The sequence below is a fragment of the Lactuca saligna genome, chromosome 9 (assembly GCF_052625555.1).
Source record: "Lactuca saligna cultivar CGN05327 chromosome 9, ASM5262555v1, whole genome shotgun sequence".
NCBI lineage: Eukaryota > Viridiplantae > Streptophyta > Magnoliopsida > Asterales > Asteraceae > Lactuca > Lactuca saligna.
In genome coordinates this window covers 51,680,657-51,752,745 of record NC_136425.1, presented here as the reverse complement: position 1 = coordinate 51,752,745, position 72,089 = coordinate 51,680,657, and the positions used below count along the sequence as shown (strand labels likewise).

General features: G+C 42.4%; 1 protein-coding gene across 2 annotated transcripts; it reads right to left on the bottom strand.

The window, feature by feature from the left end:
• Positions 1-36,147: 36,147 nt before the first annotated feature.
• LOC145015528 (importin subunit beta-1) lies at positions 36,148-40,616 on the bottom strand. 2 transcript variants are annotated; one of them, XM_078974012.1, is made up of 4 exons: positions 40,469-40,604; positions 39,827-39,899; positions 37,199-39,636; positions 36,148-37,125 (listed from the first exon to the last, which is right to left on the bottom strand). In XM_078974012.1, the coding sequence occupies exons 3-4, from the start codon at positions 39,616-39,618 to the stop codon at positions 36,927-36,929; spliced, it is 2,619 nt and encodes an 872-aa protein (XP_078830138.1). In that variant the 5' UTR covers positions 39,619-39,636; positions 39,827-39,899; positions 40,469-40,604; the 3' UTR covers positions 36,148-36,926. The 2 variants fall into 2 exon arrangements, with proteins under 2 accessions (XP_078830138.1, XP_078830137.1); XM_078974011.1 differs by lacking the exon at positions 39,827-39,899 and having other exon boundaries at positions 40,469-40,616.
• Positions 40,617-72,089: the final 31,473 nt, after the last annotated feature.

The window sequence follows — 72,089 nt, the reverse complement described above, 5'->3', positions numbered from 1 at the left end:
AGAACTTCTCTATATTGATGACCTCTCTTGTTTTTTTCCCACTAATCATGTTTCAGTATTGTTTGTTTGATGCACGAGTGCAGGTCTGGTTCTCTTATCCATATATGTAGATGACGTGATTATTACTAGTGATGACTATGTTGGTATTTAACCTTTAAAGCATGAATGTAACACCCAAAGTTTCGGAGACCAAGAAAGGAAAGAAAACCCTAAGTTTAGGGGTCGACTCGGCAAGTCCAAGGAGGGACTCGGCGAGTCCGAGCGGGATCCGGGTCGGGGAGTAAGTGACCGACTCGGCGAGTCTGGTCTGTGCGAGGAAAACCCTAATTCTGGGAGTTGTATTCTATATAAAAGGGATTTATGCCCCTCCCTCAGACTCCATATCATCCTAGAGAAACTGTAAACCCTAGATTTGTGGGAGCCTCCATCATTTGAGAGAAATAGCTTTGGGGGAAGGAAATCTTGGAAGGGACTTGAAGATCAGGAAGGTGGCTTCAAAAGAGAGGTGTAGATCCGAGATCTACTTCAGTTTGTGTTCTTCTTGGAGGTATTAAGCTGCCATTTTCCCTTCCTTGCATCTAGATCTTTTTTGTTATGAGTTTTGGGGGTTTTATGGTTCATTAAGACCCATTTCGAGTGGGAAGCTCAGATCTGAAGTTGCTACTTCAGATCTAAATGTATCATGTCCTAGAGACTCATAAAGCATCAGTTGTTGGGTTGATTGTTGAGCCCCTTTGTCTTAAACCCGAGTTTATAGTGTTTTGAGCCTAGATCTCCTCAGCCACACGTAAAGTTTGCCACTTTACGTAAGGAATAGACCTTAGAAGAGTGGATCTACAGTTTGGAGTCCATGCATGACTCAAAGGTCCTCTGCATGTATGTAGAACCGAATGGACTCAGCGAGTCCTTCGAGTGGACTCGGCGAGTAGCTTGAAGATGAGGAGGAACTCGACGAGTAGGATGAACAACTCGTCGAGTCAGATGAAGTTAGGCATGGACTCGGCGAGTTGAATGAACAACCCGACGAGTTGGTTGAAGATTGTCTAGGACTCGGCGAGTCTGTTCTTGGACTCGGCGAGTCAGATCGCGAAACCCTAAACCCTTCGAGTTGAGACTCGAATCAGTGAGTCGGGTGGTGACTCAATGAGTTGGACAGGACAGGACTCGGACCTAGTTGGACTCGGCGAGTCATGGATTGACTCGGCGAATCAAGTCGCGAATAAGAAAGACCCAGAGCATATGAACTCGGCGAGTCAGTAGATAGACTCAGCAAGTAGGGTTGACCCGGAAGGTTGACTTTGACCAGGATTTTGACCTTGACCAGAATTGACCTAGTGACCTTTGGAGGTCAGTTGGACTAAGTGTTATATTGATATTGGTAGCTTGAGGAGCTAGTGGAGCAGCAATCGAAGTCAGAGGTCAGGTAGCAGTCAAAAGGATTAGCAGCAGCAGTTCAGCAGCATCAGGTGAGTTTCCTTCCAGTAGGGACGGGTCTAAGGCTACAATGTCGGCCCGTTCAGTTAGCAGTAGTTTCCGGACTTCGGTCCGATGCAGTAGTTAGTATGTTTGATGCCTTCGTGGCTCAGACAGGATTTATGTGCTATGTGTTATGTGTTATGTGTTATATGTTCCGGGCTACGGCCCGATGTAGTATGCAGTATATGTGTTCATGCTAGTTGATATGTTATGCTATGCTATGTTCAGTCAGTTAGCCCGGACTTCGGTCCGATGCAGGGGACAAGGTCCCAGTCAGTTTCCGGACTTCGGTCCGATGCAGGGGGCAAGGCCCCAGTTAGTCCGGACCTCGGTCCGATGCAGGGGACAAGGTCCCAGTCAGTTCCGGACTTCGGTCCGATGCAGTTAGTTCCGGACTTTGGTCCGATGTAGGGGACAAGGTCCCAGTCAGTTCCGGACTTCGGTCCGATGCAGTTAGTTCCGGACTTTGGTCCGATGCAGGGGACAAGGTCCCAGTCAGTTCCGGACTCCGGTCCGATGCAGTTTCCGGGCTTCGTCCCGATGCAGTGGGCAAGGCCCAATATGTGTTTATATGTTATTGTATGGTATGTGGTAGTTTGGGGGAGCTCACTAAGCTTCGTGCTTACGGTTTTCAGTTTTGGTTTCAGGTACTCAGTTTTCAAAAGAGGAGCTCGAGGAGATTGCAGTGCACACACCATAGTCAGTTAGCCTGGGAATGTTTGACTCTGATAATGATATTATGTCCTGAATTAATACTCGAGAATTTATGTTATGACTTATGATACAGTTTTTATAATTATGATTCTAGTAATGCTTTTAAAGAAATTTTTTTTTTGGTCGTGATTTTTGGGTCGTTTCAAGTTGGTATCAGAGCCTTGGTTTGAGGGATTCAGATATGCATTCGAGTGTATTTGAACTCAAACTAAGGACACGATAAAGGATTTTCAAAAGAAAAACATTTTTGAAAAAAAAAGGGTTTTGGAAAAAAAGAACTTAGAAAGAAAAGAGTTTTGAAAACGAGAAAAGGGTATGGTGCATGCAATCAGCCGAGCTCAAGTAAGTACTCCCAATTTACCCATACAAGTTATGTTATGATCATCATTATCAGTTTCAGTTTCTGTTTCAGCTTCAGTAGAACAGCATGCTAGAATAAGACTAAGGATCTAGGATGATGCCTTATGTGCCTGTTTTATGTGTTTCAGCTGATAAGAATTGCATGCTAGTATTGAGTAGACAGTAGTAGGATAGCCTGTGTAGGTTATGCCTGATAGCATGAGCTTAGCATTGTATGCTAGTGCAGTTTCTGGTTATGAGAATTGTTTTGCCTAAGTATGTTTCCTTTATCCGAATGTTGCTTGCTTTGTGCTTTGTGGGACTCTGAGTGATGGGAGTTAGCCATTAGGTGAATACGTCACATCACATGTGATTAGGGTTGGATAATCTAAGAGTGCTAGATTTGGCCCTACTGCGCAGCTCTTGTCTGGGTCCAACCGTTGTAGGGACGAGACTTTTACTCGAAGGATTATCCGAGCCTCATCACATGTGATGGTATTCAGGTGGTGGCTAATTGGCATTACAAGGAGGCCTTCAGCAGCTGAGGACTGTTTGGGTAGAGTTAGAGGTTCCCTAGGGCAAGCCTAGGATGAGAGTAGCAGAGATCAGTAGAAGAGTAAAGGGGACTTGGTGGAGTTGAGGTAACTCTTGAGGAAAGTACGGATAGATGTGGAAGGTAGTAGGGGCCCATACTACTGAAAGCAGAGGATCCGTACTCGATTCAAGAGGGGCCGAGGCGAAACCAAGGAACTAGTAGAGTATGTGAGAGATCCCTCAGCAGTAGTATGTAATTGGTCAGGGATTGTTATATTTTCAGCATGGTGACGTTGCGCGAGATATCATTTGGCAGTTCAGGTGCAGGGGAGGGGTCTGACTCGGGCTTTAGAGCCGGACAGCTTGATGATCAGATGAGGGATTTCATTTCCGCAGAGATTATGCGCAACATCATCGATCAGACTCCAGTGATTTTCGGTTCAGTTAGAGAGGCTATTGTGGAGCTCATGGACAGTCATCTTGAGGCCTTTAGGGCCGGGTTAGTTTCAGGACAGATTGGGGCTCGTCTAGGTCCCGAATCTTATGGAGTTCAGGGATCCATCAGGGAGGGAGATCCCATTTCTAGTTTCTGCTATCAGGGGGCAGGGGTGTGTGGGGCATTCTGTCTCCAAGAGAAACCATTGCATGATTGGATAGTTGAGGAAGTTTCGCGAGCCATTCGCGAGGGTCTGCCAGACATGGTCGTGAGGATCACTGATAGATTGATAGTGAGGCTTCAGGATCAGACATCTGTTGTTCAGTCAGCAGACGTTGCCGTTGGGGTAACGCAGGAGCGAGATTCGGGCAGGGAGTCGGAAGGGAAGAGGAAAATAGATGAGACTCAGGTTGCCACAGGTTCGAGTAAGAGGCCCAAGAGTTCAGATTTGAGGACGAGGAACTATCAGAGCCGCAGTCGATGCGGGAAGTGCGGAAGGACGCACATGGGTGTGTGTAGGCGTAGAAGTGGTGGCGATGCTGGGTGTTTCAAGTGCGGCCAGATTGGTCATTTTAGCAGAGACTGTGTTGTTACCATCGCCCAGGGACTTGATCCGTTGTGTTTCCATTGAAGTCAGAGGGGCCACAAGAAGGCCCACTATCCGAGTTTGTATTCAGCAGGGCAGGCGCCAGCTCCTGCCCTTGGAACTTCAAGTACCGTCAGTGGTTGTCAAGGCCGGGCAAGGGTGCCTACGGCTCTGAGCCGAGTTTCTCCGGTAGATTTCAGCAGGGATTCTAGCAGCACTGAGTAATGGAGGTATGTAACTTTGTTTTTATCAGCTTATGTTATGATTATATTGTTATGGTTTCTGCATCAATTGTGGTATAAGTGTTGTGTTATGGAGTGGCTTGCTTGTGATTATGTCATATGCCATTTGCATACCTCGGATAATTGGTTGATAGTTAGGGGATGTGCTCATATGGAGAAGTTTCGGAGGATGCAGTAACTGTAGCATGGTAGGGAGAGATCTGGTTCGTTTCGCTAGTTCGGAGTGGATAGTGGTTTGGATGGAATGGTCAAATTCCTACCTGGCGGGCTTGGGTTCCCCAGTAGAAGTTTTGGAATGGTAGTAAAGGTCGGGATCTCTTTTGAATGTGAAGCAGCAAGGGGTAAGCAGGATCGAAGTGGGGGAGAACCCTCCGGGTATACATGGATAAGAGTCACTCAGAATGAGTGCACGGCCTTTGAGAAGAAGTGGTAGTAGCACAGTGATGGATGGATTGAGAAGTTCAGAATTGGGAGTTCGAGAACTTTTCCCAGCAGTGGGTTCATGTAATGGAGATGGTTAGAAGCTGGTTGGGAATCCAGAATTTGAGGACCACCTGTAAAGGCTCAAGTGAGTCGGAATGAGGATCCGGAGAAAACGGTTAGCAGGAGATGTCTTCGTATTAGTAGCCAGTGGCAGAGCCAGCATGCAGGATTATGTGGATTCAGGAGTTGGGAGGTTGGAAACTTCCTAACAGTAGCTTCTTGTATCTGGATCAGTAGACGGTTGGTTTGGGAACCAAGCCAGAGAATTCCTCGACGAAGCGCTAAGTATATCAAGGATATAAGATGTCGGGGATGATGCAAAATTCAAAGACTGAGGGCTGGTTTGAGGAATCGGGATGAGGAATCACTAGCGGGACTAGGGATAGTCAGGATGTCCTCGGGATAGATAGTAGTAGAGTGTTGTAAGCCTGCGGGGGTAGCCGTAGCATTCACTAGTAGTCAGATAGTAGTAGAGTGTTGTAAGTCTGCGGGGGTAGCCGTAGCATTCACTAGTAGTCAGATAGTAGTAGTAGTGTTGTAAGTCTGCAGGGGTAGCCGTAGCATTCACTAGTAGCCAGATAGTACTAGAGAGTTGTAAGTCCGCGAGCGTAGTCGCAGCCTTTTATCAGATTGGTAGCAGCATGAGCGCGTTGTTGAACGCGGGAACGTAGTAATTCCCACCCGTTCGGGTGCAGCAGTGGGAATATGGGAATCCACGAGTTAGATTTCGGATTTCCCAAATGGTTCAGTTATGGCTAAGTCAGCAATTTGGGCTATAGATCGTCACATCAGTTATGAGATCAGAGTAGCAGTGGACCGTTGGGGTTCGGGTATGTTAAGGGCTACCGTCAGTCTGGGAACCATCATGTTGATAGACATGGAATGGATGATGTCAGGATGTGATGTATGGACCCGATTGGTTGGATCGGAAGGTTGTTAGAGCCACAGTGACAGGATAACTAGTGGAAACTAGTCCTAGAGGAAGATTTCATTCAGAAGTCATGGAAGCGACTAAGTGCGGGTCCCTTGACTCCACAGTTGGGTTTGAGTTTAGTGTTTCAGGCAGCTCAGTGTTTCAGCCAGTTTAGTGTTTCAGGCAGCTCAGTGTTTCAGCCAGTTCAGTGTTTCAGGCAGCTCAGTGTTTCAGCCAGATCAGCGTTTCAGGCAGTTTAGTGTTTCAGGCAGGTTCAGTATTGCAGACAATTCAGTGTTTGGAAGGTTTCAGGGTTTTGGGTCAGTATTGTATTTGTGTTGGAATGCAAGTGTTGACGGTTGATAGCTTCATTTTATTTACTTATTTTTATAGTTTATTTTAGTACATTTCATTCGCATTTTAGTTAACTTTCATGCATATTTTCCCTTTTGTTATTTTTATGACCATTTCGGGGTACTTTCTAGTTTCTTGAGCATTATTGCAGATTTTCTTGGAAACTAGCGGGGCGGCACTCTTGCGAGGCGATTGGGCTTGAAGGGAATTGGAGATTTCATGCTTGATGGCTATGAAGGTGATTCATGGGGTGGACTTGTCAATTGCTTGAAGGCTTGGAAGAATTGAGCTTTAAATTTGAAAGATGCGGGGGAACATTCAAGCGTATGAAAATTATTAATCGGGCGAGTTCACGAGCTTTGGAGGATTTAGAGAGGTCAAATTGGGCTTTAAATGAAGAAAAACTTGAAGAAAGTGGGCTAGGAGGTGATTGGATTCGATCTGGGCTAGTGGGATATGCTTTAGAGGCCCAAAATCTCAAAGGAGCCCATGTCAGGTACCACCCGCGCAACCCACCCGCGCAGCAGCACGCGGGTCGCGCAAGGCCCTGCAGGGGCAATTTCGGAAATCCTTCTTTTGAGCTATTTGAGGAAGGTTGGTGCCCATCTTTTGCATACACTTGCACATCCGATTTTTGGAGATTCTCTCTGGAGTTTTGGAGACTTTTGAAGGCCAAGAACCCTTGAAGAACATCATATTTTTACCTCTTGATTCTTGCTTAATGTTTGGTACAAATTTCTCTAACTTTGTTTCTTTGTGTTTAGCCATGTTTGGCTAAACTAATCTTGGTTGACTTTTGTTTAATCCTTTGAACTTTTGTTGAATGTTGAAGAGTCCATGAACATGTTCTTGAATCTTTATGGAAATGTTTTATGTTTTAACATCTTATCATTACTTGTATGTTTTAGTTCATGAGTTTAAATGTGTTTGTGGTGATTAGTTGGCTAATTTCTTGATTAAGTAAAGGATCCTCAAATTAGCAAGCAACAAATGATTTTTGTGTTGATTTTGCTTCACACAATCATAAAAACATTTCCTCCAACATGGTGGTGAAAGCATTTGACCCCTCTTGGATTTGGTGACTTTTTGGTTCTTAATGCTAGTTGACTTTCACTAATTACATGCTATTTGGAATTAGTGACTTTGACTAAGGAAATTGTTATGAGCTTCTCTAGCCATTTCAACAATTAAGAAAAGTCTAGGTAATCTCAAGCTCCTTGGATTACTATAGCCAAATTGAGGATTTAAAACAAGTATTGCACCATTGAATTCTAATGATATGTTCATCAAAAGTCAAAGTGAGAAAACTTTAAGTCAACCATCTTTCCCTTATTGATTTTACATCAAATTCTTATTTTTGTTGCAATTGTCTATTTAAATCATAGTTAATTCTAGTTAGCATCAAGTATTCAACACACCAAAACCCCCCATTTTATTTTTATTGTTATTTTACAAGTATTTTTACAAAGAGATTTTTCATAGAGTTAGAAATTGAACCAATCTCCGTGGATTCGATCCCTTTACCACTATACACTATTTTAGTGTGTAACATTTAGGGTTATTATTTGTGTTGGCCTCGACAACCACCAAATTTTTGGCGCCGTTGCCGGGGATTGGTTTATTTTTAATCAATTTGTTTCTCTATGCCCAGATCTCAGCGTACAGGTGACTTGATTTACAATCCAGAAATTGAAAAAGAAGCAAGGCGTTTAGCAAAGGAAAAGCGAATTGAACGTGGTCAAACTTCTAATCCTCACGGGGATCCGGAGGTCGAAACCGCTTCATTAAGCGATATAGAGCCCGATTCTAGTCCCGACCTTCGTCAAGAAATTCCCGAAACACCACCCCTACAACAAAATCCACCCATTATTGAACCAATTGAAATGGCGGACGGAGGAGAAGTTCCCGAAAGAACTTTGAGGCAAATGATGGAGACCGATGTTACACAAACTCCAACCGGTATCAATTACCCGGTTTTGGAAGGATGCTCGGAGTTGAAGTCAAGTTTAGTCCATCACCTACCGACTTTCCATGGATTGGAGAATGAAGACCCTCATAAGCATTTGAAGATGTTCCACATTATTTGCACTAGCATGAAGCCACAAGGGTCAACCGATGACCAAATCAAGCTAAGGGCATTCCCCTTTTCATTGGCCGATAGAGCAAAAGATTGGTTGTTCTATCTTCCACCGGGGTCGATCAACTCATGGACCGACATGGCAACAGCTTTCCTTGACAAGTTTTATCCCGCCTCAAGAGTCTCAAGTCTTCGAAACGAGATTTGTGGAATCCGCCAAGGTCAAAATGAGACTTTCCATGATTATTGGGAGAGGTTCAACAACTTGTGCTATAGTTGCCCGCAACACCAAATTCCGGAACAACTCCTCATTCAACACTTCTATGAGGGATTGTTACCAATGGAGAGAAGACTAGTTGATGCCTCAAGTGGTGGAGATGTCTTTAGTAAAACCCCACAACAAACAAGACAACTTTTCAACACCATAGCCGCAAATTCACAACATTTTGGCCCTCGCCAAGACATGAAGAGAGACACACAACACAAAGTTAATGAAGTGGGAACATCGAATCTTGAGTCTCAAATAAAAGATCTAACATCCGTCGTCCAAAAGCTAGCCATGGGACAAACTCCACAAGTGATGGTTTGTGGAATATGTGCAACCATGGGACATCCTACGGATATGTGTCCCATCCTTCAAGAAGATGCGGAGCATGTGAATGCCACGGGAGAATTCCAAAACTACCACAACAAACCATCCGGGTACCAAAATGCATATAATTCAAGTTGGAAACCAAATCCCAACGGAAGCTACAACCCAAGACCATTGCCTCACAATGCATTGGTTAGACCGTCCTATCCACCACCACAACCTCAATATCAACATCAACAACCACACTATCAATCCAAACCGCACCCTCCACATCATCATCAACAATCTACTCAATCTCAACCAAGTAGCTCCGGAATGTCTCTTGAAGACATTGTCAAATCTCTAGCCACTAGTACCCAACAATTCCAAAAAGAGACAAGGACTAGTATCTCCAACCTTGAAGCACAAATGGGAGATATAGTTACATCTATAAGCAAGTTGGAATCTCGTGGTAAACTCCCTTCTCAAACCGAAAAGAACCCAAATGTCAATGTGGTGACCTTGAGAAGTGGCAAGCAAGCCGGAGAAAGTAGTTCAAAGAAGAAGCCAAGGGAAGAAGAGGAAGAAATAGAGATCATTCCCATTGAAGAACCTACAGTCAAGAACGATGCACAGGCCGGAGTTCCAAAGAAGTCCATTCCTCTAGTAACACCAATAGCCACTCAACCACCATTCCCCTCTCGACTTGCAACTTCAAAGAAGAATATGGAGGAGAAAGAGATTTTGGACACCTTCCGAAAGGTGGAAGTAAACATCCCTCTACTTGATGCAATCAAGCAAATCCCGAGATATGCAAAGTTCTTGAAAGACCTTTGTACCAACAAGAGGAAGTTGAAGGGAAATGAGAAAATTTTGATGAACGAAAACGCATCCACGGTTTTACAAAGGAAACTTCCACCCAAATGCAAAGATCCCGGAATGTTCACGGTTCCTTGCAAGATTGGAGATGTCACTTTTAGTAGTGCTATGCTTGATCTTGGTGCTTCTATCAATGTCATGCCCTATTCAGTGTATGAATCTTTAAATGTCGGACCTTTAAGTGAAACCGGTGTCATAATCTCTCTTGCGGATAAATCAAGTGTCTTTCCTAGAGGTGTTTTAGAAGATGTCCTAGTGCAAGTGAATCAATTAGTCTTCCCGGCGGATTTCTATGTGATTGATCTAGATGAGCAAGTGTCTTCCAAATCGGCTCTAATATTGCTTGGGAGACCGTTTTTGAAGACGGCTAGGACAAAGATCGATGTGTATGCGGGAAGTTTGACAATGGAGTTTGATGGTGAAACAATAAGTTTTAATATCTATGATGCCATGAGATATCCTAGTGATGTTTCATCTTTGTACTTCGTCGATGTTGTTGAGCCAATTACTCAAGAGTTGTTTGAGTTATCTAACGGTGATATGTTGGAGATGATCTTGAGCAAAGGACTCGATTGTGGAAAGCTAGCCGAGCAATTAAAGTTTTATTCTTTGGATCCGGAAGTTGAGAAGTTGGTGAATAAAATGGAAATGAAAAAATCCACAAGACTAGATGTCAAGCAAGTTGAGTTATCCCAAACTCATACAAAATTGTCTCCATCCCTTGTTCAACCACCCGAGTTGGAGTTAAAGGTCTTACCTCAACACTTGAAGTATGCCTACTTGGGAAAGAATGAAACCCTCCCGGTTATCATCTCAACTCATTTAACCGAATTTGAAGAAGAGCAACTCCTCAAGGTGTTGAAGGAGCATAAAGAAGCTATGGGTTGGACGATTGCGGATATCAAGGGTTTGAGCCCTTCCACTTGTATGCACAAAATCTTAATGGAGGATGAATGCAAGCCAAGTAGAGACGCGCAAAGAAGGCTAAATCCACCAATGATGGAAGTCGTGAAGAAAGAGATATTAAAGCTTCTTGATGCGGGGATGATCTATCCAATCTCAGATAGCAAGTGGGTGAGTCCGGTGCAAGTCGTTCCAAAGAAGACGGGAATCACGGTGGTCGAGAACAACAAAGGTATGATGGTTCCCACCCGTGTGCAAAACGGGTGGAGAGTATGTATTGACTACCGCAAACTCAATGCGAGCACACGAAAAGATCATTTCCCATTGCCTTTCATTGATCAAATGTTAGAAAGGTTGGCCGGGAAATCCCATTATTGTTGTCTAGACGGGTACTCTGGTTTTCACCAAATCCCGGTGGCACCGGAGGACCAAGAAAAGACAACATTTACATGCCCATTTGGTACTTTTGCATACCGGAGAATGCCATTTGGATTGTGTAACGCCCCGGCCACTTTCCAACGTTGTATGGTTAGTATCTTTTCGGATTATGTTGAAAACATAATTGAGGTTTTTATGGATGATTTCACGGTACATGGCAACTCTTTTCAAGAATGTTTGACTAATCTCACAAAAATTTTAAAAAGATGCATTGAAACAAACTTGGTTTTGAATTTTGAGAAATGTCATTTCATGGTGAGTCAAGGTCTCATTTTGGGTCACATTGTGTCTAAAAAAGGAATTGAGGTAGATAAGGCAAAAATTGATGTTATTCAAAGCTTACCTTACCCGACTTGTGTTCGGGAAGTTCGTTCTTTTCTGGGCCATGCAGGTTTCTACCGAAGATTCATCAAGGATTTTTCAAAGATAACAAGACCAATGTGCCAACTCTTGCAAAAGGAGGTCGATTTCGAGTTCAATGAGGCGTGCAAAGAAGCTTTTGACAAGCTCAAAGAGTTGCTTACATCCGCTCCCATCATGCAAGCACCAAATTGGGATCTCCCTTTTGAGATCATGTGCGATGCAAGCAACTATGCGATTGGCGCCGTTTTGGGTCAAAAGAATGGGAGGGCCTCCCATGTGATCTATTATGCATCAAGGACACTAGACAATGCCCAAAGCAACTACTCTACCACGGAGAAGGAGCTATTGGCCATAGTGTTCGCCTTGGAGAAATTTAGACAATACCTACTTGGTACCAAGGTCATAGTGTATTCGGATCACGCAGCTCTTAAGTACTTGATGACGAAGAAAGATGCAAAGCCGAGACTCATCCGGTGGATCCTACTGTTACAAGAATTTGACTTGGAAATCCGGGATAAGAGCGGATGCGAGAACCTCGTTGCCGATCATCTAAGTCGAATCATTTCAAATGAAACTCCTCTCCCATTGCGGGACGAGTTTCCGGATGAGCATCTCTTTTCCCTTAACCAATCTATTCCTTGGTATGCCGATATCGTTAACTTTTTGGTCACAAAAAGGTATCCCGACACATTCACGCGTTCTCAAAAGGACAAGTTGAAAAGTGATGCAAAATACTATGTGTGGGATGAACCCTATTTGTGGAAACATTGTCCCGATCAAATCATTAGGCGATGTGTGCCCCAACAAGAGCACCAATCCATTTTGCAATTTTGTCATGAATTTGCTTGTGGGGGACACTTCGGACCTAGCCGGACTTTGAGAAAAGTCCTTGAATGTGGATTATTTTGGCCAACCATGTCACGCGATTGTTATATGTTTTGCAAAAGTTGTGAACGGTGCCAAAGAACGGGAAACATTTCGCAAAAGAACCAAATGCCCCAAAATCCAATCCTTGTTTGTGAAATTTTTGACGTATGGGGGATTGATTTTATGGGCCCATTTCCCGTGTCATTTGGCAACGTTTATATTTTACTCGCGGTTGACTATGTTTCTAAATGGGTTGAAGCCAAAGCCACAAGATCGGACGATGCCAAAACGGTTATCGAGTTTTTAAAGTCTAATGTTTTTGCGAGATTTGGTGTGCCTAGGGCTTTGATTAGTGATAGAGGAACGCACTTTTGCAACAAAATGATGGAGGCTCTATTAAAGAAGTATCACGTGACTCATCGTGTCTCCACTGCCTATCACCCTCAAACGAATGGTCAAGCGGAGGTGTCGAATCGTGAAGTGAAGTCTATTCTAGAGAAAACGGTGAATCCGACAAAGAAGGATTGGAGTTTGAGACTCGACGATGCCTTATGGGCATATCGGACCGCTTATAAGACCCCGATTGGAATGTCGCCCTTTAGATTAGTTTTCGGAAAACCTTGTCATCTTCCCGTCGAGTTAGAGCACCGAGCATTTTGGGCGGTCAAGAAATGCAACTTCGACATTGACGAGGCTGGAAGGCATAGGAAACTTCAACTCCAAGAGCTAGAAGAATTGAGACACGAATCCTATGAAAACGCAAGGATTTATAAGGAGAAAACGAAGCTCTTCCACGACAAGTCCATCACCCGGAAGAATTTTGAACCGGGACATAGGGTCTTACTTTACCATTCACGGTTGAAGTTATTCCCGGGCAAATTAAGATCAAGATGGATTGGCCCATTTGTTGTAATAAAGACTTTTGATCATGGAGCGGTGGAAATCCAAAGTGAAGAAACGGGACATATTTTCAAAGTTAACGGGCACCGATTAAAGCCATTCTATGAAAGTTTTAATGCAAGTGTTATTGAAGTCATCCACTTGGATGTCCCGGAGTGTTGAACCAAGCTAGAAGGACGTCTCGCCTAAGACGTTAAAGAGAGGCATTTTTGGAAAAGCTTTATGCTTTCGTGTTTCTATGTTCGAATAAAGGAGTTTTGAAAACGTTTTGATACGTCTTTTGAATTCATTTTTGAAGAAATCAAGAGTTTCTAGGTGTTTGGGGCATTTGGGATCAAGAACTAGTGAAGAAACGGAAGAAAACAGAGAAAAAATCGAATTTCGGGAGCAGGAGCCTGCGCGACCCGCACAGTGGTGCGCGGCTGGTGTGCGCGGCCGGTCTTCAGCATGCAACAAATAACAAATCCAAACTGCAACATGTGCGCGGCCCGCGCGCCCTCTTTGCGCGACCCGCGTGCTGATCTGACGGCTATCCCTTATTTTGTTGACCAGCTTTGACTTTCGTTGACCAGGTGGTTTAATGAGTTGACTAACATTGACCGGGTGTTGACCACACTTGTTTATGGATTAAAAACCTCCAGCAATTCTTCTTCTTCATTTCATTCTCTCAAAACCCTCTTATTCTCTCTCAAACTCTCAAGAACACATACACCCACTTTTCACAAAAATTTGATTTCCCGGAGTTCCACCGGTCGGAATACGACGAGACCACCACCATTCTTCACCATTTTTCGTGCTCTACAAACCCCACCTAAAGTTTACCACGAGCCATCGCCGGATCTAGGGGCGCCACCACCACCCATCTCGCGACTTTCCGGCCATTTTTCGGCCAACTCCCACCACCTCTCGCGATTCCGACACCACCAAAGTGTTTCTTTTTCGGGGATTTTTACATCTAACCAAACAAAACCTCAAAATCTCACAAAAAAAATTTCCCATAATTTTTGAGCCACCACGAGCCGCCGCCGGATTTTTCACAAAAACCAAGTTGAAAATATCCCTTCAACGAGCAAGTCTTGCATTTAGGCACCCACAAAAAGTCCATGAAAAAGCTTGGGGTGCACGGTAGCGGATTCCGGGTTCAAGTTCAATTTTGGGATAAAACGGGTATTCTCTTTCCTTGGTTTTTATTACATTGCATTGTTTCAATTCAGTAATTGCATTCAATTATGCTTTGGAAATTGCCTAAGATCGTTAGTTGTTGCCCGGTTTATTTGGAAACATTGATTTGAGAAAGGTTGAGATTGGTTAATTTGTTTGGAAATTTGTTCAAAAATTGTTTAAACTTTGGTTGGGATTTTCTCATTTTGTCTCGTATTGCTGCCGAATTTTTGTCGGGACTACCAAATTAACCGAGCGTTGTTGTTGAAACCATTTTACATTGTCAAAAGTTGGGTGTCATTATTTCTTGGATTTTTTTCGTGTTCGGTCTAAAGATAGTTGCATTGATTTGAGAGTGGTGAGGTGAGGGATTACGTTGGTGAAGTTGTTTTTGATATTGTAGGTTTCGAAAATGGGCAAAACCACGGCTCGGACACGCACCCATGGATCATCGATCGATCCTAACCCTCAAAAAGATACCGCCGGTCCATCACGCCAAGCAGCCGGTAAACGAAAAAAAAGAGGAGAAGAGGGAAGCGATCCTTCCCTTACAAATGCTGAGATCAAAACCTATCGCTCCAATCTTCGGGGTCGCGCAATCCGGCCGACAAAATTCTACCACAAAAAGTCCATGAAAAAGCTTGGGGTGCATGATGGTATATACCATTTGTTCATAAAACTCGGTTGGCGTGGTTTTCTTCGACTTTGTGACAGAACTTACGAGGAACCCACAATGGAATTTCTTAGCACCTATGCACGAGATGATAACACAGAAGTCCTCACATTCCAGTTGAAAGGGGAACATCATAGACTCACATACGCAGAGCTTGATTCTATCATGGGTATAGACGATCCGTTCCGCATCAGCCCCCAAAGTCAAGAGTACCAAGATTTTCTGCGTTGCCCTGATGCAAACTTCTGGATGCAAATTTCCGGTCTCCCAACCTTCAACCCAAGCCGACAGCGAGCCAAGCACATCGTGCACCCCTGTTGGCGAATTGCTCACCAAGTCCTTACGACGAGTATCTTCGGGCGTCTCGAGCCCGGTCAAATCAACAGATGTGAGCTATTTTTCCTCCGAAGCATGAGGCATGCACTCTCCCTCAGTTTTTCAGGCTTCTTTTTAGACAAATGTGACTCCATACGCCAACGTTCCTCAGGGGAAATTTTCATCGGGGGACTTATCACGATCATAGGTCGAGCCGTCGACCTAGACTTTCCGGATCCCGAGTACATACCTGTCGACACCCCACCGAACTTCCTGCTAGATTGTGACACTCTCATCCGGATGGAGATGTTGCTCGATCGGGGAGCCCGCACGTACAGTTGGTTAGACGCTGACAAAGCCCCGGTTTACATCCTGCCAAGTTGGATCGGTTCTTCATTCGATACAGGCGACCCCGACACTTGGCTTCCTCCAGATCAATTGACCCAAGCAGGTGTATTCCCAGAATTCGGTGATGACGAGGGTGACGACGCAGAGGAACAAGAGGAAGAAGATGACGAAGAGAACGACGAGATGCCCGAAGCTGAAGACCATTTTGACCAACCCTCGATGCAACAGCCGATGTTTCAGCACGATCAGTTCCCGGCCCCTCCACATCATTTTGACCAGCCGCATCAGCAGGAGGGACATGAAGTCCCACCATATTTCCCCCCCACGTTCTTTGACCAATTTGCCACAATGTTCTCCACGGTGCAGCGTATCGACGCCCAAACGCAAGAGAATTCGAGAGCCATCCTAGATGTAGCAAACCGTGTTGATCGATTGGAGCAGTCCTCCTCCCACACTTCCAGCCATGGAACAGGTTAGCTTAAGACATTAGCATTCATTTTTTTTTTTTTTTATTAAATTTTTAAAAAAGATTTTATTTTCTTCTTTTCTACTTTTTATTTTTTGCATAACATTTAGCTTAAGACATTAGCATTCATGCATTTTTGTTGTCTGTTTATTCTCACCTCTCTTGGATGCCATGGAACAGGTTCATAGTTATTGTATCATTATTGGTCCAGGATCTTGTTGCTATCTCACCCATCGAACCGGGACCACTAGCTGCAGTTTGGGATTTCATACTTGGGATCAGATGCTGGTAGCTTAAAGGGGTAAGTGATCATGGACATGTAGTTTTCATGAAGAATTATGCATACAATACTAACAACTGTAGGATATACTATAGCAATGGGTGTTCTTAGCCTTGCGGTCACTACCGCGGAGAGGATCACACTTGATCATGTTTGAACTGTTAGGATGAAGCATTGGTGCTTGTCCCCGAGTAGAATCCATATCTGGTCTCTTTACATCACCATACCTTTTTGCGATTTTCTTAGAATTTAGAGAGTCTTTTAGTCCACATTTGGACATCTTCATTATCTTTGAAAAACCACAAGTTTGAAAAGGAGCCTACATTACATCTTTATGCTCCACACATGGTCATTTCCACACTTAGGCCATTCGGATTATATCATTACCCTTTCGGTTCCACTTACACACCTTTGGGAACCAAATTTTGAGTCAAAGGGTTTTATCAAAAAAAAAAAAAAAAAAAAAAAACAAAAAAAAAAACAAAAAAAAAAAAAAAAAACAAAAACAAAATGAAGCATGCAAATTTTCAGTCGCAACTATCTTAGATAGGTGGCCGGTTCAATTATTGAACAAATTTCCCAACATCTTGGTCACCCGACGTTTGATATTCATTTGTATAGATTTGTTTTATGGTATATAGATCGAGTTATATTTTTTTTTTCTTTCTCACAAATTGGTGATGTTGGAGAGACTGTCGAGTCGGATACTACGGGAGGTTTGGGCCAACACTAAGTGAACTGATTCCTACAACGGTGCCCGAGCGATTAAACCTAGTTACACATGAGAGAAACCGGCAAACGTGAGATCAGAGTGTACACTTAAAGAAGAGCTCCACCCGAGCCCATCCAGTTGCTTTCTCCCTACTACAGATGTTCTTTATTGTATACATGTTCCATTGAGGCTGCGACTGCTCATCCCTCCTTACTCACCTAAAGGAGTTATCCTGGCTGTGGTTTATGGTTCCATTGTCATCGGATGAAAAAGTCGTGAGATAGCAGCGAAATCAGTTCTGACCATGTTGACTAACATCGAACAGGTTCCATGGTTCTATCCATTCTTTTTATTTCTAGGGTAGTTCATCCCAAGTTCATTTAGTCTTGTCTTACTTGAGGACAAGTAAGGTTTAAGCTTGGGGTGATTTGATAGCTTCATTTTATTTACTTATTTTTATAGTTTATTTTAGTACATTTCATTCGCATTTTAGTTAACTTTCATGCATATTTTCCCTTTTGTTATTTTTATGACCATTTCGGGGTACTTTCTAGTTTCTTGAGCATTATTGCAGATTTTCTTGGAAACTAGCGGGGCGGCACTCTTGCGAGGCGATTGGGCTTGAAGGGAATTGGAGATTTCATGCTTGATGGCTATGAAGGTGATTCATGGGGTGGACTTGTCAATTGCTTGAAGGCTTGGAAGAATTGAGCTTTAAATTTGAAAGATGCGGGGGAACATTCAAGCGTATGAAAATTATTAATCGGGCGAGTTCACGAGCTTTGGAGGATTTAGAGAGGTCAAATTGGGCTTTAAATGAAGAAAAACTTGAAGAAAGTGGGCTAGGAGGTGATTGGATTCGATCTGGGCTAGTGGGATATGCTTTAGAGGCCCAAAATCTCAAAGGAGTCCATGTCAGGTACCACCCGCGCAACCCACCCGCGCAGCAGCACGCGGGTCGCGCAAGGCCCTGCAGGGGCAATTTCGGAAATCCTTCTTTTGAGCTATTTGAGGAAGGTTGGTGCCCATCTTTTGCATACACTTGCACATCCGATTTTTGGAGATTCTCTCTGGAGTTTTGGAGACTTTTGAAGGCCAAGAACCCTTGAAGAACATCATATTTTTACCTCTTGATTCTTGCTTAATGTTTGGTACAAATTTCTCTAACTTTGTTTCTTTGTGTTTAGCCATGTTTGGCTAAACTAATCTTGGTTGACTTTTGTTTAATCCTTTGAACTTTTGTTGAATGTTGAAGAGTCCATGAACATGTTCTTGAATCTTTATGGAAATGTTTTATGTTTTAACATCTTATCATTACTTGTATGTTTTAGTTCATGAGTTTAAATGTGTTTGTGGTGATTAGTTGGCTAATTTCTTGATTAAGTAAAGGATCCTCAAATTAGCAAGCAACAAATGATTTTTGTGTTGATTTTGCTTCACACAATCATAAAAACATTTCCTCCAACATGGTGGTGAAAGCATTTGACCCCTCTTGGATTTGGTGACTTTTTGGTTCTTAATGCTAGTTGACTTTCACTAATTACATGCTATTTGGAATTAGTGACTTTGACTAAGGAAATTGTTATGAGCTTCTCTAGCCATTTCAACAATTAAGAAAAGTCTAGGTAATCTCAAGCTCCTTGGATTACTATAGCCAAATTGAGGATTTAAAACAAGTATTGCACCATTGAATTATAATGATATGTTCATCAAAAGTCAAAGTGAGAAAACTTTAAGTCAACCATCTTTCCCTTATTGATTTTACATCAAATTCTTATTTTTGTTGCAATTGTCTATTTAAATCATAGTTAATTCTAGTTAGCATCAAGTATTCAACACACCAAAACCCCCCATTTTATTTTTATTGTTATTTTACAAGTAATTTTACAAAGAGATTTTTCATAGAGTTAGAAATTGAACCAATCTCCGTGGATTCGATCCCTTTACCACTATACACTATTTTAGTGTGTAACATTTAGGGTTATTATTTGTGTTGGCCTCGACAACCACCAAGGGTATAGTTGGTTGATTTGGAAATGGCAAGTCTCTCTCAGTAGGATCAGCTGAGACTTCGGCCAAGTATAGTGATATGTAAAGATAGCTAGGCAGGTAGCTTTTCTTTCAGGATGGAAGGCTCGAGTTAGTAGGAGTTGAGTAATCAGATAGGATATAAGCAAGCTATTTCCAGCAACATCGTTTCAGTATGAGCGGAAGTATGGATAGAACAGTTATAGATAGTCGAAGTATTTTCAGGAGTCGCTGGAAGCGACTAGGAGATTGCAAGGGGGAGTAGTAACCGGTAGGGTTCGGTAACCCAAATATGGAGACGTCAGTAAGGACCAGGGTGGCTCGGTTCATCCGAGAGGCGGATGAGGAACAACAGAAACTTTCGGTCAGTAGTAGTGCGGGTAAACAGTCTATGGTGGTTTTCAGTTAGTCGAAATCGGGGGGGGGGGGGGGTGCTCGGCAACAAGTTATGTCAGATAGGGGCGTCGGTGGTTGTTGGCGGTATTGACCCGTACTGGAATTGGCGGGGGTGATGGAGTTGGTGAAGTATAGGACCTTCACAGTTACAGAGAAATAGTTGGTTATAGAACCTTGCCTTGGGAAGGCAAGGGATTTGCGCAAGGACAGGAAGGGGTGAACCCCTATAGGTTCAGTTCAGTACTCGGTGAGTACCAGAAGGATTGCCGGTTGAGTAAGTTGGGTCTCCAGGATGTTCAGGATCAGGGTTGACCCGAGATGTTATCTGCAGGGATTAAGGTTAGTCGGAAGGATCGAGCAAAAGCCAGCAAGGGTAGGCAGTTGGTGTTGGAATAGTTGGTTGGGTTTTAGAGGCAGCTCGCAGGCAGTGGGCCATAGCAGACTTCGAGGACGAAGTTTAGTTTAAGTGGGGGAGAGTTGTAACACCCAAAGTTTCGGAGACCAAGAAAGGAAAGAAAACCCTAAGTTTAGGGGTCGACTCAGCGAGTCGACCAAGGAGACTCGGCGAGTCGACCAAGGAGACTCGGCGAGTCTGGTCTGTGCGAGGAAAACCCTAATTCTGGGAGTTATATCCTATATAAAAGGGAGTTATGCCCCTCCCTCAGCCTCCATATCATCCTAGAGAAATTGTAAACCCTAGATTCGTGGGAGCCTCCATCATTTGAGAGAAATAGCTTTGGGGGAAGGAAATCTTGGAAGGGACTTGAAGATCAGGAAGGTGGCTTCAAAAGAGAGGTGTAGATCCGAGATCTACTTCAGTTTGTGTTCTTCTTGGAGGTATTAAGCTGCCATTTTCCCTTCCTTGCATCTAGATCTATTTTGTTATGAGTTTTGGGGGTTTTATGGTTGATTGTAGCACCTGGTTTCCGGTATGTGAATTTTATTTGAGTATTGCCCAATTTTAGCCTTGGACTCGGCGAGTCACTAGGTCCGACTCGCCGAGTAGGGACGAGACCCAGGACACGTTTAAGTTGGCGACTCGGCGAGTCCATATCCTGGACTCGGCGAGTCACCGCTGTTGGATGAAACCCTAAGTTTCAGGGGTTTGCTCCCTATTTAAACCCCATATCTGCCCCTTGCCAGCCCCCATTCACCCCCAGAGCTCCCAACCCTCGTCCTAAGCTTGTTTCTTGTGTAGTTGAGGCTCTTGTGTGCATTCTTGAAGGTTTTGAGGCAAGAAGGGAAGGAGATCAAGAGAAAGGAGAGCCATCCAAGCATCATTGTGTTTTTCAGCTGTATCATTGAGGTATATCTCGTTTTTCCCCTGTTTCTATGCTTAAGATTTCACTTAAGACACTCTTGAGCAATTCCTCAAGCTTGTTTGTGCTTAATGTTTCGTAATAAGTGGATTGGCCTTTAGATCTAGGCAAGATTGAGCTCCAGGAGCTCAGATCTGTTAGCTTTATGGCCCCATGTGGCTTGTTCATCCTAGATCTACCCTTTTGAGGCATTTTGAACCCTAAAATCCATATTAGTGAGTATCCACACGTAAAGTTGGAAACTTTACGTGTGATTTGTGTCCAAGAAGTCCAGATCTATGAATGGCATGGACTGAAATCGAGTAAATCGGTGTATTTGGTGGATGCATGGCGACGACTCGGCGAGTCGTATAGGTGACTCGGCGAGTCTGGTCGCGAGTCACCGAATTGGTCCCTTCATGATGTATCGAGTTGAGCCGTGAGTCACAGGGGGTGACTCGGTGAGTTGGGAGCTAAACTCACCCATGTTAGGACTCGGCGAGTCAATGCCCTGACTCGGCGAGTCCAAGGCAATCTTCATAAGATCAAGAACAGACTCGGCGAGTTGTTCATACAACTCGGCGAGTCTTAGCATATGTGTTCTTCGGATGAAGATGAACTCGACGAGTTGTTCATACAACTCGGCGAGTAGGATAAAGGAGTTGAATGACAGTTTATAAGATGAACTCGTCGAGTCATAGCCCAACTCGACGAGTAGAATCAGGGACCCAGGACAATAGTTTGCTAGGGACTCGGCGAGTGGAGATCCACTCGGCGAGTCGGGTAAACTAATAGTTGACTTCGATTTGACTTTGGGCTAGACCAGGGGTAAAATGGTCTTTTTACCCAAAGGACAGTTAGCAGTGTATGACTAAGTATATTGTGGGAATTACAGCCGGGGAGTTTCCGGAGCAGCAGCAGCAGTAGTAGGTGATCAATTCCCACACAGACCAGCAGCTATTTCGAGGTGAGTTTCCTTTCATTAGTAACGGGTCTAAGGCACCAAGGTCGGCCCGTATAGATGGGACGTTAGTATTATAGTGTGGGCCGAGCCCGTATCTATTAGTCGAGTTGATTGTGATATATACCAGTATGATAGAACTGTTTATACTTGTTGTCTGCGTGATACTTGTATGATATGTGTTGACGGTTGGGTGTGGGCGAGGCCCGTATCCCTCCGAGAATGGAGTGTGGGCTAGGCCCGTATCTCCCAGGTAGCGAAGTGTGGGCGGGGCCCGTATCTCTCAGAAAGTGAGGTGTGGGCGGGGCCCGTATCCTCACGAGTGTGGGCGGGGCCCGTATCTCCTAATTGCATGTTATTTGTTATATGATGTATGGTATGGGGTATTATGGGGGAGCTCACTAAGCTTTGTGCTTACGGTTTCAGTTTTGGTTTCAGGCACCTCCTCAGCTAGGGGAAAGGAGCCGGCACGGTAGCAGCATGTCACACACACACTCTTCGGTTTCCGCATTTACGAGATTCACTGGGATTGTACTCTGATATTTGATGGATTGTATGGTTTGAATATTAAAACATGGTTTGCGATGTGTTATGGCGTGATCAAACAATGCTTTTATTTATTAATGTTTTCTAAAAGTAATATTTTAAAATGAAATTTTTGGACATGAAAATTGGGTCGTTACAAGTTGGTATCAGAGCCCTGGTTTGAGGGATTCGGACACGCCTTCGGGAGTGTCTGAACTCAAATCGAGGGATTGAAAGATTTTCCAAAAGAAATTGTTCTTTAAAAACCCGGAAAAGAGTCATAAGAAAGAGCGAAGTGTGTGACGTGCGCGACCGGCCGAGCTCAAGTAAGTATTCCCCATAGTACCCATACAAGTTTATGTTATGTTTATTAGCTTACGTAGAACTGCATGCTAGAATAGGGCTAAGGATCTAAGAGTGATGCCTTATGTGCCTGCTTATGTGTTACAACTTTATGAATATTGCATGCTAGAATGGAGTAGACAGCAGTAGGATAGCCTGTTTAGGTTGTGCCTAATAGTATGAGCTTAGCATTCTATGTTAAGTGTCGTTTCTTGTTATAAGGATAGTTTTGGGCTTGAGTCTGTTTCCCCTTATCCGAATGCTGCTTGCTTCGTGCTTGGTGGGGTTCTGAGTAATGGGAGTTAGCCACTAGGTAAACACATCACACCACATGTGATCAGGGTTGAATAATCCCAAAGTATTGGAACTGGCCCTATTGCGCAGCTCTCGTTTGAGTCCAACCGTTGTAGGGACGGATCTTTTACTTGAAGGATTATCTAATCCTCATCACATGTGATGGTGTTTGGGTGGTGGCTAACTGGCACTATGAGGAGACCCACAGCAGCTGAGGACCAGTCGTGTTGAACTTGAGTTTTCCCTAGGGCAAGCCTAGGATGGGAATAGCAGGGAGTAGCAGTAGTAAAGGGGATCTGGTGAAGTCGAGGAATTTCTCGGGGAAGGTACGGATAGATGTGAAAGGTAGTATGGGCCCGTACTACTGGAAGCAGCGGATCCGTACCCTAGCCGAGGAAGGCCAAGAAGAGACCAAGGAACCTGTAAGTAGTTGAGATCCCTCAGAAAGTAGCAGTATCACTAATGATTATTATGATGTTTTGCAGAATGGTGGTACTTCGACCGAGACCGACAGATGGCGGGTCAGGAGAGGGGTCAGGTTCGGGATCAGGCACCGAGCCGATTGACGAGAGGCTACGTGAGTTCATCACGTCGGAGATTACCAGGGGCATCCTTGAGTCGACCCCCATCCTCTTTGGTTCGATCAAGGAAGGGATCATAGAGTTGATGGAGGATCGCCTACGGGCATTCAGGAGCGATTTAGCCCCTAGCCAGTCAGGATCTCGCACACTGTCCTTCAAGGACTTCAGGGGCAGTGGTGCGCCGGATTTCCATGGGGTGAAGGACCCCATTGTCGCCAGGCGGTGGATTGCGGATATCGAGTCCGCCCAGTTGACTAGCTTCTGCCCCGAGGGGTCGAAGGTGAGGTACGCAGCAGGGTGTTTACGGGACCGAGCCCGGGATTGGTGGGAGTCAGTGGGTGACTCGTTGGGAGCCTCGGCTATCGAGGCAATGACCTGGTCGGACTTTGTGGCTAGGTTCAGGGCAGAGTTTGCGCCGGCGGTCGAGCTTCAGTAGCTGGCCAGGGAGTTTCTAGACATGAGGCAGACGACAGAGACCGTGGCGGAGATCACCGCCAAGTTTCGCGAGAGGGCTTTATTGGTGCCCCAGTATGCCGGTGACGAGGACATGAGGAGGGCTCGTTACCATGATATGCTACGAGCTGACATCCGGGATCATGTTAGTTTTTCAGCTTGCCCCACCCTGGACTCCATGATTGCCAGGGCTAGGGAGAGAGAGATAGATTTGGAGCACATCCGGAAACGGAAACTAGAGGACGGTTAGGCAGGAGGGGCTTCGGGGAAGAAGCCCAAGGGACCAGACGGTAGACCGAAAGGTCATTCAGGATCGAGCCGCTGCGGGAAATGCGGCAGGACGCACGTGGGGATGTGTAGGATGGGATCAGGAGGCTGCTACAAGTGCGGCAAGACAGGGCACTTTAGCAGGGATTGTACTGCTCCAGTTTCAGCTATTCAGACATCCGAGTTGCTGTGTTTTCACTGCAACCAGAGGGGCCACAAGAAGGCCAATTTCCCCCAGTTGTCAGTTGCAGCGCCAGTGAAGGCGCCGGCTCCAGCGACCCTGCGGATCACGGACGGTTGGCAGGGCAAGGCAGAGGCTCCAGTAGTGAGGAGTCGGGCATTTCAGTTGACTGCCGAGGAGGCACGCGCCGCGCCCGATGTGGTGATGGGTATGATTCTTTCCTTCTATCTTTTATTTTATGTCGTTATGATATTGATATGTGCTCCGTGTGTATACATGTGTATTAGGATCGTTCCATGTGAATGGTATCCCGGTTCAGGTATTGTTCGACTCGGGTGCATCCCGATCGTTCGTTTCTCTTGCTCTTAGCAAGAGATTTCATGAGACTTCAGGCGAGTTAGATTGCCCGTTAGAGGTAGAGATTGCTGACGATCGATCGGTGCGAGTATCGATGGTGTTTCGAGATTGTGTTCTGCGACTGTTTGAGGAGCATTACCTGGTAGACTTGGTTCCCATTCCATTGCGTGGGAACAAGGTGATTATTGGTATGGATTGGTTGAGCCCTAATGGGGCAGTGATAGATTGCGCGCAGCAGCTAGTGCGAGTCAGGACCCCAAGCGGGGGAGAGTTAGTGATTCATGGAGAGCGACCGCAGTGTGGACCCACTGTATGTTCAGCAGCGAGGGCTAGGCGCTACCTTCAGCAGGGATGCGCGGGTTATGTCGCGTATGTGATGGATACCCGGGAGGCGGGTAAGGCGACCGTGAGCGAGGTCCCGGTGGTTCGAGATTTTGCTGATGTTTTCCCGGAGGAACTACCTAGGATACCTCCGGAGCGACAGGTGGAGTTCAGGATTGACCTCATTCCCGGTGCGGCTTCGATAGCCAAAGCACCATATCGGTTGGCTCCTCCCGAGATGCAGGAGTTGTCTACACAGCTACAGGAGCTGCTGGACAAGGGATTTATTCGACCGAGCAGTTCACCCTAGGGAGCCCCGATTCTGTTTGTAAGAAAGAAGGACGGGTCGCATCAGATGTGTATAGATTATCGGGAGCTGAACAAGGTAACGGTGAAGAACCGATACCCGCTTCCGAGGATTGACGACCTATTTGACCAACTTCAGGGAGCATCTTGGTTCTCCAAGATTGACTTACGTTCGGGTTATCATCAGATGAGGGTCAGGGAGGAGGATATGCAGAAGACTGCGTTTCGGACGCGCTATAGTCATTACGAGTTCGTGGTGATGCCGTTTGGGCTCACCAATGCTCCTGCCGCGTTCATGGACCTCATGAACCGCGTGTGTAGACCGATGCTAGATCGGTCTGTGATAGTCTTTATCGATGATATCTTGGTCTATTCCAAGACTCGGGAGGAACACGAGGAGCATCTGAGGGAGGTATTGGAGACCCTGAGGAGGGAGAGCTTGTATGCCAAGTTCTCCAAGTGTGAGTTTTGGTTGCGCGAGGTGCAATTCCTTGGGCACCTAGTCAACCAGAACGGGATTCTGGTTGATCCGGCCAAGGTCGAGGCCGTGATGAGATGGGAGGTCCCGAAGTCTCCATCTAAGATTCGGAGCTTCCTGGGATTGGCAGGCTACTATCGGAGGTTTATCCAAGATTTCTCCAAGATAGCTGTACCCCTGACGCGACTGACGAAGAAAGCCGTGGTCTTTCGGTGGGGACCCGAGCAGCAGGCTGCGTTTGAGATGCTGAGACAGAAATTGTGTGAGGCGCCTATCCTAGCCCTGCCTGAGGGCGTTGAGGATTTTGTGGTTTACTGCGATGCATCCATTTCGGGGTTGGGCGCAGTTCTGATGCAGAGAGGGCATGTCATTGCCTACGCTTCACGGCAGCTCAAGCCTCACGAGGCAAATTACCCGACGCACGATTTGGAGTTGGGGGCGGTGGTCTTCGCCCTCAAGATTTGGCGACATTACCTCTACGGGGTTCGGTGTACCATCTACACGGACCACAAGAGTTTGAGGTACCTCATGGACCAGCCGAATCTGAATATGAGGCAGCGGCGGTGGTTGGACGTGGTGAAGGATTATGATTGCGAGATCCTTTACCACCCGGGGAAGGCCAATGTGGTGGCCGATGCGCTTAGCCGCAAGACGGTGCCGATCAGGGACGTTTGTTTAAGGATGACTATGGTGACTCCCCTGCTGGAGCAGATTCGGGAGGCTCAACAGGAGGCTATCAAGGAGGAGCATCGGAAGAGCGAGCGTGTGGTGGGTCAGGTTTCCTCCTTTGATTATGATGGCAGAGGACTTTTGACGTTACACCGTAGGGTGTGGGTGCCGTATCACGGTGGCGTGCGTCATATTTTGATGGAGGAGGCGCACAAGTCCCGATTTTCTATTCATCCCGGGGCGACGAAAATTTATAGGGATCTTCGTCCGGATTATTGGTGGCCTTGCATGAAGCAGGATGTGGCATGGTACGTCGAGCGGTGTTTGACCTGCAGGAAGGTCAAGGCCGAACATCAGAGACCGCATGGCAAGATGCAGCCGTTGGACATTCCACTGTGGAAATGGGAAGATATCATGATGGATTTTATCACAAAGCTTCCCAAGACCGCACGTGGAGTGGATTCGATTTGGGTTATCGTGGATAGATTGACCAAGAGTGCTCACTTTATTCCAATTCAGGAGAGCATATCGGCCGAAAAATTGGCTGACATCTATATCAGGGAGATTGTGGCACGGCATGGGGTGCCAGTATCGGTGATCTCGGACAGGGATGTGCGTTTTACTTCCAGATTCTGGAAGAAATTTCATGACGAGTTGGGCACTCGTCTACATTTCAGCACCGCCTTTCATCCGCAGACAGATGGTCAGAGTGAGCGGACCATCCAGACTTTGGAGGACATGTTGTGGGCGTGTGTGCTGGATTTCGGTGGTAGCTGGGATACCTATCTTCCTTTGGCTGAGTTCTCCTACAACAACAGCTATCACGCGAGCATTGGCCGACCACCGTTCGAGATGTTGTATGGGCAGAAGTGCAGAACCCCGATATGTTGGGGTGAGGTTGGCCAGAGAGTCATGGGAAGCACCGAGGTGGTGCTAGAGACGACCGAGAGGATCCAGCAGGTTCGGAGCAGACTTCAGACTGCACAGAGTCGGCAGAAAAGCTACGCCGATAGACGTCGATCCGACTTGGAATTCCAAGTCGGGGATATGGTTCTCCTGAAAGTGTCGCCTTGGAAAGGTGTCATTCGATTCAGGAATCAGGGCAAGTTGGGCCCAAGGTTCATCGGGCCGTTCAGGGTTGCAGCCCGGGTGGGCAAGGTGGCGTATAGGCTGGACCTGCCAGCCGAGCTCAGTCAGATCCACAGCACCTTTCATGTTTCGCAGCTACGGAAGTGCCTGGTGGACGATTCAGCAGTAGTACCATTGGAGGCTATTCAGGTTGATGACAGCTTGAATTAAATTGAGCGCCTAGTCGCAATACTCGACAGAAAGACAAAGATGTTGAGAAACAAGAGGGTAGAACTAGTAAAGGTGCAATGGCAGCACCGCAAGGGTTCGGAATGGACTTGGAAACCGATGGACGAGATGATGGAGCATTACCCCGAGCTGTTTCAGGACCGGGCAGCAGACTTTGAGGACGAAGTCTAAAATAAGTGGGGGAGATTTGTAGCACCTGGTTTCCGGTATGTGAATTTTATTTGAGTATTGCCCAATTTTAGCCTTGGACTCGGCGAGTCACTAGGTCCGACTCGCCGAGTAGGGACGAGACCCAGGACACGTTTAAGTTGGCGACTCGGCGAGTCCATATCCTGGACTCAGCGAGTCACCGCTGTTGGATGAAACCCTAAGTTTCAGGGGTTTGCTCCCTATTTAAACCCCATATCTGCCCCTTGCCAGCCCCCATTCACCCCCAGAGCTCCCAACCCTCGTCCTAAGCTTGTTTCTTGTGTAGTTGAGGCTCTTATGTGCATTCTTGAAGGTTTTGAGGCAAGAAGGGAAGGAGATCAAGAGAAAGGAGAGCCATCCAAGCATCATTGTGTTTTTCAGCTGTATCATTGAGGTATATCTCGTTTTTCCCCTGTTTCTATGCTTAAGATTTCACTTAAGACACTCTTGAGCAATTCCTCAAGCTTGTTTGTGCTTAATGTTTCGTAATAAGTGGATTGGCCTTTAGATCTAGGCAAGATTGAGCTCCAGGAGCTCAGATCTGTTAGCTTTATGGCCCCATGTGGCTTGTTCATCCTAGATCTACCCTTTTGAGGCATTTTGAACCCTAAAATCCATATTAGTGAGTATCCACACGTAAAGTTGGAAACTTTACGTGTGATTTGTGTCCAAGAAGTCCAGATCTATGAATGGCATGGACTGAAATCGAGTAAATCGGTGTATTTGGTGGATGCATGGCGACGACTCGGCGAGTCGTATAGGTGACTCGGCGAGTCTGGTCGCGAGTCACCGAATTGGTCCCTTCATGATGTATCGAGTTGAGCCGTGAGTCACAGGGGGTGACTCGGTGAGTTGGGAGCTGAACTCACCCATGTTAGGACTCGGCGAGTCAATGCCCTGACTCAGCGAGTCCAAGGCAATCTTCATAAGATCAAGAACAGACTCGGCGAGTTGTTCATACAACTCGGCGAGTCTTAGCATATGTGTTCTTCGGATGAAGATGAACTCGACGAGTTGTTCATACAACTCGGCGAGTAGGATGAAGGAGTTGAATGACAGTTTAGAAGATGAACTCGTCTAGTCATAGCCTAACTCGACGAGTAGAATCAGGGACCCAGGACAATAGTTTGCTAGGGACTCGGCGAGTGGAGATCCACTCGGCGAGTCGGGTAAACTAATAGTTGACTTCGATTTGACTTAGGGCTAGACCAGGGGTAAAATGGTCTTTTTACCCAAAGGACAGTTAGCAGTGTATGACTAAGTATATTGTGGGAATTACAGCCGGGGAGTTTCCGGAGCAGCAGCAGCAGTAGTAGGTGATCAATTCCCACACAGACCAGCAGCTATTTCGAGGTGAGTTTCCTTTCATTAGTAACGGGTCTAAGGCACCAAGGTCGGCCCGTATAGATGGGACGTTAGTATTATAGTGTGGGCCGAGCCCGTATCTATTAGTCGAGTTGATTGTGATATATACCAGTATGATAGAACTGTTTATACTTGTTGTCTGCGTGATACTTGTATGATATGTGTTGACGGTTGGGTGTGGGCGAGGCCCGTATCCCTCCGAGAATGGAGTGTGGGCTAGGCCCTTATCTCCCAGGTAGCGAAGTGTGGGCAGGGCCCGTATCTTCACGAGTGTGGGCGGGGCCCGTATCTCTCAGAAAGTGAGGTGTGGGCGGGGCCCGTATCCTCACGAGTGTGGGCGGGGCCCGTATCTCCTAATTGCATGTTATTTGTTATATGTTGTATGGTATGGGGTATTATGGGGGAGCTCACTAAGCTTTGTGCTTACGGTTTCAGTTTTGGTTTCAGGTACCTCCTCAGCTAGGGGAAAGGAGCCAGCACGGTAGCAGCATGTCACACACACACTCTTCGGTTTCCGCATTTACGAGATTCACTGGGATTGTACTCTGATATTTGATGGATTGTATGGTTTGAATATTAAAACATGGTTTGCGATGTGTTATGGCGTGATCAAACAATGCTTTTATTTATTAATGTTTTCTAAAAGTAATATTTTAAAATGAAATTTTTGGACATGAAAATTGGGTCGTTACATTGATTAAGACCCATTTCGAGTAGGAAGCTCAGATATGAAGTTGTTACTTCAGATCTAAATGTATCATGGCCTAGAGACTCATAAAGCATCAGTTGTTGGGTTGATTGTTGAGCCCCTTTGTCTTAAACCCGAGTTTATAGTGTTTTGAGCCTAGATCTCCTCAGCCACACGTAAAGTTTGCCACTTTACGTAAGGAATAGACCTTAGAAGAGTGGATCTACAGTTTGGAGTCCATGCATGACTCAAAGGTCCTCTGCATGTATGTAGAACCGAATGGACTCGGCGAGTCCTTCGAGTGGACTCGGCGAGTAGCTTGAAGATGAGGAGGAACTCGACGAGTAGGATGAACAACTCATCGAGTCGGATGAAGTTAGGCATGGACTCGGCGAGTTGGATGAACAACCCGACGAGTTGGTTGAAGATTGTCTAGGACTCGGCGAGTCTGTTCTTGGACTCGGCGAGTCAGATCGCGAAACCCTAAACCCTTCGAGTTGAGACTCGAATCAGTGAGTCGGGTGGTGACTCAGTGAGTTGGACAGGACAGGACTCGGACCTAGTTGGACTCAGCGAGTCATGGATTGACTCGGCGAATCGAGTCGCGAATAAGAAAGACCCAGAGCATATGAACTCGGCGAGTCAGTAGATAGACTCAGCGAGTAGGGTTGACCCGGAAGGTTGACTTTGACCAGGATTTTGACCTTGACCAGAATTGACCTAGTGACCTTTGGAGGTCAGTTGGACTAAGTGTTATATTGATATTGGTAGCTTGAGGAGCTAGTGGAGCAGCAGTCGAAGTCAGAGGTCAGGTAGCAGTCAAAAGGATTAGCAGCAGCAGTTCAGCAGCATCAGGTGAGTTTCCTTCCAGTAGGGACGGGTCTAAGGCTACAATGTCGGCCCGTTCAGTTAGCAGTAGTTTCCGGACTTCGATCCGATGCAGTAGTTAGTATGTTTGATGCCTTCGTGGCTCAGACAGGATTTATGTGCTATGTGTTATGTGTTATGTGTTATATGTTCCGGGCTACGGCCCGATGTAGTATGCAGTATATGTGTTCATGCTAGTTGATATGTTATGCTATGCTATGTTCAGTCAGTTAGCCCGGACTTCAGTCCGATGCAGGGGACAAGGTCCCAGTCAGTTTCCGGACTTCGGTCCGATGCAGGGGGCAAGGCCCCAGTTAGTCCGGACCTCGGTCCGATGCAGGGGACAAGGTCCCAGTCAGTTCCGGACTTCGGTCCGATGCAGTTAGTTCCGGACTTTGGTCCGATGCAGGGGACAAGGTCCCAGTCAGTTCCGGACTTCGGTCCGATGCAGTTAGTTCCGGACTTTGGTCCGATGCAGGGGACAAGGTCCCAGTCAGTTTCGGACTCCGGTCCGATGCAGTTTCCGGGCTTCGTCCCGATGCAGTGGGTAAGGCCCAATATGTGTTTATATGTTATTGTATGGTATGTGGTAGTTTGGGGGAGCTCACTAAGCTTCGTGCTTACGGTTTTCAGTTTTGGTTTCAGGTACTCAGTTTTCAAAAGAGGAGCTCGGGGAGATTGCAGTGCACACACCATAGTCAGTTAGCCTGGGAATGTTTGACTCTGATAATGATATTATGTCCTGAATTAATACTCGAGAATTTATGTTATGACTTATGATACAGTTTTTATAATTATGATTCTAGTAATGCTTTTAAAGAAAAAAAAATTTTGGTCGTGATTTTTGGGTCGTTTCAATGAATTAGCTCATCGATTTTCAATGAAATACTTAGGGACTACATTATTTTTTTGGGTATTGAGTTTACTAAATCTTAGAAGGGTTATCTTTTATTTAAGTCGAAATACATATATGATGTGTTTGAAGGTGCAAAGCTCACTGACAATTGAACTCTTGACACACCCATTGAAACCAATGTCTGGTATTCTATGTGATGGTGTTCCTTTATCATATCTGAGCTTATACCAAACTATTTGAGTTAGTCTGGTTTAGCTTACGGCCACTCACCCCGACATAAGTCATGTAGTTTATATGGTTATTTAGTTGTTTTTAATGCTCTTACTACTGTTTATTGGGGAGTTGTTCTTCGTATTTTGGGATATCTTCATGGGACTCAGTTTTAGAGTCTCTTGTTCTTTTCTACGTCTTCTCTAAAATTGTATGCCTAAAGTAATGTTGATTAAGATAGTGATCCTAATGATCACAATTCCACCATTGTTTTTTGTATTTTCCTTAGAGATTCATTAATCTCCTAGAAAAGTAATAAGCAAGATGTTTGTTTCTCGATCTTCCATGGAAGTTGATTATCGTGTATGTTGTGCCTACTTGTGATATTTCTTGGTGACATTGGCTTTTTGAAGATATGAGTGTTGTTATTTCTCAATCAACCCCCTTAAATTGTGACAACAACAGTGCGATGTGGATTGCAAAGAATTTTGTTTTCTAGGAGCAGACAACATATATTAAGATTGACTCTCATTTCACACACCATCATTTTGAGTTTGGAACCATCTACCAACCACATGTGTTGTGAGCCTTACACATTGTTGATATTTTCATGAAGGCCCAGCCGATATCTCAATTTCACTTCTTGATTGACAAACTCTTAATGTTTATTGTTGCTTATTGTGATTTTGAAGGGGATGTTAGTGTAATAGATTATTTTAGGCTTATTTCATATTGGGCATTTTATTTAGCCTTTTAGTTAGGCTAATCCTAAATAGATTTCCTATTTATTATTATTTATTTTTTTGTAATCATTTTTTCATAGCCGCTTGTTGTAAGCAATGCTTCCTTTGAATAATAAACTCTAACCGCTTTTTTGTCTTCGATTATCTATTTACAATTACATATGTCTACTAAACTTTATTCTTACCACGTATAACCTTATTTAAGGTCTTGAATTGGTTTTCAAAATGCGTAAAACCATTATAACTTGAACGTTGGAGCTTATTTTGGCATTGCTTACAAGTTGTCCTTTTTTTAAAATACTATGATGTGCATGTAAAGTTACCAAATGCTTAGATTTTGAACACTTATACTTGCATCAATGTCAATCCTATTATTAAAATATTCTTTTATTCATTCTAAACGATATTGTGTAACATAAGTCATAGATATCACCATACACAAGTATCATGCTTGATTTGTCTATATTGCCTCTTTTGTATCGTGACATCTTTGAATTTAAAATTTTAGGATGTTAGAAAGAAGATACCCCCAGCTCAATGGAACTACTTGGTTCCAATCAAGTTGAATTTGTTGGCTTGGAGAATACGGTTGAACAAATTACCTACTAAAGTTAATTTTGACAAACAAGAAAGAGAGGTGGATTCACTTATATGTGTGTTTTGTGATACACATATAAACTTTAAATAACATTTTATTCTCTTGTCCAATTGCAACATATATTTGGTGCCAGATTTCCCGACGATGAATCTCGATACTTTCTAAGTTCATGGAGTTGATAGATGGAAAATTCATATTAGTATTCGTGTGATCCAAAAAAATGTCTGGACGCAGTGAGTCTCATGGCAATTTGGAGTTAAACCAAGAAAAACTACTATTTTTAATAACGTTGTCTCGAAATCTTTCTTTTGGATTTTCAATAGAAGTATTATAAACTATAAATTAATTTGATTTGTTGGCTTCAAAACCGGATTAATTTTCTAATACTTCTTATTATTTTAGTCACTTGCTAGTTTTATAAAATCTTACTTGTTCCGAAAATATATGTATATACTATGTGCTGTGTAAAGTTGATGGTGACTTTTCATTAGCTATTATACTGGTTGCAAGGTTTGACTACCTATTCCTATCGACTCCAAAAAAAGCATGGTGCATTAGTGGTATATGCCAGAGTAATTGACCTTACATGGAAATGCTTAGTATGTGGTCATCCGCATAAAAAGTTTTAGCACTTACAAGTAAGTGTTAATGACTAAAAACTTGTGACTATTATTGTTATTTGACCATGACAACTAAACAAACATTATGCTATGATATCTAATATTTCAGCAATGCGGAGTTATCCCCTTTTATAGGAAAAAGACCTCCAATACATTATTATTTCTTTTATCGACAAAATATACATCGAAAAACCTAGCAGCACACAAAGTAAAAGGTGTTTAAAAGGAATTTACAAATTACGACATTGCAAGGATTATGAAGTCATCCTACCCAATTGATTATAAGGTTTTTATTTCTATCTTTTAACCAGAAGAAAAAAAAAAAAAAAAAAAACATGAGTGTCAATGAAATCAAGAATAGTTGTCCTTTTACGTTTCAAAAAGTGTTATTACAAAACCTCCAAATCGCCCATGATATTGTAAGTGTAACAACTTTGCAAAGATGTAAATCTAAACTGCATCCTCATAATCGCCCATGATATTGTAAGTGTAACAACTTTGCAAAGATGTAAATCTAAACTGCATCCTCATAATCTAAACTGCATAATTGGTCACAAATTTGAAAATCTTGAAAAACCTCCAAAACACATTTAAAAATTTACAATGACTAAATTGATAATGGGGTGTTGTTTGTTTTTACTGAGATAATATGTCTGCAGTCTACGAATCGTATTTGTAGACCTCTGCAATAGAAAATGTGGACCAAACGTATGCAGTCTAAAAAAAGAAAACTGTTTGTTTTTTTAATATTTACGGGCTACTAAAATAAACTAAAATCTAAATAAATTGATTTTTTTAAACTTCAAAGTGATTTTTTAATAATTTTATGACTATGTCATAAATAATTAACAAATCCATATCAACTTTTATGTATTATTGTATAAAAAATAAAAATAAAAATGATATGAATTAACGTATATATTTAATAAAAAAATCAACAACTTTGGTTGCAAAGTTATAACTAAACATTATAATTATTGATCAAAGAATTTGATACATAAATGGATGGGAAAAAAAACTTTGATTTTTTCAATTAAATCCATTAAAAATGTATCATAAATATTTTCTTGAGAAATTGACGATACTGTATTAAATAATGTTTTACAAAATTTGGCAAAAAAATATAAGAATATATATTATGATTTTTTTTCATATTTATATAAACAACTTCGACTATTATTGTAATAAATATTTATTTATAAATTTGTTAAAAATATCATGTTTGTATCATCGAACGTTTTTTTTTAAGTTTTGTAATTTTTTTTCAAAATGTTTATCATTAATCAAGTTGGAAAAAATATAAATTAAACACAAAACTTTAAAAAAAAATAAAATAAAGATATATGTGTTTTTTTAGGCTAGAATATGTCTAAATATATTAGAAAACTCTGGTCCACATCTGCGTCAAGAAGAGGACGTGCGATATTTTTAGGTCTGCAGTCTTAAAAAAAAACAAACAGTCTGCGAAAGCTAATATCTGTGGGTAGTCTGCACGGTGCAGACAGAAGATGTCACGTAGATCTGCAGACAAAAAACAAACACCACGACAACTTATATTTTTATACAAAAATAACAATCAAACATAAACTTTTCTCTATTTTAACTCGAGACATATTCAAACAATTGATTTTACCAACAAATAGTAATACGAAATACAAGAATCAGAATAATTGAACAAAAATATATACGGTTTTGCTATTTTGCTTTAAATTTCTGTATTTAAGGCCATATTCAAACAATTGACGTTACCAACAAATGGTAATTCTAAATACACTAACCAAAAACATTGAACACAAATATGAATCGCGTGGCTATCTTGCCTTGTACACACATCTAAGGCTGTCTTCATTCCACTCAAATCTCGAAATTTTGATCAATTGTAATATTAACCTTTACAACCTATTAAAAGTGACAAAGTATGAAATTTTTCATTTTACTTTTTTATCATTTATCAATGTTATACGCTTTCTCACAGTACAAATACGAAAAGTTGTTTTTTGGTGAGTTGGAGTTTGGGCGTTTCCATCCCACAAACAGTTTGAAGTGACACGCATACTCTTCTACACGCCACGTTTGTTGTTTTTGTTCGTTCAACACTTTTTCAGGAAGCATGATACATTGCACTCACTATATGTGTCGCCATCAACCTTTCACACCATAACATTAGGGTTTTTTTTTCCTAAAATCTAATAAAACCACCAAAAGGGTTGACACTTGAAAAGGTTTATACATGAAAACAAACAAAAAAAGCAGTACAAATATTTGATTCCAAATAAAACCCGAACCAAAATTACAAAAAGCAATCAATCTCTCTCCTTACCAACAGTTTGAAATCTATTCCCACAACTCTCTTTCATCACAAGCAGTGACATTCTGTATAAAATGCCATTTTTTCTCTCTCTACAAATCGGGAACCAAAATAGGATTTACACATGATTTTTTAAAAAGAAAACTATATGCTTCGAGTTTTTAGACCAGAAAAAAAAACAAACATGATTTCATGAATGCATTGTATTTTCAAATAAATTCAAAAACACCTACCGACGACTGACAAAAAAAAAAAACTAGTTTCCTAAATGTAATGTGGCCAACCCCCTACCTGGCTTTAAATAATGCACATGTGATGTGACCCAGACTCAAAATGAGAAGATAAAAAAAAATATAACAAAATAATAAAAGGAAAGAAAAAATGTATGATGTGATGCAAATGTAATGTGATATACCCAGACAGACAACCGAAACCACTGTGGACCCCACCAAGATGACACATGACACGGGCTAATTCATTCATGCACTCTCTGAGGATTGAATCAAGATACACGATTTGAATTTGAAAAAGAATCAGCCCATAGCTTGATATTACTATTTCGCCCCTGTCAGCTTGACACGAATGGTGTGTGTGTGTGATATGACCCGACCTGACCCAACCCGACCATATGCATGAAAAGCAAAAAATAATATATGTACTGCTGCCAGGCAGAGGGGCTTAAACGGAAATTGCACGAGAGATTGCGAGCTTGGCCCATTCAGCAGACTCCTTAATCATATGATCATCTGATGACAAACATTCATTCAGAAAATCTTTGCTTGAAAGAGATTGCTGAATCAATGACCCCGCGTTGCTTCCAAGAGTATCTGCTAAATCTCCAAGAACACCGATTGCTGTTTTCATCACTACTTCATCCCTGATCATCAGATTTAAACAATAAGTCACATGTCAAAAACAAACACTCAGATACAAATGAAACAAGAACTTACATGTCTTTCTCCATGTACATCAGATCAAGAAACTGGAGGATATGAGGAGCATAAGGAATCAGCAGCTGGGTTTTGGGAGAGTTTTTAAAACCCTGAAAAATCCCGGAATACGCCTCCAAAATCCCATTTCTCAAGAGATTTGTGTACTCAATCATCTCATCATCAGCACCTGAAGTGTGTGAAGACAACTCAGCTGCACTCTGAAGCATAGGCATGGCATACATCAAATACTTCTCAAAATTCTCTCCAATCGCAAGTGAAATATCACCAAAACAAGAAAAAATCGGAGGCTTCACGGATCGATGCAATTGATTGCTTGACAAATCTTTAAGAAGCTGAGTCATAATCCCATCACACCAAGGCAACACCTTTTCCTCCAAAGCCCTACAAATATCACCCACCACACCTACAGTCACAGCACACACCTGATACTCTTCAAAATTCTGAAGTCCCATTTCTAAATATTTATAAAAATCCGGCATGAACTTTGCAAAATCGGGACCCGTTGCGTAAGCTAAAGCCCCAATTGCAAGCATTGCTTCTTCATGAACAGTGGCACTTCGGGAGGCGAAAACCCTAAGAAAAAGATTCATGATTTGATCTGTGTATTGCATGAAGGGGTATCTTGTTGCATCTGAAGCTCCGAGTTTTTGAATGATCACCTGCAAACACCCACACAGAAGACCCTGCAACTCATTCTGTTTCTCTCTTTCATCAGAAGAGAGTTTCTGTTCTTCTAAAGTCTGATGGAGCTCCATCATGATGACAGGGACTAACTGCAACACCATGGGAATCGTTTCATCGGTAGAGCATCTCACAACTTCATTTAATGTTTCATAAGCAGCAGTTCTCAATCTAGACTCGTTAGCATCTTCTCTGTGGGTCACAGTCAAAAGAGACTGAACAATTTCCTGGAAAAATGGAGTCAAGGGAGACGAGGGACCCACGTCTTCAAAACCCTGTGCCAGAAAGTACAGGGCCCCACAAGCTTTTTCAGCTACATTCGGAGCATCCTTCATGCTTTGGAGAAGAACAGTGATGATCTGTTGGCAATTTGAAGGGGTGATGATGGGTGTATCCATGGTGGATCCATGAAGAAATTCAAATATTCTTCCGAGTGTCCAGGCTGTGGTGTCTTTTACATGGTTGCTGGGGTCTTTGGTCAAAGCAGTGAGCATGAAATTCAGAGCAACATTGACTAAAGGAGTCAACTGATTGGGTGAAGGACCTTCTAAGATGGATCCAAAAGCATAAGTAGCTCCTTCCCTTTGTCTCCAATCTGGTTTTGTTATGTTTTCTTCAATGAAAGGCATCACAAGTGGAACAATATCGTTTCCTACTGTTCTTGCAACTAAACCAAGACAGGTTCCTCCTGCCATTGCAAGATTCCAAGCACCTTCATCTTGATCTTGATCTTCTTCTTGCTTCAACAAAGTCTCTAGCAACATGGGAACAAGTGCAGGGAGAGCCTGTTTTATGAAGTAAAAACAAGGAATGTCTGAGTCACCAGTAGTGAAGTCGCCTCCATACTCTTCCAAAATATCAATCTCTTCATCACAAATTGAACTCCAGAATTCAATTGCTTGTAAAGCCACTGGCTCTTCGTCTTCTTTAACAGCTTTAGCAGTTATGTTGAAGATATCTTGAATGTAAGGAGCTAGTTTCTCGTAGTAGCTGGATGAGATGGAAACCAAACACTCAAAAGCTGCTTGGCGAATCTTTACTTCTGGAGATAAAGTTGCTTCACAAACAACTCTCATAATATAATCACGCTCCATTTCATTGGTGAAATTTGCTTGAGCAAAACCAAGAGCATTGTAAAGTGCTCTAGTTGCAGCAAGTCTTACATCATTACTAGCTTCACTTGCATTCATGCCTTGAACAACAGCTGTGAGGATTTTATTCACATGATCTTGTTCTACAACATCTGGAGAAACTTCTTCACACAAATACCCCAGAGTTTCTAAAGTGGCTTGCTTGACATGAACAGGAACTTGGTGAATGTTTGATAGAAGGGAGCCGATGAGCTCAGGCCATTGTTTTTGTGGAAGCTCTATTCCAGCAACTTTAGCTATAACCTGTGATGCAGTTGATCTTGCCTCATGAACAGGGGAGGTGAGTGTCTGTAAAAGGTATGTCTTGATTTGTGATTTAACACCCACATCAAGTGATAACCATCTTTGGATGAGTTCATATTTTCTATGTTGCTCTTTTGCATCTAAAGCATTCTTGAGAATCAAACCAGCTAGTTTACGACTATCAACAGGCTTCTCATCATGAGCAAGTTCTCCAGAGAGAGATAACAGAAATCCAGGTAGATTTTGCTCCTGAAATTGCTTTAAACTCTCTTCAGCATGCTTCCGAACAGATCCATCAACAGCTTGTGCATTCAACAGAATTTGGGTGACTTCCAATGCCATAAATTTTTCTGGCGAACACTGTTTCACCATAAAAGAAAGGTAATATTATTTGAAACTAAAAAAACACCAAGAACACGTTACAAAAGCGAGATAAAATCCATATTTCCAACATTTACAAAGAACTGAATTTGAAATGCATGGAATTTTAAAAAATTAGAAAAACAAGAGCCAGAGAAAAAAGTTACTTTGTTGCTTAAATCGAGCTCACCTCGACTAAAAAATTCAAAAAAAGCTGTCCCCAAAACCAGCACTAATAGCCAAACCAGTAGGTTCTCTATAACCTAAATAAGAAACAGAAATGATAGTAGAGCATTCATTAACCAACTGGCTGCGTTACTTATCAGCAAACCCAATTTACTTTAATCTGAATACAAATTAATCAAGCAATGTAACTTCGTCACGCCATCAAATGACTAACTTCAAATTAAAGTGGGAGACGTAAAGCATAACATAGCCTTACAAAAGAAAAACGAGACCATATAGGTCAACCACAATTAAATAACAATTTTACATCCTATGAAATTGACTGTCAACCATCGGAAAAAGCCTGAAAGTTTCTTCTCAAGCCAACCGACCAAAACTTACGATAGTTCAATAGATGACGGAGAATACCGATCTACACGTATAAAAACAAAATCATTGCTACCGCACAGTTTCCAACTACTAACGACTGAAATAAAAACCGATTGCAGAGAAGCGCAGATCAAATAATGAAATTCTGAACTTAAAAATGATTATTTGACCAGTGTATAGTCAGATCGGAAATCCAACTTTTTTGGACATCAAACCCTAATAAATTGATCAATGAAAGCTGATGAAACGGAATAAAGGGCACAATAACGATAATTACCTGATGATTAACTTATGAACACCTTCCGATCAGCAAACAAAGGCCCAAAAGCGGCGCTTCTGAAACCCTAGACAGAGAGGGAGAGAGAAGACTGGAACTACAAATGCATATCTGTCTATTGAGTTTTGGGAAGTATATGATATTAAAAATAAAGTATTAATTAAGGTAAAGATATATTAAAAAACTAAGGGAGTGGTTAGGTGGTGGAATGACCACTGTAATTACCGAATATATGCAGAAACGAAAAGCTGGAATACGTTTGTATGGTGACCCCACACGATGGTTCTTTGTAACAACGGACAGGATTCGATCTAGACAAATCTGACACCTAATGGGCAAAACCAATAATTCTAATGATATAATTCATAAATAAGTCATCCTACCGTACAAAAGAACAACAAATGTAAATAAATGCATTTGTTTTTTGGTTCTTTGTCATTTATACCTGATGTTATCGATTAATTCAGATGAGAGCAGTTCAATATCGATTGGCTTTGTATAAATATTTAGATCTAAGTTGAACTTGATAGTTTTTTTGAAAAAATAGGTTGAATTGGTGCCATAAAATTTGTTTATTGGACTTGTCCAATGTTTTCAACTTGCAGCGCCATACTTTTAAATTGTTATGTCTATGATTTTAAAATATAGTTCATTATGATAAAGAATTATGTTTATAGATGTCAAATTATTGGTTTTATATATGTATGTAGGAAAATAAAAAAGATAAAAATTATAATAATGGGTTGAACCAGAAACTGATCACCAAATCAATTCAACTAAAAAACTAGCTTTTAAAATATTGTTTATATTATAATATATATTTTTTAAAGTAAGGCATTGTAGTATTGTTTGCACGAAACTATTTTGTTACCACAGTAGCATGTGACCACGAGTTTGCACACCATCCTAGTGCTTCATGGTGATCATGGTCATGGTCGTGATGGTCTATGGTCTTGACCACATATTACAATGCCCAATCAAAAATGAGAGAAGCTTTGCCTTTGACTATGTTTTGACTAGCCATTTCCAATGGCTAAAATCTTTAAAAAAAAAAATAATCTTAAACATATTTTACTTTTATAAATATAACAATATAATGCCTTATTTTTTCACACCATTCTTCTCTTCCTCTACCACATATACACACATATATATTGCCAAAAGTCAAGACACTTTACCATGGATCAAAATACAAACACTCCACCAACAAATCGACATCGTAATTTTGAAAATTTGGGCTAGACACAACACATTGTCAATATCCGAACATAGAGTCACCCTTCGGTGGTTTTGTAAACTTGCTCCAAAGCACATCCCATATCCCATAAACACCACTTTTTCAACAAAAATACCAACATTTCCAATCATATCAAACTCTTTCAATCCGTTTTTGTATTCCAATAACCTTTCCCAACACCATTTTTTCAACAACAATACCAACATTTCAAATCCTATCAACAACTCTTTCAATCCGTTTTCGTATTCCAATAACCTTACCCAACACACACAATCGAACGATCGGTTTGTAACTGTAACACTTGAGAATTTGGTATATTTCCTTTAGCCCCTTTAATGCAAAAAAAAATCATCTCATTATAGTCCCTAGCTAGTACACAAGGCGTACTTTATGAGTACGCTTAGCGTACTAGCCCGCTTCTGGATCGCATATGCACCCATATACGTTAGGCGTACGTGGGAGTACGCAAGGGGTACACAAGGCAGGGGCAAACCCTAATTTTTAGGGTTTGCACTTATTTAAACAACTTATAACACCATTAGACATTTTATTGATCAGCCTCCGTCACTCTCTACTATAAGAATGGAGCCTTAAGTGCCTTTTTGTGAGTTTTGAGCTTGAATGTGAGATTTGGTGGTGTTTTAGTGAAATATGAAGGAGAAGAACACTTGGAGGTTTCTTGGGAGTAGCTTGAGCTTGTAGATCCATAGTCATTTGAGGTAAAAAGCTCTCGTCTTCATGATTCTATGTGATAGATCCAACTTAGGGTGTTATTTATGCATTTTTGGGTCTTTTGAGCTAAAGTTTAGTTTATGATGTACTTCAGAAGCATCTCGTCTTCATGATTCTATGTGATAGATCCAACTTAGGGTGTTATTTATGCATTTTTGGGTCTTTTGAGCTAAAGTTTAGTTTATGATGTACTTCAGAAGCAATGGATGTTAGATCTTAGCTCCATTGTGGTACCTTGTCCATAAAAATGTAATCTTTATGAGAGATATGGGTCCATACAAGTGTTAGGAGTCTTATTCAGCTTCTTTTTTAGTGTTGGGCCCATTAAACCATGCATGGGTGTAAAGTAGCCAACTTTATGTGTTAAGTCACCTTCTAGAATCAGATCTGTTATTTTGACATGTTGGCTTAACTGAATAAGTGTTTAATGAGTTGGATTGGTTGTCTTTCGAGTACGCGGGACGTACTCAGCTCGTACGTTGAGCGTACTAGCCCCGGATGGAGTACGCCAAGCATAAGTTTGAGTACGCTAACGCACTCAATTGTTTGACTTTTAGGTTGACTTCCTCAGGTTTGGTCCATATTTTGGGCTTCTAGGGTTTGGGAGTTGTTGGGCCATTGAGCTTCTAAATTTGGGTCATGGGTAGACTATAGACTTTCTTGGGATTAGGTTCATGATGATTTTTGGGTCCAATTTGGAAGTTGGGCCTTATTATGCCTTGGGATGCCATTTAGGAATTTGGACCCTTTGAGCAAATGGGTTGGGCTTTGGTTATGAGCCAAGTAAGAGAACAGGTAAAATGGTCTTTTACCCTGGATATGGGACAAGTAACTTATATTCTTGATTATGGGTCGAGATCTAATTATTAATTGGATATTTATTTGATGATGTCAGCGTGGGGATTTTCCGGACCAGCAAACTGAGATTTTATCTGAGCGGTTTTGCAACTTAAGGTGAGTTTCTCATTGTGTTTAGCGAGTCGAAGGCACCAATGTCGGCCCAGGGTTTACTATGTGTAGGATGTTAGTTGTATGCGTGACTTTTGTATGTGTTATGTGTTTATATGTTTACGGGGTGGGGCCTGGTGATTATATTGTATGTGCTTTGACCGAGCTCAAGTAAGTTTTCCCAAAATACCCATACATGTTTTATGGTATGCTTTAATTTGTGAATCACGTGCTAGTTAGGGATAAGGATATGCTTAGGATTTGCAAGATGGAATGTTAGGAGATATGCCTTTATATGCCTACTGTATAAGCGTGTAGACTTGCATGCTAGTACTGATCAGTCAATGGTAGGATGGTCTGTTTAGGGTATGCTTGTTTCAATTAATCAATGCTCGAATGTTGCTTGCTTTGTGCTTTTAGGAGTCCCCATTAGCTACAGCTAACTAGTAAGTGAATATACTAGGTTACATGTTGTTGAGACTAAATAATTTTAGAAGGGTAGGTTTTGACTATATTGCACAGCTCTTGTGTGAGTCTAACCGTTGTAGTGTGATACCTTTCATTCAAAGAATTATCTGGTGTCGGCAAGATGTAACTGTATTCATGAGCTAGTTAAAGGATATTAAGGGGATTTACTTATGCAACTGATGGCTGAGAGGTGGTGGTTGCCCTAGGAAAACCTAGGAAGAGATTTAGTGTTGGGTTCCTTGTCTTGTTGAGGATTGTATGTACGGATAAGGAGTGACTTAGAGGATTCAAGGCGATACTTGAGGAAAGTACGAATAGATGTGGAAGGTAGTATGTGCACATACTACTGGAAGCAAAGGATCCGTACTCGAGCCGAGGAGAGTTGCGATGAAACCAAGAAGCTCATGGAGTCTAGGACTCCTCGATAATATATTTATGCATGTTTTGATGGTTTGTATGTTCTATTTTCAGTATGGTGACTCTTCGAGGTAGACCGGTTAGTGGTTCTGGTATTGGTGAGGGTTTAGGCTCGGGTTTTGGAGTCGGGTAGTTAGATGATCAGACGCGGGAGTTTATTTTGTCTGAGATTACCCGCATCACACTTGAGCAGACTCCTATGATTTTTTGTACGATAAAGTAGGGCATTATGGAGATTTTTCGATTGGCATTTGAGCACTTTTTGGTTTGATATTGTGGCATTGATGGGAGCTCGCACATTAACCTTTCGGGAATTCCGAGCATGTGAGGCTCCGAAGTACTTCGGGGAGAAGGACCCGATCGTGAGCAGATGATGGTTAGTAGATGTCGTTAATGCCTTACGAACTAGTAGTTGTCCCAATGGGACAAGGGTCAGACTTGCTTACTGTCTTCTAAAAGACAAAGGTCGAGATTGATGGGAGGAGGTTGGGCGTTCCATGGGTGATATGGTAGTTGATTCGATGACATGGTATGATTTTGTGACTAGATTTTGAGCTGAGTTTGCACCGGTGATTGAGCTACAACAGTTTGCGAGGGATATCTAGGACATTCGCCAGACTACTAAGATGGTGGCTGAGATCACCACTATGTTTCGCGAGAGGGCGTTGTTGGTCCCACAGTATGTGGTGGATGAGGAGATGAAGAAGGCGAGATACCATGAGATGTTAAGGAGTGATATTTGGCAGTTCGTGAGCCGATCCAGTTGCAATATACTGGAAGATATGACTATGAGAGTTAGAGAGAGAAAGAGTGTGTATGTGTGTGTAAGAGAGAGAGAGAGAGAGAGTGTGTGAGAGTGAGATAGGGAGATTAATCTAGAGATGGAGCAAAAGCAGAAATCGGACCAGGCTTAGGTTTCAGGGGGGTCAGGCAAGAGGCCCAAGGTATTTGATTCGAGACCAAGAGGCCAGCAGGGCCGAAGCCGCTATGGCAAATGCGTCAAGACACATGATGAGGCGTGCAGGGTGGGTGGTTCTGGCTGCTTCGAGTATGGTTGGATGGGTCATATTAGCAGGGATTACATTGCTACCATTACCACCACCACCCCATTTACTGATCTGATTTGCTTCCATTTTCTTCCGGTAGAAAACCTGTCGATCTCACCCCTAATTCGCTCTTACTTCAAATCCTCCTTCTTGACTCCCTCGGCTTGAGCCTCCCTAATTAAATTCAGAAATGGAAAATTGATTGAAATCCTCATACATAAGCTCCCAACCGAAGAACTAACTGACTTGCGGCTTAAAGCATCAGCAGTCACATTTGCTATTCCCGAGTGATAAAGAATCTCACAGTCATAATCCTAGACCATGTCATGCCATCTACATTGTCTTATATTCAGATTCGACTGATCATGAAATACCTCAAACTCTTGTGATTCGTGTAAATGGTACACTGGACCCCATACAGATAGTGCCTCCAAATTTTGAGGTCAAACACCACCGCCGCCAACTCCAGATCATGTGTAGGATATCACACCTCATGTTGCTTTAACTATCGAGAAACATAAGAAATAGCCCTCCCTCGCTACATAAGAAATGCTCCCAGACCAGTGATTGATACATCATAATATACAACAAAATCATCAACACCCTCATGATGATGTTGAATTAATGTCTAAGTCTATAACTATATTTGGTATGTACTTAACCCGACCCGGCATGGTCCATTTGGGTTGCACTTCAGCGACACCATTTATATGGATAGTCTTTTTGAGAATAGTATATTTATGATTTATATTAATATATTATAAGTTCTAATATATTAATATGGAATCATATTATTTAATTAGTATTGATCAATAATTAATTTAGAATTAATTAAGTGATCAATATGAACTAGTTAAATATGGACTCTTATATATATATATATATATATATATATATATATATATATATATATATATATATGGAATGGGCCAAGTTCATTTAGGTTGCGCTAAGCTATCATCGATAGTCCATGGAGTTTTAACCCATGGATCCTATGAAATGAAAGGTCATGGTATTAGGGTTTACATGAATGTAACCATAATACTCCATACTATATAAAGAGGCCTTTGGCACAAGAAATGACACTTGTGTGTGAGGACATAAGAATGGGCTGATTTTAGTGTGCATACATATTCTCTTAAGTTCTTCCAAGATGTTTTGGTGATTTGTGATTCCACTTGAGGCTTCCACACTATTGGGGATAAGCTCTTAAAGCTTGAAGACATCAAGCTACATCAAAAGGTATGTCATCTAACTAGAACTTTGTAGTATAGGTGCTTCATAGTATGCTAGTTAGGATGAAACTTGGAATATTTAATATTTCCATGTATAATAGAGAAAACATAGATCCAAGGTTTATAGGGTTGCATGTACACCATAGGAGTGTTAGAATGCTTAAAACCCATCAGTGGTAGTAGAGCCTAGGCGTGTTTTCTTATATACTTGATGCAATTGCTAAAAAGTCAAAGTTATATTGTTGTTTGGACAGTGGACTCGCCGAGTTCACTAATGGACTCGACGAGTCCAAGGCAAGATGCATGCCCGAAGATTCAGGAAACCTCTTCCCCCGCGATGGTATGGGAACCAAATCTACCAAGTAGCGCTCTTCGTACAACCTCATAACACAATCTCTGAAATCCTCTGACGCTCGTACTAATCGGTCGTTCGTAATCTCAACCTATAGGCGGCACTCTAATATGCCCTAAGACTCAGGAAACCTCTTGCTAAGCGCAAGAGAAACAAATGATCGGGTAGCACCCGAATCAAACAATACCTGCACCAAAATACCGTTCACATGGAACGATCCTAAACAAAACATATAGCATAACACATCAATAACACGAGCAACATATAATAAAAGTTAGAGAGAGGAAACCATACCTGTCTCCACATTGGATGTGGCGTATGCCTCCTCGACTGTCAACTGGAAAGCTCAGCTCCTCACTATTGGAGCCTCTAGCTTGACCTTCCAGCCATCCGTAACCCGTGTAGTCACTGGAGTTGGCGCCACTACTGACGTTGCTACTACTGCTGTCAACCTAGGGCAGTTGGACTTTTTATGGCCCCTCTGATCTCAATGAAAGCAAATCAGGTCTGGCATATGAACAGTGGGGGTAGAGGCAATATAATCCCTGCCAAAATGCCCAGTCTTGCCGCACTTATAATAGCCTAATCCTGACCCAGTGCGACAAACTCCCTCATGTGACCTACCGCATTTCCCACAGTGGTCCCGGCCCTGCTAGCCCTTCGACCTAGCGTTAAATCCCTTGGGTTTCTTCCTCGAAACCCCATCAACCTGTCTTGTCTCCACTTTCCTCTTCCTGAGGCGCTCTAAATCAATCCCCCTCTCCCTTTCCTTGGCAATCATTGAATCCAGAGTCGGGAAAACAGAATAACCGACATGCTCCCGAATATCAACCCTCAACATATCATGATAGCGGGTCTTCCGCATCCCTCATCCCCTGCGTACCGAGGTACCAACAAGGCCCTCTCTCGAAACTTGGTGGTGATCTTCGCCAATGTCTCAGTAGTTTGCCTCATATCAAGAAACTCTCTGGCTAACTACTGAAGCTCCATAGTCGGCGCAAACTCAGCCCTAAACCTGGTCACAAAATCTGACCAAGTCATAGCCTCACTGGCTGGGGCCCCCAGTGAATCACCCACTAACTCCCACCAATCTCTGGCTCGATCCCTCAGACAACCCGCAACAAAGCGGACCTTCGACCCCTCCGGGCAGAAGCTCGTCAACTGTGCAGACTCGATGTATGCAATCCATCTCCTGACCATAATGGGGTCCTTCACCCCGTGAAGCTCTAGCGCACCACTCCCTCGAAAGTCCTTGAAGGATAGTGTACGTGTACCCGACTGGCTGGACACCAAGTCACTCCTGAATGCTCGGAGGCGATCATCCATCAGCTCAACAATCCCCTCCTTGATTGACCCGAAAATAACCAGGGTTGCTCAAGGATACCTCTCATGATCTCAGATGCGATGAACTCGTGTAGCCCATCATCAACCTGCTCGGATCTCACACCCAAGCCCGATCTAGAACCGAATCCAGACCCTAAACCTCCCTCTCCATGACGTGTAACCACCATTATGAAATAAAACATATAAACGTCAGGGTTATACATACTCTCGATAGGTCTCGCATGCTCTCCATGTCCTTGGTTCCATCTCAGCCTCCCTCAACTCAAGTACGGATCCTCTGCTTCCAGTAGTACGGACCCATACTACCTTCCACATCTATCCGTACTTTCCTCAAGGACTGCCTTGACTTCACAAAATTCCTTCTACCAATTTTGCTCTCCAAGCTAATTTCTTCCTAGGCTTGACCTAGAGCCCTCTCTGACCTACTCTCTGCCATCAACTACACAAGGAGTCCCTACCATCCTTCCCTAAATAGTTTGTGAATACTATTACATATCTACTTACTAGTTGGCTAAGGCTAGCTAGAACCCCTATAAGCACAAAGCAAGCAACATTCGTGCATTGAGTAACCAAATCAAACATAACCCAATCAGTCTATCCTACTACTGACCAGATGGCCCCAACATACGACTTAATAAGCTCATACAATAGGCATATAAGGCATCCATTCTAGATCCTTAGTTTTATTCTAGCATGTAGTTCTCATAATCATATCATATAACATAACATAACAAATATGGGTATTTTGGGGAAAAATTACTCGAGCTCGGTTGGTCGCACACATCACACACCTTGTTCATTCTCAAAATTCTTATTTTAAATTTTAGAAAACCAATTTTCTTGTAAAAACCCTTCAAGCCCTCGATTTGAGGTCAGACACCCCCAAAGGTGTGCTCGAATCCCTCAAACCAAGGCTCTGATACCAACTTGTAACACCCCAAAATCGGAAACCAAATTTTTTTGTTTGAAAATGTATTACTTATTAAAATATATTTATCAAAAACAACATTATGATTCCTTTTTACCACAAATTCATAAGTCATAAGTTTCAAAAACATTTCAACGAATAGTATAATATCCGAGTACAAATCCCAGGCTTCTGAAATGCGGAAATCATGTACAAATGTGTGATGCGCTGCTACACCGCCAACTCTTTCCCCTTGGATGAAGAGGTACCTGAAACCAAAACTAAAAACCGTAAGCACAAAGCTTAGTGAGTTCCCCCATCATACCCATGCCAAATAATGCAAAATCCTTAGTATCTTTCAACCAGTAACCGCCAGGCATAGCCGGGAGCTGGACTCCTCCTTGGTATCTTTCAACCGGTAACTGGGAACTAACCTCCCATTCGGTATCTTTCAACTGTTAACTGGGAGCTAACCTCCATTTTGGTATCTTTCAACTGGTAACCGGGGACTATTTCACCTCTACTACTGCTAACACACATTAAACACAATAATCATATCAAGCACATTAATCATATCAACCCAACAATCATATTACATATTAATCCTATATAATTATCACAAAGACAATCATCTATCCAATACTCTCACTTGTGGGCCGACATTGTGGCCATAGACCCACCCCTACTAGAATGAAACTCACCTCGAAGTCGTGTAGTGTCTGCACTGATCTCGATGTGGAAATCGACTCTCCCCGTCTCCTCAATCCTTACAACTCATACTCGTAACCCTTACATGGGTCACTCAGTCCAAGTCAAAGTCAAGGTTAAATCCATGGTCAAAGTCAACTTTTTCGTTGACTCGACTCACTGAGTGAGCCCGTAAACTCGTCGAGTCACCATATCCACAAAATGTCGTAATCCCATCCCTACTTGTCGAGTCTAGTAAAAGCTCAATAAGTTCGCCTTCAACAACACATCGAACAATCTTCAACCGACTCACCTACTTCGTCCTTGAACTCGCCGAGTTCACCTTCATCCATAAGAAGATGTTCAGTCTATGACTCGCCGAGTTCCCTTTGAACTTGCTGAGTCTGTCTTCATGTGGCTGGGACATTGCCTTGAACTTGCCGAGTCTATTAATCCACTCATTGAGTCCAATGACTTTCAGGTCCCTAATGAACATAAACAACTGGAGAAACCTTCAATCTTAACAATTGGTCCAAAAACAGAAGGATTTGGTGGAAAATGCACCCGACTCACCGAGCACCAAGAACGACTCGTTGAGTCCCTCTATGTCTAAAACTATACAGTCGATTATAATGTGTCTTAACTTGTCAAAACCATAGATCTGGCCTCCTAGTATCCGTTTTATACGTAAATCTTCAAACTTGATGTACATGTATGGGGTATTTGGCTAAAAAAGCCATAAAAAGAGGTCTACAAGATGCATGGGTCTCCCATGGCCATAAAGTTGGCACCTTGATGAGATGAAAATACTTTTTGGTCGATTAGATCTTACACAGGTTTATTAGAATCATGCAAAAAAAATAACAAACAAAAGAATGAACCAACAATGAGCTGAATGATTCAATAGATTCATGCCTCAGCAGAGCTCGACAAAGAACTTCCGTTGTAGAGGCTTTTAGGGTTACAATCGATAGTAATAAAAAAGTTATGAATAATCGACTAAAACAGCTACGTACCAAGATGCATGCAAGCATCTATAAATACAAAAACCCTAAATATTAAATCACGGATTGACAAGCCCAATCCGGATACAAAACTGGGCTAAGAAACGAGCCCAAGACGTAACACATATTGAACCCAACAATCCCCCCCTTTGCGTCAATTTGGGCGAGACCTTACTTCGACTTACTTGCACCTGCGGCACCAGCTTTCTTCACAGTCTTGAACAAGCATGGAATAATGGCCAGAAGTGTTTGTCGGAAATGAATATACCAGTTGATCATGTCGTTGAAGTATTTCTTATCACTTTCAGAATTCTGCTTGCATCGATTGATGATCCCCAGAACATGCTCCAAGCAGGAAGTGGTGTAAAGATGTTTGTTAGCCAAAGCGAATAGGCATTTCTGACCTTCTGCCCTGGTGAACATGACTGAGTTTCGCTTTGGGTCAATCTTCCCCGTCTGCATTCTATTCAAATCGCTTGCAGAACCAACTGGAGTGATAGTAGGCTTCTTTTCGAGGACACTTGCAACTTCTTGATCCAACTTGGCAACCTCCAAAATGTAACACACCAACATCCTCTTGAAATGATCTATGATCGGCCCATATTCCATTTCATTGATGAGGAGGATGTTGTGCAGGATTATCCAGTCATGAGGATTTAGATTGGGAAGATCAGCGAGAGAGATGGCATGTTCGGTTTTGTCAGACCCCCTCAAGACCTTGAATCTGACATTTGTGAAGTTACCCTCCTGAACAGGTTTGAGAACCCGAAAGTTGATAATCTTCTGTGCACTCCACGTCTGATACTGAGGTTGAGCAGTCCTCGGATAGAAATCGATAAGTTCCTTATAAACCTTCGGGTGAGGATGAGGGACTTCATCTATGTGGGAGAATGCATGAAAGATGAAAGCCTTTCGGGTCAAGGGCATGTCAAACTGAGAATCAACCGAATTGACCCAGTCCAAGGAGATCACGGGTTCAAGCCAAAGGATGTTGGAGGACTCGATAGCTTCTTTGACAAGATTTTCAAGAGTCCAAGGAGGGAATAGGGTTTTTCGGCTTTCAAGGAGATCATGAGCCTCCTTTATCTTCCTTTCATTAGCTTCAACCTCCCTAGCAATCCGAGCATTTGTATCAAGCTACTTCTCCCTGGCTTGTTTCTTCAGAATGTCAGCAATAGTTTCTTTATCTTCACTTCCATCACTGTCATTAAGAACCTGTTTGCCTTTGTCTTGAGCACCCGAACCTGATGCAGGAACAGTTGTTGGTTCGGTTGCTTTAGGTGGAACTGATGAAGAAACTGGAAGTGGTTGAGATTGAGCTTTGGAAATAGGAGGAGGTTGAGATTGAGTTGTGCCCTTTGAAGTCTTTTCTCCCCCTTGTTTCGGATGGTCCACTTGCTCATGAAGCCCCTCAATTCGGGTAAGCAAGGCAATGGTAGGAGCAAGCTTCTCAGCAAGAGTTCGCCTCACTGAGTAGTTGAGAATCGGATCATAGGCTTCAATGATATTAGAGAGGGCTCCGTGGACATCTGAAACACAACTTTTGATCACGACTTTCTCCAACCGAAAAGTGTCGACCTCCTTCTCTGCTTAGGAAAGTTGATGACTTGTAAGTTGGAGCTCAGATGTCTTTCGGGCAAGCTCATCCCTTGAAGAATATTCCGTTGCAAGGGTTTGTTGGAACTGGAGCAGATGATCTTCAACGGATGTCTAAAAAGATTGATTGTCTTCTTTGAGGGTTTGACGAAGATTGGAGAAATGTTGTTTTTCTGTTTCGAGGGAAGTGACCAGCTTCTCCACAACCGAACTAACCTTTGTGGCATTACTTTCGGCTTCCCCTATAAAGACTCCAGAAAGATGTTAGCATCTTGAAATAGTTTTTCGACTTTTTCGGTCGCCACAGCACAAGCCTTTATGGATTTGTCGATGACAGCAGTAGCGGAGTTGATTGAGGCTTCGTGTGCTTTGATGAAAGTATCCACCATCCCCTTAATGACAGCTTCCGAGATATGGGACGTTGAGGAAGAGGAAGAAGCTAAGAGATTATCAATCTTCTCGTGGAGTTCCTTGATGTGCTTTTTGGTGACAGGAGCATCATCATCATCATCACTTTGAACCTGGTAAGGGCTATAGTAAATGGAATCGAAGGTCATATCTTCCCCTCCTAGAAATGTCTCAGTTTCGGCTGAGTGAGTGGGAGATAAGGGTGATGTGGATGGTTCAGTTGTAGGAGTAGGTTCGGGTGCTGAAGTTGGTTCGGGTGTAGGTATATGTTCGGGTGCTGAAGTACGATCCCCCATATCAGATACGTTGGTTCGAACTCCAGTAGTTGTTGTTTTGGTGGCTTCAGAGAAAATGGGTGGTGGTATAGGAATAGAAGTGGGTGGAATGTGAGTAGAGGTAGTTATGGGGGGAATAGAAATAGATGAGGTTATGATGGGAATGGAAACAGATATAGTGATAGGTGGAGAAGAGATAGGTTTGGTTGTAACAGGTACCTTATGTATAGGAGAACGGGGAGGAGAGTCGCCTCGAATTGACTCTTTAGATTCTGAACCTTCATTGTCTGAATTGCTCGAGGAAGAAGCAAGAACAAGGTTACGCTTAGGTTGTGTTTTCTTCTTCTTCGGTGGAGGTGATTGGGTTGCTTTTGTCAACTTTTGCTTCTTAGGAGTAGGGCCTTTTGCTCCTTTTGCAGCTTTCTTGATTTTCCCCTTCTCTAGTTTCTTGCCCCTGGTGGCAGGTTTGTCTGCTTCATTAATAGACTGAAGCATCTCGGGTGTCAACTCTCTTGGACCCGAAGGAGGAAACTCCTTGTAGGTTTTGAAGATTTTGCTCTCCTTGGATACACCAACATACATGGACTCTGGAATTGAGCCAACAAAAATGAATTTGGATGGATCAGTTACAATAATCTTGGTGGTATGAAACACACCAATCGAGGAAAGAGGAGAGTTGGCCACAGTAGGGATATGATATTTGTCCATAGCTCATTTGGTGACGATCGTCCAAAACCTGGCATAAGAGATTTCAGTGTGCCTAGAGGTAGAGCCGAGGCTTTGAATCAACTGTTGCCACAAGACCGAGCCGTAATCAAGGTTGATCCCATTGTACAGACCATAAAGGATGGTCATGAATAATCGTCTGGCCCCGTCAGAACCTGCACTCCGCTCAGATAAACCCTTGAATAGGATCGTGAAAAAGCCGTTCCATTGAGGAGGAAGGCATAACTTCTTGAATTTTGTCACCATCGTAAGGATTTCTATGTAACCCATGTTGTAAAACATGGAGAAGAGTTGACCCACAGAGATTGAATCAGGGTTAACCCTCGATTCGTCAAGTTCAAACCCTAGAAGCCAACAAAATCGCTGCTTGGAGATAGAGGATTTGTTGTCAAGAATGTCGAAGTAAATACGATCAACAGATTTGTCGTAGTGAGCGGTGGAGAAAACTTGCGAGAGACATTCCATACGTACGATTTCAACCTTGGAGAGTGCGAGAATTAGTGGAGAGTATTTGAGACACTCCACTATAGGATACATAAATGCATCATAGGAGATTGGGTTGAGATTGATGACCAGGCTTTACTGAGGTCTGATTGGAAGAATGGTAGATTGAGAAGAGGTTTCATGGACTGAGGAGGAATCCGCCATTGGTGAACGCTTCAAAGAAGAAGATGAATAGTGGGAGAAAAACCGTAGTTTGCTTTGTGGGTTGCGATGAGGAGGGAAAACATTATGGGTTGAACCCTTTATATCGGTTATGGAGGAGAGAGAAAAATTCGCCCCCAAATCTTCTCGGAACTCAGAACGGCGCTTGATGTGATTGAAAATTGATAGTTAGTGTCCCTGATGATTACGCATGAGAGAGAATATTGTTTCCTTTTAGCACGCGTGCCCGTCAAATCACTGTTGAAGCCGTTAATCTTCCGGCTGAGTCAGCATCTTATCTTTTAAATGAGTTGTCATCAGTAAAGAGAAGCAAGGACTTATAAAAACCACAACGTTTCCTTGTTGAGTACATTATTAATAACCAAAGCTTCATAAAGGAAAGTAGCTGGTAGAGAACCGAACCAGATTTTTGGAAAATCAAAGATTTTTGTGCATAGAGTGTCAAAGATAAAGAAATAAAGCTATATCTACGTGGGAATTTGTGATGTCAATATAGACATGAAACAATGGATCCCGGGCACGAATCTCTTCCTTCAAAGTTAAGAGAAACCTTAAAGTGTCTGTGTGGTTTCCCGTTGAATTACGATCAAGCACTAGTTAAGAAGTGTTGAAAGGCATCTTTTGATGAGGCTTAGAAGGGTGGCTTTCGCTTCGGTTCAGAATTCCGGATCTTGACATAAGACCGAAACCAAACGAAGTACCTGTGAGACCGATGTGATCTGTTGAACAAGTAGGTTTGGAATATATTTAATGACTTGCTGGAAATTTGTTTGGCATGAAACCCCCCAAAAAAAAAATTAAAACTGGATTTTAGAGGAAGAAATGTTATGGTATCTAACAATTTCATAAGAATCACACAAAAAGAAAATTTGAGAATTTCATGGTACAACCAATTGGGTGGATTCGTTAATTCATGGGTGAAAGCTAGAGCAATTTTAATTGTTCACCGTCAATGCATTGTGGGTATTGAATTGTGGGTTTCACTTAGCACGTAGTGACACGAAGCTAAGATCATAAACACAGAGATTGTATAACCGTAAACCTCAGTGGTTATATTTGAGAGTCTCAAGGGTTACATAAATGAACTGAAATATAATGGAGAAATAATGTTTGAGGTGTTGTAAAGAAACCAAAGTACCTCCGCTATAAAAGAGTGACCAAGCAGAAAACTCTTAACTCATATGAGAAAAGAGTAAGGTAGCTCATGATTAGAATAAATTTAACAGCCTAATTGGGAAGACAAGGTTTGTCTATACCCAGTCATTAAGGCTTTATTCAGAATCAAATGAGGCTTCGGACAACATACAACAACATGCTTCTAGGGACACTTAGCTAGTATAAAGTGTGAGAATGATACCTGCCCCATCAATATTCTAGAAACCGCTAATGTGAACAGAAGTGAAGACAGAAGAGAGAAAATATTTTTGGAGTTTTGATATGTTAGAAAAGAGAGGAACAAAACAAAAGTGTACAACCAAAAAAAACATCACCTTTTTTAGATAAGCGAAAACAAGTTTAGTGAGACCGAACCCGAAATAGACCGAGCGTTCGGTTCATTTCGGTTCCCGTGTGAACCACGCCCGAAATAGACTGAGCGTTAGGTTCATTTCGCTTTCAACTTTTAGTTTTGAGAAGGTGTTTTTGGTACTGAGTCCGATTCTATCATATCTAGGCCTTGTAGAATTTTATTGAAACTTGCTTCAGGAGGGCTTTGGTGAAGATGTCAGCCAGTTGATCAGTGGTTCGTACAAAGTGAATTTCGACGTTTCCATCTTCCACATGATCCTTAATAAAGTGATACCTTAGTGCTATATGCTTGGTCTTGGAGTGTTGTACTGGGTTATGACAGATCCTAATTGCACTTTCTGAGTCACAGTATAGTGGGATCTTTTTCATATTGAGTCCATAATCCTGGGGTTGGCTTTGGATCCAAATCACTTGTGATGTGCAGGAGGCGGCTGCAATGTACTCTGCTTCGGCTGTAGATAAAGAAACACATGTTTGTTTCTTCGATTGCCAGCTAACTAACTTTTCGTCTAGGAATTGGCAGCCTCCTGTGGTGCTTTTTCGATCTAGACCGCATCTGCCTAAGTCTGCATTTGAGTAGGCTTGAACAAAGAAGCCTGAGTTTGAGGGATACCAGAGACCGAGAGAGGAGGTTCGCTTCAAATACCAGAAGATATTCTTCACTGTCAGCATGTGTGGTTCACGAGGATTTGCTTGAAACTTGGCACAATAGCATACTGAAAACATTATATCAGGCCTGCTAGCTGTGAGGTATATTAGGGAACCAATCATTTGGCGATATAGCGTGATGTCGATTGCCGGTTTTTCCAAAGATGGTGTGAGCTTGGTGCCGAACGCCATAGGGACTTTGACCTTTGAGTCTCCCATCATGCTGAATTTTGCAAGGAGAGTCTTTGTGTATGCTTCCTGGTTGATAAAGATGCCTTCGGGTCCCTGTCTAATATTTAAACCAAGGAAAAAGTTAATCGGACCCATTGAGCTCATTTCAAATTTAGTCTCCATCAACTTCCTGAATTCAGCTATTAGGCTGGGATTCGTGGAGCTGAAGATGATATCGTCGACATAGATTTGAACAATCATAAGGTGGTTACCCTCTTTTTTACGAAAGAAGGTTGGGTCAACCGAACCTTGTTTAAATTTAGACATCTTTAAAAACTTAGTTAAAGTTTCATACCATGCCCTAGGAGCTTGTTTCAGACCATAAACTACCTTATCCAAGATGTAACAGTGATCTGGATGCTTTTCATTTACAAAACCAAGAGGTTGCTCCACGTAGACGGTTTCTTCAAGTTCGCCATTCGGAAAGGCACACTTCATATCCATCTGGTAGACCTCAAAGTTCTTGTGTGCGTCATAGGCAAGAAATATTCAAACTGATTCCAGTCTTGCAACTGGAGCGAATGTCTCTTCGTAATCGATTCCTTCTTCTTGGCAATATCCTTTCACCACTAGCCGAGCCTTATTTCGGATCACATTTCCCTCCTTGTCCAGTTTGTTTCTGAATACCCATTTGAGACCGACAACTGAGGCATCTTTCAGTGTTAGAATAAGTCTCCATACCTTATTTCTTTCGAACTCACTGAGTTCGTCTTGCATTGCCTGAACCCAATCAGAATGATCGAGAGCATTATTGACGGTCTTCGGCTCTATTTTGGAGATGAATAAATTAAACATGCAGAATTCTACTTTGGAGAATAGAGCAGTTTGCTTCGCTTTTAGTTGTGATCTAGTTAGAACCTTTTCTGATGCATCACCCACTATTTGAGATACTGGGTGATCTCTGGTCCATTTGATGAGAGGAGGATAATTTGGATCATAAGAGGGATCCAACTCAGCATTTACTTCTTCTTCCAAATCTGATTGTAAATCATCATCATAAAGCTTATCGGAATTCTCCCCCTCGACAGATGATGAAACATGTGGATGTGAACCAAAGAATCCTTCTTCTATTTGGCTTGCAGGCTGTTCCGGACCTTCGGGTGTTGTAGGAATTTTTGTTTCTTCTGGACTTTCGGTTGCTACAGGACTTTTTGTTTCTTCTGGACTTCCGGTTGCTATAGGACTTTCGGATGTAACCGGGCTTTGGGGTCGTGCCGGACTTTCGGGTGTTACCGGGCTTTCGAGTCTTTCCAGACATTCGGGTCTGTCAAAGATTGGATTCTCCCCCTGGATTTGTGAGTCACCTTGATCTGAAGAGACTTGATTCTCCCCCTCGACTGAAGTATTGCTTCGAGGAGGTTCGTTTCTAACCGGTTCTTCTTCTGTCATTCGTTTGGCTGTATCTTCAACAATCTTCTTAAGGTGATCTAGTTTGTTGTCTGCAGCTCCAGCTTCAGAATGAATTGCCTTCTCAGGTTCATCGAATAAATCCATGAACTGGTCAAAAAGATTGGCGATTGATGCTGTGACCTGACCGGTTTGAGAGAAAATCTCTCCAATTGTCCCTTCGGTAGACTTCAATTTCTTGACATAATTGTCATCAAACGTCACGTAATAGGTTTCTTCAATACATTTAGAACGCTTATTCAAAACCATGTACACCTTTGAAGTAAGAGAGTATCCCAGAAAGATGCCTTCATCAGCTTTGACATTGAATTTGTTGCGATGCTCTTTGGAGTTGAAGATGAAGCACCTTGAGCCGAACACATGGAAGAACTTGACATTTAGTTTCCTGTTGTTAAGAATCTCATAGGGGGTGAGAGAGAAACGCTTATTGAGATAAGACTTGTTTTGAGTGTAGCAAGCTGCAGCAATAGCATCCGCCCAGAAATATAGAGGAAGAGAGGCAAAACTCAGCATGGTTCGGGCTGCCTCACACAGGGATCGGTTTCGCCTTTCGACAATTCCGTTCTGTTGAGGAGTATAGGGGGATGAGAAATTGTGACTCGTGCCTTTTTCTGCTAAGAAATGTTTTAATTCTTTGTTCTTGAATTCTAGTCCATTGTCGCTCCTGATGTTTCGAACGACTTTTCTTAGTTTGACTTCAACCTTCTTGATAAAGATCTTCAGCTTGGGAGTTGCCTCGGATTTGAGTTTTAGAAAAAACACCCAAGTAAACCTTGAGAAGTCATCATCAATAACAAGGATGTATTTGTTACCGCCAATGCTTTCAATTGATGATGGACCACATAAGTCGATGTGAAGCAACTCAAGTGGTTCAACAACTTTTGTATTTATGATTGTTGGGTGACTTTGGCGACTTTGTTTCCCCATTTCACAAGCAGCACATAAATGTTCTCGATCGAACTTGAGCAGTGGAAGACCCCGAACATGATCACCGATGACTAGCTTGTTGATGTCTTTGAAGTTGAGGTGCGAGAGCCTTCGGTGCCACAACCAACTTTCGTTTGAATGAGCTTTAGACAATAGATATATGGCTGGTTTTCCTTTGATTGGTTGAGATTCAAAGGGAACATTTCACCTTTTCGTTCTGACTTGAGAATCACTTTGTTGGTCCTCTTCTCTATTATTTCTGAACCTTCGTCATCGAATGAAACTTTGAGGCCTGTTCCTCCCACTAGTTGAGACACACTGATGAGCTTATGGTGCAATCCCTCTACATAAGCCACCTTCCTGATTGTAAAATCCCCATTGGTTATCATCCCATAACCCTTGATCGTTCCATAGGAGTTGTTACCAAACTTGACGTTACCACCGTTTTGAAGGGACCGAAACTCCCTTAGTTCTTCCTTTCTTCCTGTCATGTGACGCGAGCGGCCACTGTCTATGTACCGTTCTTCGTCGAACTGATCGTCACTTATAACCTGCAAAAATTAAGCAAATTTAGGAACCAAAAGTTTCTTGGGTCCTTGTGAGCCTTTCACAGAAACAGGAATAGCAAGAGAAGCATCAACAAGATAAGTTCGTTTTATTAAGGTTGTTTTATCTTTCCTCTTAATAGTAAACACTTTGATTTTATTAGGGTTAGTTTCAAGTGTTTTGGGTTCAGGAGTTTGCACTTTAGCTTGCTTTCTGTCTTCATTTGCTGAGGAAATCTTGCTTTTTCCTTTCAAATCCTTCGTCGATTGAGAGCTTCGTGTAGGACACGAATTAGGCTTAGAAGAGGAATGAGAACGAGAAAAATTAGAGGAATAGAATTTAGAATGAGAATCTTTCCTGACTTCAGGTTTGAAATGATCCTTTTGGTTTTGCTCATTTGATGGACCGAAGCTGAACCTTCGGTTGCTATTTGTTGATGGGCCGAAACTGCCTTGTCGGTTGTTGTGAGTTTCTGGACCGAAACTGGATTTTTGGTTGCTATTGCTATCAGGACTGAACCTATTCATTCGGTCTTGTTCTTTCTGTTGCTCGAAAGTCTTCTTTCGGTTCTTTTGATCCAATCGACCGAAGCTTCTTTTATCTTTATTCTCTTCTCCTTTTGGCTTGGAGTTTCTATCAAAGTGAGAGTAGTGAGGATTTTGGGAGCGCCAAAATTGCTTTCGCTCTGAGAGATTTTTCTTGTATCTCAGATTCCTCTGGTGCTTTTGATTGTTCACCTGTTTCGGTTGTTTGTGAATATTTGCCTTCTGTTTCGGCTTCTGAACAACAGGTTCACTTTTCTTGAAAGAGGTTTCGCTTGTTGAGGAGACGTATTCTTCTGGAACCTCTTTTGTTCCACTGGTACTGGGTACGTCATAGTTGGTAGGTTTATTAAGTGGTTCTGCCATGTATCTACCTTTGGCCTTCCATGATGTTCGCTCCGACAAACCAACTGTTTCATCTGCATTGTCTATCGGTGCAGACCATAAATACTCATCACAACCATCTGCATTATCTTCATTCACCAGCGCAGTAAGTTCGGCCGTCTGATGTTCGGTTACTCCTGTGACCTTATAAACTTGATTGGGAGTTGTTCTTACCTTTTGGTAAACAACGACTTTTTCTTTAAGAACTGGGGACTTACTTTTGGATAAACGAGCGAATTCCATAGAATTTTCAGAAATCAAAATTTTGTGGTTTTCAAGTTCGCTCTTAATAAATTCTAAACAGTCAACCTCACCCTCTACAAAGATTTCACTTATGTCATCGTCCTCATTAAGTTCAGATGCATTTTCAACATCAATTTTATTTTCTGAACTTAATTTGGTACTCAATGAGTCAAATTTTTGTATGGTTTCGGCTCTGATTTTCAACTTGTCATTTTCATCCAAAAGGTCTTTGAGCATGTTCTTATAGTCTTTGGACTTAATAAATGATTCAATTTGTCCAGACCAAACATATAAGTGGGACTTACATCATCTGAAGATACAACACTTTCATAGTTGTATGCTTCGGCATCAATTTCATCCTCCTTTAGCTCAAGAAAGGGCAAAATCATGCGATGTATTTTCTAGCCTATTTCACAATTCAAATGCAGTTTTGTAATGTTAGTATAAAGTATTTTTGCAATCAAACAAAAAACGTTTCTCTGTTTTAACAATTTAAGATTGTCTCTCTGCAAACAGATATTTTCATCCCTAGACCTAACCAGCTCCAACTCCTTCTGCTCAATCCACATTCTTCGCTCCTCACTCTTGGATGACACCCTTTTCATTTGGTCAGTTAGATTAGAATTCGTGACACGCGTTTGAGTTGAACAACTATCTAGATTTGAAATTCTTGAATTCAAGTTATTTAATTCTTTTTCATACGATGTTTGTAGGATTTTAAACGAAACAAAAATGGATTGTAACTTCTTGATCAGTTCATCCAGTTCATTGATCTGCATACTGAGAGGCTTCGCTGTAAAGCACACATCCTCTCGCTCCTTAGTCACTTCGTTTCCACCATCAGTATTATATCCCCTCATCTGGGATACATCTGTCACCATCAAGCATCTTCCACTAGCATCATCACTCTTTGCCACATAAGCCTTTCTATGAGTAGGCTTTCTCACTTCATCATCTTCTGAGTCGGTCGACCATACCTGTACGCCACCAAACTCATCATCTGCCGAACCCTGCACAATTAAAGCATTCATGGAGGGATTAGTAGCAACTTTCTTCCTTTTAATCTCCTCCAGTATTTTCAAGAGACTCGCTTCTTCATCCTTCTCATCATCCTTCTCTGCCATTTTCTTCAACACACAATCTTTTGCGTAGTGATTTTTCCCTCCACAGTAAAAACAACTGACACCAGAATCAGCTTCACCCTTCGCTTCTTTCTTTGGTTCTTCAACATTCGGCTCCTCTTTTGCTTTCTCAGAGTTGTAGCTTCCTTGCCAATTTCGGTTCTTGTTGGTAGGAAACTTCTTCTTGATGAACCTCCTGGGATTTGACAGCATCATAGCGTAGTCTTCAGATGTCAGATCGTAGTCTCCCAGATTCAGATCTTCTTCTTCTTCTTCTTCTGCTGCGCTCTTACCTTTTGACAGAAGAGCCAAGGACCCAAAGTTTGAGACCATGCTTTTCTCTTGTAACACAGTCTTTTCCTAGGATTTCAGAATCCCCACGAGTTTCGCCAAAGAATATGACTTAAACTGATCATGTGCTTTAACTGTCGACACAACCGCCCTCCATTCGGGTCTTAAGCCATTTAAGAAAGTGACCTTCTGTTCGATGAGCTTTCTTCTATATCATGTTTGATCATCTTACTAAGAAGATGATTGAAACGATCGAACGTTTGTGTAACAGCTTCCTCTGGCTTCTGCTTGAGCTCTCCAAATTCTGAGAGAAGTAGGGTCTGAATCAATTGCTCCAGATCTTCATCTGTGGAATACAGTTCTCGCAGCCGATCCCAGATTTCCTTTGTTGTACTACATGAACTTACCAATCGAAACGTGTTAGATTGAAGGGCGAATCGAATTAGTCTCAATGCTTTAATGTTGCATTGGAACTTTTCCTTTTCATCCTGAGCGACGTCCTTCACATCTTTTAAGAGATCATTGTACTCCTTCTGAGTTCTAATGATTCTTGAAGTGATTGAATGAGCGAATGGGCCAACTGTGATTGCTTCCCATATCAGATACCCATTATTTTCCGATCCAATAACGTAATCTTCAAAATGGTGTGTCCACACTTCATAGTCTTGAACGTAGAGGATTGGGATCTTGGTTGTTGATCCGATGTTGTTAGAGATGTTGATGGGATTGTATTGAGAATCACCCATGCTTGATCGTTTAACCTATTATAAGATCAGACTTTGTAATACGTAATATAAGGCAAGATTAATAATTAATGAGATAGTCAATTAAGGAGTGACGGCTCAATAAATATTAATGAATGCGGAATGAACCCTAATCACTTCTTTGACAGAAGAGATGTGTATGAATTACACAGCCTCCTGCTCTGATACCAATTGATGAGATGAAAATACTCTTTGATCGATTAGATCTTACACAAGTTTATCAGAATCACGCAAACAAAATTACAAACAAAAGAATGAACCAACAATGAGCTGAATGATTCAATAGATTCACGCCTTAGCAGAGCTTGACAAAGAACTTCCGTTGTAGAGGCTTCTAGGGTTACAATCGATAGTAATAAAAACGTTATGAATAATCGACTAAAACAGCTACGTACCAAGATGCATGCAAGCATCTATAAATACAAAAACCCTAAATATTAAATCACGGATTGACAAGCCCTATCCGGATACAAAACTGGGCTAAGAAACGAGCCCAAGACGCAACACATATTGAAACCCAACACACCTTTATGCCATGGGAACCCTTAATGGTTCCAGATCTGAAGTCTATATCCCAAAATTGTGGTTGCATCCAAGAATGGCTCCAAAATGGCTTCCAAAAACCCTAAATTACTCCAAAAGCGTATGTAATAAAAGGAGAAGCAAGGTTTGGACTTTTTACCTCCAATAAACAGGAAATGAAGCAAAACCTTTGGATCTTGTAACAACCTAATTTTCAAGGTAAAATTTTTATTTTAGAATAAGCAAACATGATGTCATACATTAAGAAATCCAGTTATAATTGTTTTCAAAAGATAAGTCAAATACAACTTTTATTCCAAACATCAGAGTGTTCCAAATAGTTTGTGAGAGAATGCACGCTGCGTCATCACACATTGCCCTTGGAATTTGAAGTACCTGAAACCATAAACAAACATGTAAGCACGAAGCTTAGTGAGTTCCCCAGAGCATACCTCACATACAAACCACATAACATGCTAGCTATAAAAGCTACCTCTACCACATACACATATCAATCAGCTATAAAGCTACCTCTACCACATAACACATATCAATTAGCTAATATGCTACATCTACCACATAACACATATTAATTAGATATAAAGCTATCTCTACCATTACCCACAAGGCTATCTCTAACCTTATCCATACATTCTATCTCTACCATTAGCCATACAAACTATCTTTACCATTAGCCATGCTAGCTATCTCTACCATTAGCCATACAGGTTATCTCTACCATTAGTTGTAAAAGCTATCTCTACCACATATCAATGCATAACAATTCCACACACCTCTACATAATAACTATACAAGCTATCATAAAATGGGCCGACCTTGGTGCCTTAGACCCATTGGTATGGTGAGAAGACTCGCCTCGAATGCAGAAGCTTCCTGAAGAAATCCTTAGTTGTTGCCATGACCACTTCCTGACCATCAATACCAAAACAATATACCCAGTTAGAAACTGGGGCCCATGCCATAATCCTTAATCCATGCATGGGGTAAAATGACCATTTTACCCTTGGCCCAGTATGATCCAAAACTAAGGCCCAATCCTCAAAATAAAACCCAACACTAGGTAGGCTTTCCAAGCCCACTAGCGGTCCACCAATGGACCAACTTGCTTAATTGGGCCCAATCCTTTTAATGGGTCTTACCCTAAGCCCAAACATATTCCTGGCCCAAAACATATGACTCCTGATGGCCCACTGAAGCCTAAAGACCCAAAGTCCATTGTTTGGCCCAACCCGAGGCCCAAAACATCACAAGCCCAAAACTGATGAGTATGTGGGGCGTACTCTTATGTACGCTAAGCGTACTGACTAGAAGTGGTGTACGTGGCATGTACTTGCATGTATGCCCAACGTACTCCTCTATTAAGCTACTTTTCCGTTAAGTGCTTAATACTCAGGATTTCCAGCATCAAACTTTAGATCTAGGTCCACTTAGATGTCTTAAGGCATAAAGTTGGCAACAGTATGCCTTTGCATGCTCCATATGCTCTCAACAACCCATTAAGACCTTCCCATGGGTCTTGATCCATGCACGAGGTTAGAATACTCATCAACATTGCATTTTTATGAAGTAGATAGACCAAAGGACCTCATATCTACTCTCCCTAAGATCTGGAGTTGCTCAACTCCCAAGAGATAGTCCAAAAGCTCATAAAAACACCAAACAAACCCTAATCTAGATCTCAAGCTATAAGATAACAAGGTAGAAACTTTATACCTTCTGAGACTTGCAGATGAGCTAGAGAACCTGGATCAAAACTTGAAAGCTTACACTCTCACTAATAGGGTTAGGGTTTCGAAGAGGGGTTTAAGGATAAGAAAGAGGATGAACCTAGAGGGTGTAATGTTCTTTATATAGTGTCACACCCTAAAATTTAGGGTTTAGTGACTCTGGGCGTACTCCTAGTACATTGGGCGTATGTCTCCAATCACCCACGACCATTTTCTCCATCTACGTTGGGCGTACTCTCGATCTGGCCACCTTGCATGCATGGGATCATCTTGTCACTAATTTCCATTAGGGGCTAAAATCGACAATAAATACTAAGTGTCATAGCTCCGTTACTCCAAGTCTGTGTCCTACGAACTTTATATCTACGCAAAGGTAGCGGGAAGCCCTACGCTCCCCTTGACACCTCCAAGCCTAAAACCTTTCGGATAAATCTCGGGACCCATAAAAGACCGAATTGCCCCTACCCTTTTGGTTTCCGAGGCCCCAACCGAGTAATTTCAAATAGGGCGTTACAAATCTCCTTTCTCCTTCTGAAATCCCAAGCTCCTTCTTCTTCTCTTCAACATTCTATCTTGCACAAAATGGCACAAAGAGCTCAAAATCACTCAAAACGGCTAGGGTTTCGTGGGGATGGTCTGGGGGTGTTGGAGGCTCCAAAGGGAACCACTTAATGTTTAAATAGGGTGAAAACCCTAAATATTAGGGTTTTGTCCAGACAACTCCTTTGTCGAGTCGGTTGCCATACTCATCGAGTAGGTCACTTAAAATCCGCACGAAAAGTCGACTCTACTCAACGAGTTGGGTCTTCAACTCGCCGAGTCCCATGGTAAAATACAATAATACTTGGAATTAAATACGTACCAGGAACCGGGTGTTACACCTTCGACTCCTCAGGGTAGAAGCTCATCGCATATGCAGACTCAATGTCTGCAATCCATCATCTCGCAATAATAGGGTCCTTCACCCTGCTGAAGTCTGGTGCTTTGTATCCCCTGAAATCCTTAAAGGATAACGTGCAAGTCCCTGACTGGCCAGGTGCCATGTAACTCCTGAATGCCCTTAGGAGATCCTCCATTAGCTCTATGATCCCTTCCTTGATCGACTCGAAAATCACTAGGGTCGCCTCAAGGATGCCTCTCGTAATCTCAGATGCGATGAACTCGCGCAATCCATCATCCACCGGCTCAGAGTCTGTACATAAACCTGACCCAGACCTTGAACCTCCTGCTTTGTGACATGTCACCACCATTCTGGAACAAAACACATAATCCTCAGGGTCATACATAATATCGAGAGGTCTCACACCTGCCACTCTTGGTTCCTCATAGCCCCAAAAGAGTCAAGTATAAATCCTCTACTTTTAGTAGTACGGGCCCAGACTACCTTACATATATATATCCGTATTGTCCCCTTGGTTTGCCTTGGTTTCCCAAAGTCGCTTCGAATCCATGTGTAACATCCGTACTTTCAGGTATATCATTTTGTGTTTAATTCTTTTTAATTTTATGGGGTGACTCGACGAGTTGTGTGTCAAACTCGTCGAGTAGAGTCGAGTTGTCCACGTGGCTTTAATGAATGGACTCGATGAGTCAGAGGGCCGACTCGCCGAGTAGGTGCTGGGCAGAGAAACCCTAATTTTCCGAGTTTGTGTCCTATTTAAAGGGCCTTAAACCCTCATTTCTGCCTCCCTTATCTCGAGAGAGCCCTGTGGGAAACCCTAGATCAGTTCCATCCATTTGAGAGAGAAAGAGGCTAATTTGGGTGTTCTTGTGCAACTTTGGGAGGGGATTTGGAGAGCATCTTGGCTTGGATCCAGAGATAAAAGATGCTAGCTTGGTCATTTCCTTATGAGATTTTGTTTTAGGGAACTTTTGGGGCTTTCTTCCATTTATCTTGTGTCATGGAGTGATTTGTGTAAGAATTAAGGTTAGAACCTCAGATTTGGACTATGAGTGGCCCTGTGAGTCCAGATACCCGAGCTTTATTGAGCTGGAAGCAAGCTCTTGTGCATTTATCCCTTGTTGGAGCATGTTTTGGCATGATGAGCCTTATATGCCATTAATGAACGTAAAGCTTGCTGCTTTACGTGATTTTTGAGCCTTAGGAGGGTAGGTTTGGAGTGTGGGGTTGTAGATTTCCTTAGAATCATTTGAATGACGATTGAGTTTATATGAACTCGCCGAGTCCATGAGCTAACTCGACGAGTCGGTTTGGGTTTGTCCCGGTATTCACGGCCAAGCGATAACTCATCGAGTTGGGGGTCAACTCGATGAGATGAGTGGAACCTTTACAAGACTTCTGAGTATACGAGTGGTCTCCACTTGTTGCATGAGTGCACTCGATGAGTCGGTTCAAACAAGGACTGTTGAATCGAGTTTGACTTCTGTTGACTTTAGGGTTTGGGCAAAAATGAGTAATGGATATCATGGATGGGTCAAATGGTCTTTTATCCATTTCAAAAATTAGAGAAAGAGAGTAGGAGAAAGAGTAACCTTTGGTTTACTTAGAGTTGAGAATTCGAGTATTGATTAGAGATAATTACCTTATGTGTTAGGCGGTGGGTGGTTCGAGATTCGAGTTCGAGGATAATTGCTTGCGGTTAGCAAGGTGAGTCTTCTCACTATACTTTACCTAGAGTGGTACTTATGTATGATCGGAGGGTCTTGAATGCTTACATTGAGTATTATGTTATCCTACTTTATTTTGTATGTTGTGCATTATGTCTTTGTGATTTATGGTATGCGAAGCTTTACCGACCGAACCAGAGGGTCCAACGAACCTTGGGACTGGAGGGTCTCACTGAGACACACTGACCGGAGAGTCCTACGGTGGTATAGACTCGATTGGCTCATGAGTTGTGTGTGTGGTATTTTGGGGAAGTCACAAAGCTTCGTGCTTACCATGTTATGTGTGATGTGTTTCAGGTTTTTCTCAGGATCGCGGGAAGGCACCGATTTGATTGTACACACCAGAGAAAGAGTTGTGTTTTGAAGATCCCAAATTTTAATCAAACAATTAAGGAGTTTCAATTTGTAAAATTAAATAAATGAGATTTTTGTGAAATGAGTTATGTGAATTATGCGATTTTAAATGAAAATTTTATTCGAAAAGTAGTGGTGTTACAAGTTGGTATCAGAGCCTTGGTTTGAGGGATTCAGATGCACCTTCGGGGATGTCTGGACTCAAACTGAGGATTTGAGAAAAGTTTTCAAAAGAAAAGATTTTTCTAAAAACAAGTAAGAGTCTCTAAGTGAAAAACGAGAAGGAGCAATGTGTACAATCAGCCAGAGCCCGAATGGTGATTTCCCAAAATACCAAAAATTGTTGACTTTATGAAATATTGATGAGATGTTATGAGATACCATTATGCATGCTAGAGGATAGGCTAGGTAATTCATGTTTAGGGCTAGAGATGCCTGATTTATGATGCCTTAGCCTAGGGATTGTTGATATCTGTTATGTGACCTGAGTATGTGTTGTGCTGAGTAAGAGTATCTAGCAGGAAGCATTTAGTAAGGGAGTTCTGAGTCGAGGGATAATCTAGGAGAGACACCTAGATGAGCATTTGAAGAGTCTATTGAGAAGAGTAATTAGATACCAGGAGAGGTGAGACAACCTAAGTTGAGTGATGCCTTTGAGTCATGAGTAGGGCAAGTGGATTTGTGTGCTCGAGTGGTGTGTTAGTATCTGTAGAGGTTATTCGATGCCCGAATGTTGCTTGCTTTGTGCTTTGTGAGACTCTTGATAATGGGAGTCATCTATCGAGTGAATATGACGATATGCAGGAGGTGGATGGTTGGCATTATAAGGAGTTCTTCAGCAGCTGATGATAGAGAAGTGTGAGAACCTAGGAGAACGTAGTGAGTAGTTTGAGTCATATGAGTACACTGTTGGGGAAGAGTATGCGCTGGAGGGCGAACGTGTGTAACAAGATTGATGATTGAGAAAGTTGAGCAGCTACTTACGAAATATGGGAGGATCCGTGTGGAAAGTATGGGTAGATGTGGCAGGTAGTGTGGGACCATACTACTGAAAGCAGAGGACCCATACTAGAAACAGGGAAAATTCCAGAGGTTCTAAGTAGCAGATTGAGAGGAGATAACATGGTTCGGGTACCATGATTCATAGCAGATTGAGAGGAGGTAACATGGTTTTGGTACCATGATTCGTGGTAGGTCGAGAGATGATCACATGGTTTGAGTACAATGATTTGTGCCGGTTAGTGCTTCAGATTTACCGGTTATCCAATGTGATTAAGTAGACTGAGGTCAGATGTGATAGAGTGTGGAGCCAAAGGGTCATGTCGATCGAGTATAAATGGAGCATACCGTGAGAGGGAAATCAAGTCAGTTTCTGAGAGATTTTTGGCGAGATGCTAGTTGGAGTCGCAAGACTCAGGGATGAGTAACGATGGTTCTTTATGGAGAATTATGACATGACTTGAGTAATCGACCGATAGATAAGACGTCACCTTCTGTGATTAGAGTTGTGCAATTTCTGTTTCCCGTGAGAAGCAAAAGATATATTGAGCTTCCGGTTTCTGAGCTTGGAGGTTAACCTTGTGGGGTAGTATTGGTAGTGATATTTCACCAGAGAGTTTGGGAAGTATGTTTGCGGCAATGTATCTTTATACTATGAGAGAGTTGTTAGTGGGACCAAGGTGAAAGAAAACAAGGAGTTGCCTTATTGAGGGAGGCATACTTTTAGCAACAGTTCCAGGTGATCAAGAGGAGTATATCACGGCAGTGACCCTCGTTGTCTATGTTGTGTCCCTTCTATGAGAGTGAGGTCTCTTTCTTTTCGGATGATTCTCGCAGTAGGAGGTTGGTCGAGGAATCAGAGACAAGGTATGTGATAGTGCATTATTTCCAGATTGAGAGTCATGACTGTGTTGGGACAGTCGGAGTATCCGCCGGTGTGTCGATCTGAGGCATTCAAGATGACTAGAGGTAGTCATGTTGGGAGGATTCTGAGATTTTTTCTGGATTATGGGATTTTCGGAGTTGCTTGATTTCCATCGGAAAGATAATCGAGTGTTATGCGGTACTTTCCAAGCGTAAGTGTGGCGTACCTGGTAAAACAATATGTGGAATGGATTGATGGTGCGCCAAATGGTGATGGTTGAACTTGGAGTGGAGGAGAACCGGGTATTTTATTGATAGTCTCAGAGATTTGTTCAAGATTGGTTATAGAGACCTACGGTACGGATACATGAGACCAGGGTTATTGGTGGTCGAGGCGAGGTGCAGAGTGAGATAATGCATGTTGTATGTGTTTAAGAAAGGATGAGTGTCTCCATGGCAGGTGGCTATTATTCGGAGATCTTGTGGTGGTTAGGAATTCTTCAAGGTTGTAATGGTAAATTTGAGGTGGTTGGCCGTAAGGATAGTTCCGGTGGTTGAGAATTTCTGGTTCGATGTATGGGTATGTGCCTAAGGAAGGATATGTGAATCCACAATATATAGCTGTTAGCCAAGAGAATTTATTTTTGCTAGGGAGTTTCTTCGGATTTGCAATTATTGAGTTCGAGGCGGTTAGGTCGCTGAGTTCAGGGTGAAATGGCTGGGATTTGAGGGGATAGGTATAGAATGTGATCTATACTCTAGGTGGGGCAACAGTTGATTTATCAACTAATTATATAGTCAGTGTGAGTAGTTCGTGTGGGAGGTGATCAGTAGAGGGTGAAGCATCAGATTTCATCAACGTGTTTTCAGTCATTGATGATTCCTCTGTGTTCCAACATGTGAGTTGGGAATTTTCCGAAGTTACAAGTTTTGAGATGAGAAGATCGGTTGTGAGATTCTGAGAGGGTGCATCGTGGTATCTGAGTATGATGTCGTGATTATAAGATCAATGGTTGAGGCAAGTTATCATGAGGATTCGTGATGGTGTACCAAGGTAACCGAGTATGATGTCCTAAATTTTGGAGTATTTTGAGTCTTGAGTTTGAGATGTCAAGTGGTGGATCTAGTATCTATGGTTCAAATGGAAGACCTTCGGCCTTTTTGATATCAATCATGATTATCTAAGAATGTGAATTGCAGCGAGAAAAAGTGTTTGGTCACGACGGTTTTTGTCAGGAGTGGTGATGGTTAACTTGGGTTGGTATGTGTACCTATCTATGTTGGATCGTGGAGTATTCGATAATGAACTCAGAAGGTTGATGACTCAAGGATGAGATTATAGGGTGATAAGAGAGTGAGTGGATCCGAATGGGAGTAATCACTTCGTATTATCAGGGGAAAACCATGGAGTGAGTCCATGGCGAGTGAGTGAAAGAGAGTGTTGTGATATTGCAGGGAGCCGTAGTATTCACCAGTCAGCAAGAGAGTGTTGTGATACTGCGGGGAGTCATTTACTTTTTGGGTTAGTGTGAGGGGATGTTATGATAATACGGGGAGCCATAGTATTCGCTAGTCAGAGCATGACACAGAAGAGTTTCTGGGCTTGGGTAGCCTTATTCTTTGAGTTTCGGGAACCTGGTGTTCGGACCAGGCGCGAGACTGGGGTCTCCATATTTGTTGGGAATCGTTCTATTATGAATTAAGTTGTGGATATCGCAATCGAAAGGAATTGGAAAAGTGATGCACACATGGGTTGTGGGTCATGGGTCATGAGTTGAGTGCTTCATTCAGACTAGTGGTTCCAATTATATGCTGGACCAGACTCTC

Coding starts and splice junctions, on each gene's coding strand:
- LOC145015528 (XM_078974011.1), bottom strand. CDS start 39,618: ATGGCATTGGAAGTCACCCAAATTCTGTTGAATGCACAAGCTGTTGAT. Junction 37,126..37,198: donor ATGTACATGGAGAAAGACAT/GTAAGTTCTTGT, acceptor TCTGATGATCAG/GGATGAAGTAGTGATGAAAA.